Source organism: Glycine soja, chromosome 15, assembly GCF_004193775.1.
Source record: "Glycine soja cultivar W05 chromosome 15, ASM419377v2, whole genome shotgun sequence".
Taxonomy (NCBI): Eukaryota; Viridiplantae; Streptophyta; class Magnoliopsida; order Fabales; family Fabaceae; genus Glycine; species Glycine soja.
In genome coordinates this window covers 43,889,740-43,961,828 of record NC_041016.1, presented here as the reverse complement: position 1 = coordinate 43,961,828, position 72,089 = coordinate 43,889,740, and the positions used below count along the sequence as shown (strand labels likewise).

The 72,089-nt window shown below is 32.2% G+C and overlaps 2 protein-coding genes and 1 pseudogene across 4 annotated transcripts; all 3 read left to right on the top strand.

Moving 5' to 3' along the window:
• The window catches only part of LOC114386190, a 2,835-nt pseudogene extending 2,359 nt beyond the window's left edge, over window positions 1-476 (top strand).
• A 30,222-nt stretch (window positions 477-30,698) lies between these two features.
• On the top strand, window positions 30,699-38,614 carry LOC114386774 (7-deoxyloganetin glucosyltransferase-like). Its single transcript, XM_028346818.1, has 2 exons — window positions 30,699-31,269; window positions 37,559-38,614. Exons 1-2 carry the CDS (start codon window positions 30,774-30,776, stop codon window positions 38,497-38,499), a joined length of 1,437 nt encoding a protein of 478 aa, XP_028202619.1. The 5' UTR covers window positions 30,699-30,773; the 3' UTR covers window positions 38,500-38,614.
• A 12,806-nt stretch (window positions 38,615-51,420) lies between these two features.
• LOC114388426 (hydroxyproline O-arabinosyltransferase 3-like) lies at window positions 51,421-57,387 on the top strand. Of its 3 annotated transcripts, none has more exons than XM_028348916.1 (9): window positions 51,421-51,632; window positions 52,384-52,958; window positions 53,172-53,239; window positions 53,337-53,538; window positions 54,038-54,135; window positions 54,239-54,308; window positions 54,434-54,505; window positions 54,731-54,844; window positions 56,991-57,387. In XM_028348916.1, the coding sequence occupies exons 2-9, from the start codon at window positions 52,563-52,565 to the stop codon at window positions 57,063-57,065; spliced, it is 1,095 nt and encodes a 364-aa protein (XP_028204717.1). In that variant the 5' UTR covers window positions 51,421-51,632; window positions 52,384-52,562; the 3' UTR covers window positions 57,066-57,387. The 3 variants fall into 3 exon arrangements, with proteins under 3 accessions (XP_028204717.1, XP_028204719.1, XP_028204718.1); XM_028348918.1 differs by having other exon boundaries at window positions 52,479-52,958; window positions 56,991-57,319; XM_028348917.1 differs by lacking the exon at window positions 51,421-51,632 and adding an exon at window positions 52,160-52,262 and having other exon boundaries at window positions 56,991-57,319.
• The last annotated feature ends 14,702 nt before the right edge of the window (window positions 57,388-72,089 follow it).

Genomic DNA, 72,089 nt, shown 5'->3' with positions numbered 1-72,089 from the left:
AGACTTGGAGGACTCGTACCAACCTCCGTCAATAGTTGTGTGGTGGAGGGCCACGTTAGCAGTGTTATGTGTTCTTATAATAGGTGAATGTGATTCCTACATGTGCTGACCCAGGCCTTCTCAAATGGATAATTAGAGGCCAGTGGGGTCTAGAAAGGTTTGTCTTACATCCCTAACAAGTCATTTGATTTGGTTTATAGATAACAATTCTTACCTTTTGCTGGCCATCAAGAACTATATATTAATATGACACAATTTAAGGTTTTTAATTTTTTGCATTTGTAATTTGAGATAACCAAGTGAAGATGTCTGATGTTTCCTGCTTTCCTTACAGATATATTGTTTCAGATTGTGATTCAGTGGAAGTCTATTACGATGTAATTCATTACATTGCAACTCCTGAAGATGCAATGGCTCTTGCACTGAAAGTAGGTAGAACTAAGGTTACAGTTGCACAAAGTCCTACAATTTTCTGATAAGGAGGAATAAAACATTGAGTAGTTTTGGATAATTGAATGGTATCTTATCATGCAGCTTTCAACATGAATTGGGGCGATTTTCTAAAAAAATACACTGCAAATGTTGTTAACTTGAAAAAAAGTAGATGTAGCAACTGTAGACTAGGCCTTGCCTTGGTGTACAACTACATAGTCCTGATGAGATTGGGCTTCTTTGATGACCCCAAGTCACTTCCATTTGCAAACCTTGGACCATCCGATGTATGTACTAAAGACAATCAGTAGCTAGCTCTAGATACTACAAAGTAGGGAATAGTTTTGCTGGAAAATAATAATGGAGCTCTTCCCTTGTCCCAAACTAACATTAAAAAATTGGTTGAGATTGGACCAAATGCAAATGCCACCATAGTTATGATTATTAACTATGCCGATAACATTGATATTATAAGATTTATACACACACACACACGACTAGTTATCCGTATATCATTTTACAAAAAATAGCATGCAATTCAATCTTTGGTTAGAGGAAGTTTGCTTACACTTGGACGAGTGATTAATGCACTAGTTGAACACTCAGGTCATGTTCCTCTTATGAGTAAATGCAACTTTTCTAGTCAATTCATAATTTCAGTTTTCTTAATTATTTTCCAGAGTGATTTTATTATTAAGATATATCTTATTATTATATCAAGGATAGCAAACATCACAAAGGAAGTAAGTGCATACCTGGGAGTGTGCTTGATGGCTAGTTAGCTAACTTAATTTAAAAAAGTAAGGTTAAAATTATGTTGAAAGCCGAAGACCTTTCCAACAATAAACCTGAATTGAAAGCAAATATAGATAATATATATAATTTCAAGTTGAAGGCTAACCATCAAACAAAAAACATGCTTCTGTGCTTATTGATAATGAGGTTCAAGCATGGTACAACTACTAATACTCATGTCACACCTTAATTTATGAAAGATTCTTTGAGATAAGGTATGCTTTGGGTCAAATTATTAATTTTTTTAATTGACAGACAATGTGAAGAGGCACAGTTAAACTCTCTTTTACCTAGCAGAACTTTGTATTGATCAAATGCCTTCAAATTTGGTGTAGTTCTTTCAATCTAAGATATCAAGGCATCCATTTTTTTTGCTTAAACTCTACCTCAAGTTTATCCCTATTTGAGTGTCTCCTATCTTTCAGTGCCATATTTAGTTGATCAAAGTCAAAAGATGGACTTGGAACTAAAAAAATGTTCAGTTTGAAAAAAATGAGCCATGCAATGAAAGATAAGAGACTACTTGGTTTGAAAAAAAATTTGGTTTTTATTTTTCTCTCACTTTTTATTTTAAAAATGTCACAGGTAAATTATATGCTTTATGGAAAATGGATCGCATGAAGCTTTTTGAGATTCACAGAAAATGGATCAATCAAAACTTAAGCACAACCTTTAAGGGTTTGGTACAGGTTGCTTGATTATTTGTATTGAGATTGTTGAATAAATGCTAATATAATAATGCTAACTCTAATAGGGGAACCTTTAAGGGAAGATGGGCTTTCAGCTAGCTTCAATGCCTCAAAGGTGTGCAAGGCTTGAAATGGCTCATGATCTGATAGGTGTGAAAGTTTTATGAGGCTTGATATTCTTATTTCTTATAGTTACTCTGAGTTTGAAGATATATAGATCTTTATGTTACTGGGGACTTGTATGAGAATGATGTTGTCACACATGCTACGATCGTTGTTCCTCGCAGAAGGGTATGTTTCCATATTCTTTTTTATTTATTTCTTATGATTCTTTTTTCTTCACGGGGGTATGTTCTATATGCCACCAAACCCTTCTTCTTTTTCTCTATTTTTTATTCATTTTAAATAAGTATGATTGGCAATGAAAATATTATGGAAGTTCTTTCCTATATAATCTTTTAAAAAATTGAAGTGTTTAAATTGATTTTAAATTAATTATTAATTATTTTGCTTTCAACATATTAATGGGAGGATATTTCTTAGGGACACATTTTTAGTGTAATTTTTTGTTTTTAATATATTATTTTCTGATAGGAATTTGGGTTTTTTCTAAAAAAATTTGTAAAAAGTTTACATTAAAGGTTATTACACCTTGATAGGGTGATTTTTTTTTTTTTTTAATTTTGAACAAGGGAGAATACTAAAATATCAACCGAAACTACATCAAGTTTTGATTTTTGTCCATTATAAGCTGCCTTCGGTCTACATTAATTTGAAGTTGGACAAATTTTTGGACGTGAAATGTTAGTATAATACATTTTAACATCTTTAATTTTGGATGAAGCATGAGTCTTAATTTTAGTAAGTAGTAAAAAAATGTGTTGAAAATTAATTTATATTTATTTCTATGTTTTCATTCCCCATTAGCAAAATTTGTCTCGTTTCCTAATACTGAAACAATAAGGGGGTGTTTGGTTTAGTTATTTTCTATTTTCATTTTCACTGAAAACAGAAAATGGTGATGAAAATATGTTTGGTTGGATTTTTGAAAACATTTTCAATGAAAATATTTTCCCAGACGAACCAGAAAATGGAAACAATAAAATCTCATTTTCAGTGTTTTTAGTTGAAAACTGGAACCTCATTTTGGGTAAAATGAAAATGCAGTGGCAAGGAATGCAATTTTAAACAAATCTAAAAATACAAGAAGACAAGAAGTCAATATATCATAAATTTTCAGTGTTTTTATTTCCTGAAAACCGAAAATAAGAAGTTAAGCCAAACATGTTTTCAGAATTCTAATCTTTTAAAAATGAAAACAGTTTTCAGAAAATGCAAATCAAACACACCTTAATTTTTCAAGAATAAGTTAATCTTTACTTGTCATTAATCTTGTAATGATACATAATTATAGATAATTTTATACTGATATTATTATTATTATTGTTATTATTATTATTATTATTATTATTATTATTATTTCAGAATATATGAAATTGAAATAACATATGACTAGAAATAGAAATCAAAGATTGATTGCAAGAAATGTATATGAAATTTATAATTTTATTAAAAAACATAATCTAAGACGGCTTTTATAAAAATGCATACATTCTAAGACAGTTTTTTCTTTTCCAAAAAAATCGTCTTAGAATCCTCAAAATATATTTTATTTTTTTAAAAAAAATACTTTCTAAGACGATTCACTGGAAAACCGTCTTAGAATCCTTAAAATATATTTTATTTTATTTTTTTAAAAAAAATTCTAAGGTGGTTTTCAGAATCCTCAAATATATTTTATTTTTCTTTAAAAAATTACATTCTAAGACAGTTCTGTTAAAAACCGTCATAGAAAGTCTACCTTTCTAAGATGGTTTTTAACTAAGAACCATTTTAAAGTCTTAAAAATGTATAATTCTAAGACGATTTTTAGCTAAAAACCTTCTTAGAATGATATATTTTTCTAAGATAGTTTTTTATTGGGCCGTCGTAGAAAGTCTTTCTATGACGTTGCCTACGACGATGGTTAACAACTGTTATAGAAAGTACATTTTAATCGACATAGAATAGCCTTTTATAGTAGCGGAAAAAAGGTCAGTTCAACCAAGTTATCACATTTTGAGTTACAATAAATAGGTTAAATTGAACAATTGAAATGAATCAGTTTATATATATATATATATATATATATATATATATATATATATATATATATATATGAGCTTGAAATAATTAAGTTGGATATGAGTTATATCCAAACTTAATTAGCTATATTGAAATATTGGCAGGTGGTAATACATAACGAGTCACTCTTAAGACAAAAGCTAGATCAAGGAGGTTGAAGAAAGGGAATTGTAACTATAAATATTTTTATCATGTGGTAAATTGGAAGAGAAAGAAAAATATGATTAGGAGGCTAAATATTGAGTGGGATGTGGGTGGAGGAACCTTTAAGAGTAAAGGATGAAGTTTTAAAATTCGATAAAGAGAGAAAGAAAAATATGATCACACACACACACACACTCTCTCTCTCATTTAATTTGCCTTATAATTTTTTTCAAAAGGAGTTAAAGGGTGATACTATGACTCATAAATTGAAATTGACTGTAATTGATTGTCTCACATTCTTTCAGCATAAGGAAAAATAATTTCATTTAGAGTTGACTTTCAGGAAAAAATGTGTGTGACACACTAAAGATTTCACATAACCTTTTAGTACATTGTATTATTTAACTTTGTTTAATCCATTATTATATTTGATTTGTTGCAATATGATTGAGGTAAAGAATGACATTAAATCTATCTCTCTTCCACTTCCTGGATGAATTTTATTCTTTGATAATTATTGTGCATACTTATAATTTCATTCTAACTTCGAAGGAATTGTCACAACCAACCCTTCGGCGGGGACACGAAAAGACCAAAACCATGGTTCAAAGTATTTGTCTCAGAGGGAGAAAACAAGCAAAGTCGCCACCAGTCAGAAAAGTCAAAAAGACGATGGTCTGCGTATTTTGAAAAAATAAGGGTTCGGGAGTTGTTTACGCACGGGGAAGGTATTAACACCCCACGCATCCGTCACATGGGACGACAACCTTTAATCATGTGTGCAAAACATGACTTCAAAATTGTGTATTTTCTCTTTTAATAATTTTTTAAGTTTTTCCCTTTTTATGTTTTTTGCTTTTTTGGGGTCGACAAGGGTGTTGCCCTTGCTCCTACGTATCCTCAGGTGCGATGAAGAAATCAGACCTATCTAGTTCTTTAAGTCTGAAATTTTGTGTGTTAAATGGATTTTTATCCTTTTGAAATATTGATTATAGTTGCGAACAAAAAGGTCATTTAAGGCGTTGGACCTTGAAACAACGTTTGAAAATAGGAGATAATCGTTAAGGCATTGGACCTTGAAATGACCTTCTCAAGTTTGAAAAGCGGAGAAAATCATTAAGGTGATGGACCTTGAACGACCTCTTGATTTTTAATGAGAGGGGAGAATCATTAAGGCGTTGGACCTTGAAACGATCTCTTGATTTTTTGATGAAGTGAAGAAGTTTATGAGTTTGATTTATTTTGGTTTTTGTTCATTAACTTCAACCCCTTTTTTAAAGATAACTCGTACTAATGATCGGTTAAAACTTACTTTACAAAAGAAAAGCGATTACCGATGATAGAAGAAGGAGATGAAGATAAACAAAACAATATAGAGGACCCCTAAGGGTCCATAAATCAAGTTCAAATTCTTAAATGCAAACACTAACCAGATGAAGAATGAAGAACGAACAAAGAACGACCGAAGAACGATGTAGAAATCGATTGCAGTCGCGATTCGACGGTGTTTTAGCTTCTTTTTCTCTTCTCTCTTCTTCTTTTCTCTTTTTTCTTCTCAATTCTAGACCTCTGGACCTTGGGACCCCTTTCCTTCATCCCCTCACGCTTATTTATAGCAAAACAAGCCACTTGGGATCATGACAACTCGCCTAGGCGAGCAAATAACTTTATCCTAAAGCAACCCTGCTCACCCAGGTGAGCTGGTTACTTCATCAGGAAGTTATCTAGGTGGCCAAGGGGCTGAAAAATGCCCCAAAAGTGACCCTTTGGCCCTCCTTTTGAGTAATTTTCACATTTCCTTCTGAAACATCGAAAAACCTTACAGAATGCGCGATAGTTGGTGTAAAGCAGCTCAATTCGGTTGGCAAGAATCCAAATGTTTGCAAATGATCATCCCCGGGTGAAATTAGGGTATGACAGTTGCCCCTCTTTACTTATATTTATTGGAAATAAAAGGGAAGTAAAGATAAAGACACTAATTTTGTTCGAGCGATCTCACCATCCAACCGGCCCCTAGCAAAAGCCCAAGCAGTGAAATTGAGGAAGCATGAGGACATTGAAGTTCTTATCGCCCCTTTTTTTTTATAAAAACATGGAAACAGAGGATGTTGAGTCCCGTGAAGCACAAATAAGGACAAAAGACATTGAAGTCTTTGAGATGAAGACATTTTCGTCTTCGAAAGCGTAAATGAAGGCATTGTCGCCTTTTGGAAGCGTAAATGACTGAAGACATTGTCGTCTTCAAATTGTAAATGAAGGCATTGTTGCCTTTTGAAGGCATAAATGACTGAAGACGTTGTCGTCTTCGAAATGTAAATGAAGACATTGTCGCCTTTTGAACACATTTTCATCTTTGAAATGTAAATGAGTAGATGACCTTGATTGTCTCTGCATGCTAACAAAATTGATTGTCTCTGGAAGGCAAAGAAGACTGTAATAGTCTTGAAAACAATGAAAGCGGATGACTATGATTGTCTCCACATGCCAACGAACTTGATTGTCTCTAGAAGGCAAAGAAGACTGTAATAGTCTTGAAAACAACGAAAGCGGATGACCATGATTGTCTCCGCATGCCATCGGACTTGATTGTCTCTCGAAGGCAAAAGAGACTACAATAGTCTTGAAAACAATGAAAGCAGACGACTATGATTGTCTCTGCATGCTAACAGACTTGATTGTCTCTGGAAGGCAAATGAGACTGTAATAATATGGAAAACAATGAAAGAGGACGACCATGATTGTCTCTGCATGCCAACGGACTTGATTGTCTCTGGAAGACAAAGAAGACTGTAATAGTCTCGGTCGAAAGACATTGAAGTCTTCCAAAAGAAGCAGATGACCATAATTGTCTCTGCATGCCAATGGACTTGATTGTCTCTAGAAGGCAAAGGAGACTTTAATAGTCTCGGTCGAAAGACATTGAAGTCTTCGAAAAGAAACAGATGACCATAATTGTCTCTACATGCCAATGAACTTTATTGTCTCTAGAAGGCAAAGAAGACTTTAATAGTCTCGGTTGAAAGACATTGAAGTCTTCAAAAAGTGGCAGAAGACCAAGATTGTCTCTACATGCCAACGAACTTGATTGTCTCTGGAAGGAAAATAAGACTGTAATAGTCTTCAAAATGATAACTATGAGGACTTTGAGTCCCCTGAAAGATGAAAGACGAGGACTTTGAGTCTTATGAAAGATAAAGCGAGGACTTTGAGTCCTATGAAAGATAAAAGCAAAGGACGTTGAGTCCTATGAAACAAGCCAATGGACACTAGTACCAAAGGGCTCAACCTTATGAGAAAGCAAGAGATTGACTATTTGAGAGGGCTTTTCATCTTTAAGAGAAGTCTATGCATTTATGAACATGATTTTTGGGATGCAGATGCATGCAACCTTCATCTTGAAATGTTAGTAATGCAAAATTGTTTTGAACCAGGAAAATTGTGTAATGCTCATGACATTCTTTGTTTTTTTTTTACTTTGATTTTGATTTTGATTTTATTTTATTTTTTTATTTTGCTTTTCTTTTGTGAAAACATGGATTGACTGTCTTCCTTTTTTTTTGAAAGATGTGAGAACTCATGCAACCTTATCGTATCTTTTACAAATCTTTTCGGAAACTCCCTCAAAGTGTATGTTTTGTTTGATTTAGTCACTTGACAATTTTGGAGTAATGATAATGGAGCCGTTTGACATTTAATTATCAATTGAAATGTTGATCCTAGGGTTTTCCCCTTTTTGTTTTAAAAAACGTTGATTATCCTGCACAACAAGAAAACGTAAGGCTCCGGGATCGATCGTGTGCCCCATTGAAGGATGGCAATGAATTGTCACACTTTGGTATGTGACCAAGTGAAACTTTCTTGATTTAAGGCCTTAGAGTGATGCCATGGGTCTGTTGATCCTACGGATTTTGAAAGAAAAATTGATTTCAAAATTGGGTACCCTCGGATTTTGAAATCAAATAAGCAAAATTGATTTCAAAAGCAAAATTGATTTTTAAATAATCTTGTATTTCAGCAAAATTGATTTTGACATTTATGAAAGAATTTATATAACGAAGCTACCCTTGGATTTCGAAAGAAATCCCAAAGAGTTTGCATGAGAGACTAACATTAGATGTTGGGGCATCTTCCATGAGCTCCTAGTCAATGAGTTTTCTTCTCAAATGTGAAAGTGTGAACCTCAGGGGTTTTTCTTTCTTTTTAATATATTTTTTTCAACAATCACAAGCGTGTGCGGGTTTCATTCCAGAATCCCAACTTAAAAGCAAAATGAGTCATTCCTTGATCCACATGGGCTTTATTGGGATTGTAACGTGGTCAGGGGTAAGATGGCTATGAAAGAAAGAATTAGACAGACTCAAAGAGTGTTTGAGGGTTATATTGAGTAAGAACCTCAAGAGCGTTGCTCATACTTTTGTTCCTTTCAACTCTTGGGTCGGACTCTACTCCTTTTGTCTTATGCATTAATCTTTCGTTGTACTTTTGTGCCTTTCTTGTAGAATCTGGAGATCTTTGTCTTTCTTTTTTTCTTCACTCGCCTTTGGAAGATTTTATTTTCTTTTTTTTTTTTCATTGTTGCCCAACTTCATGCATGTGTTGTTTGCATTGCTCATCCTGCTGGTTTAGCGGTGGTTCCTACTTAGGGCTTCTATTTCCCTTTTGCTTCCTTTTTTGTTGTTTTTAGAAAACAAATATGCTTTGGCTCGGAGGGGGTAACAAAGGATAAACTGGTGTTTGGGATATTGAAACATGGCCATGTGTCATTTCAAATCTTGACCTAGATCCTTTTGTAGTTTGGATTTCGGAACAAAACCTTAATAACACACCCCTGATTGTTTCTTTTTCTTTTTATTTTTATATTTTATTACCCTAATTTTTGCCTAGGCCGCCCTTTTGAGTTTTCAACCTACCGGGTGAGAAATTTTGATTTTCCCCTAGGTTCGCTTGAGGCTCATGCACAGTGCCTCTCATTGCCCTAGTGTAAGGCTCTGAGGTATCTATTCATGTCTTTTATCATGACCTTGCAGCAAGGAAAAATGAAACAAACAGTGCAGATTCTCGAAAATGAATTTTCAAGGACGAGAAAGAATTAACGGGTTTTCAATTGACAGATTAAGTCGAACGGCTCTTTTTCTTGATAACTCATTTTTCTCTCAAAAACAACTTTATGGAAGATAAAATGAGGTCACATGAATGTCTGTACTTTTTATTTGAAACACAGTCAATCAAACATTTTTTTAACTTTTTACTTTTTTTGTTTTGAACTTTACTCGTCGTTTTACAGCACCTCAACCAAACGTGTAGAACGAGAAATTTTTGATTGAACAAACTTGGGGATCAACTCAGGAGCACAGGTCACTTGAGCAAACAAACCAACAGCTTACACTCACATTCCAATGGAAGTTAAATAAGTGAAGATGTAATTGTGAGAGAATGAGAGACAAGGACATCAAATTTATCCATATTATTAGCACTGTGACTGTTGTTTACAGTAATGGCATAAACTTGAAAATCCAAATGAGTCAATGAAGACATCTAACAACAACCTTCAAATTGCCCCATGCATAGTGTCGCTTTCCAACATCAGAATTCACAAGCGATTATCCTCCTCAAATTTTAGCCAGCCCGCATCAATTAGACCTTGCACCTTATGCTTCGGGGTCATACAATGCTCAATGGAATGCCTCGAAACTCCTCTATGATAAGCACATGTTAAGTTCGAGTCGTATCCTCGAAAAAATGGAGGTTGAGGAACCTTAGCTGGGGTTATGGCTACAATTGAATTATCGACTAGATATGGGAGTAGGTTAGCATATGACATCGGAATTGGGGTGAATTCTACAGGCATTTTTGCTGGAAAATTCCTTCCCTGGTTGGTGTTTTGGTTTGTGTTAAGGGTGGTGTTTGGCATTGCATACGCGGCAGGCAGACTTTTTGGCTGATTTAGGGATGACCTTTGTGGATGATTAGGTGGTGAGTAATGAGAAGGACTGATATTGGCTGAGTAATGACTTTGTTGAGCTGGTGGGAAATTTGGCCATGTAGGAATGACAGTCACAACATGAGTTCCTTCCTTCTTCTCATCCTCTCTATTTGCCCCAGGCTTTTCATTTATCAAAGTAGGACGATCAAATTTGCCTCTTTTCAGACCCACTTTGATCCTTTCATCGACGAAAACTAAATCTGCAAAGCTTGAAGGTGTGTAACCCACCATTTTCTCATAGTAGAACACCGGTAAGATGTCTACTATCATTGTTATCATCTCTCTTTCTGTCATTGGGGGCGCCACTTGGGCTGCCAAATCCCTCCACCTTTGAGCGTATTCTTTGAAATATTCATCCTATCTGGAGGCATATCAAAATTGTACTGATACTACCTAATGAAGGCAACCATTAAGTCCTTCCAAGAATGGACTCGGAAAGGTTCCAAGTTAGTATACCAGGTGACGTCTGCCCCAGTAAGGCTTTCTTGGAAGAAATGCATCGACAATTTTTCATCTTTCACGTATGCCCCCATCTTCTGACAGTATATTTTCAGGTGATTCTTGGGGCAAGTAGTCCCCTTGTACTTATCGAAATTTAGCACTTTAAACTTTGGAGGGATGACGACATCAGGCACTAGGTATAACTCTGCAATGTCAGCAAAAGCATGACCTCCGCCTCCTTCAATGGCCCTGAGCCTTTCCTCTATATGATCCAAATTTCTCTTTTCCGCCATAGCAGGAGGGATTATTCCCGCTGCAAAATGCAAGGTTTGTGGTTGTGGAGAAACTGAGGGCCCTCCAAAGTGTTTGGCAGGGGTACACCACCAACTGCTTTCCCCTCAGTGGCATATCTGAGGCAAGGCTCGAAGTCGGTTAGATTGTGATGGGGTACTTCATGTGTCTCCCCCATGGGTTGAGAGAAATGTGCATGATCAACTTGGGGTTGTTGGCTCTCAACGGGTATGGGTGCAGAGTTGTCAACATTCTCATCGGGAGCGTGTGCAACATTGGGTGGTGTGTAGTTGGGAGGCAAGCCATATGGCGGGAAGGCATGCCTGTTTTGAATTTGCACATAATAAGGGCCACCTGTACTTCCCAATTCCTTGCCTCCATGACCTATCATATCCGAGGTTGGATGATTCATTTGGTTGAGGCCAGATGGGGGAGTTGGGTCCACCTCAGCAGCGGTGCTGGTAGCAATAACTACAACTGCATTGACCTCCATTATTTTTCCATGCTCATCATGGCCTCCATCATTATGGCCATTTGTTCTTTCATGGCCTCCATGTCGGCCTTCATCCGCTCTTGCACCTCTTCTATTTTACCCATTACTCTAGCTCTAGCACGCATTCAGTAAGGGTGCCGTAAAGCGTGCTCTTTCCTTTTAATAACAATGATTACAGTTCTAATTTCAAGGAAAGAATGCAATGAGCAATGCAACCAATGAAAAGCATGGATGTATGTGAATGATGCATTGTTGAAGTATTACAAATTTTACACAGGACATAGGGTTGAATCAATTTAGATTTTCATCAAAACAACATGGTTCATCACCTCTTGTCTATGTGAAACTGGAAATAACACATGCACGTCAGCAGTCCTTAATTTTTTTTTGTAAATTGGCACAATTATGTGTTGGCAGTAGACAAAGAAACGATGTAACTCGATCCATCTTCTGCCCTAACTTTTGCAAGCTAGTTACTTCCATACTTGACCTTGACCTAATGAACCTTTTCTTAAAAGAGAAAGTATTGAACAAAAACTTTTAGAAAGATGAAGAGAAATGAATGAAAGAAATCTGTTATGCATGAAAGGAATCAGTCTTTTTAAATTCGTGCCATGGTCACATATTTATAATCATTTGATGACTCAAGTTAAAGTTTGTGACTCTTGACAATTTCTTTAAAACTAGTCACTTTTTAAAAGTTGTGACTCTTTTGAAAAACTCTTCAGAAACAAGTCACTTTAAGAATTGTGACTTTTGGTAATTTATTTTTCAAAATTAGTCACTGGTAATCGATTACCATCATAGTGTAATTGATTACACATCAACAGATGTAACTCTTCATGTTTAAATTTGAAAATCAAAATGTTTAGAAACTCTGGTAATCGATTACACAAGTTTGAAATGATTTGAAAATGTTTTATAACAAGTTGTGACTCTTGAAATTTGAAATCTAACATTTTAAAACATTGGTAATCGATTACATGATTATGATAATCGATTACAGCTTTGTAAATCAGTTTTGAAAACAATGCTGGCTACGGGTAATCGATTACTACCTTCTGATAATCGATTACCAGAGAGTATAACTCTTTGGTAAAAGATTTTTCTTTTTGAAAATTTTTTGTGCTATTCAATGTTTTGAAAAGCTCTTTTAATACTTATCTTGATTGAGTCTTCTCTTGATTCTTGATCTTGATCTTGAAACTTGCTTGACTCTTGATTCTTTGGCACTTGCTTGACTCTTGATTCTTTTGGCATCATCAAAATAATCTTGAAAGGCATTGCTTCCACAATCTCCCTCTTTTTGATGATGGCAATCCTGAAATCAAGAGGATACATACAAGTTTCATTCTACTGTTCACTCATCTCTTTCTCCCCCTTTCTTTTTGAATTTATGCTTAATTTTAAAGCTTAAAAATATAATTTGTGATTTCAAAAATACCCATTTGCTCTCCCCCTTTGGCAACATCAAAAAGGCCAAAGTGCGTAAAATAAAACATACATGAATAATTCTAAAAACATACATACAACACAATACCAAATGTAATTACATACCACTAGACATATATATCATAAAAAATAATTAAGTTTAACACACATAACCATAAACAACCAAAAGTAAGTAAATATAATCATCATGTTCAGTCATACTAAGCAAATATAAGAAATACTAAGTGTTCAAATGTCATAAACATATAGCCAAATACAAGGTTTTAGAAACAAAATATAATAATCTAAATTTATGAGGATGGTGGTGGAAGGTCAAAACATTGTCAAACATAACTAACATCTTCCTCAAGTTTGGTGATACATGTGTCCATCCCTGCAAATCGTGCATCCATGGCATCAATACGGCTATCCAATGAGTCAAAGCGCTCTCCGACGAAAGTGTGAAGTCCATCCAACCTGTCAAGTATGTTGTGCATAAGAGATGAAGAATCATTTCTCTGAGGAGGTGGTGATGGAGAGCGGTCTTCTATAGCCTGTACTGGAGTGTCTTTCTTCACCCAAGACCCATCCCTCTCTTTGTGGTATCTGAAAGAGGAGACTACATTCGCACCGATAGAGAAGGATCTCTTGACTTTGACAAAGGGCTCAGAGTCAAGAGGGATATTAAAATGTTGTAAAAACAAGGTGATCAGATGGGGATATGGGAGTAGAGCATTTGATCGCAATGCCTTATGCATGCGATATCTCACAAGATGGGCCCAGTCGATTTGACGACCGGTTAAGAAAACCCACATGATTATCAAATCTTCCTCAGAAACCTGTGCAAGGTTGGAAGATCTAGGGAGTAGGATGCACACAATTAAGTAGTGCATGATACGGCATTCAAATGCCAATGAACCGGCAAGAAGCCTTCTGGTTGTATCCGCTTGGTTGGTGCAAACCATCCGGCAGGCATCAGAAATAGAAAAATCAAACTTCTACTCATCATCAAGTGTACCCTCAAATGGTACACCGTCATTGGATAATTGAGTGAGTTCAAAGAAAAGGGACTGGTCTATGACCATCTTAATCCCATAGACTTCGAAAATCAAGGAATCTTCTTGAATTTCCAAGTTAGAATAAAAGGCTTTAACCAATTCAGGGTAAAAAGGAAGTTTCATGGAGATAAACTGAATTAAACCAGAATTTTGAAATGCTTGAAAGCAATCAAACACTTCATCATCAAAGAAAGACAAGTCTACAAACTTAGGGTCGATAATAGAACGAGAAGAGAAAAGGGAATTGTACTGGATACGTTGTTCTTCCGAGGAAAACAACGTAGGAGATGATATAGAGGGAGGAATTTGAGATGTCTGCGCTTTGGATGTTTCGTGGCTTTGAGTTCCGGTGACTGCGGATGAAGTCGCAACCCCCTTTCGCTTCTTTGATGGTTCTGCCATTTGGAGGAGTTTTTGGAAGTTTTAATCGGTGGAGATGAAAGAGAATGAAAAATGATGAATTTTGGGCTTTGTGGGACGTGTTTTTGTTGAGAATTGAGAGAGAAATCGAGTTCTGAAGTTTAGGGATTTTAGGGTTGCGTTGCTGCAGAAATCGCGTTCTCGCGGTTTCTGAAATTTTGAATTTATAGACACAGACACTCTGTAATCGATTATAGGAATGTTGTAATCGATTAAGTAATCGATTACATAAATGTTGTAATCGATTACACTTAGCCTAACTGCCTGTAATCGATTACATGTGAAGGTAATCGATTACCAGACACTTTTTCTAAAAACTAAGTAAAAAAAATATCAACACTTACCAAGATGAGCTTTTGTTTAACATAGAAAGTGATAATATATCAAAATAATTTTACTTGAAAATAGAATATAATAGTTTTGAAAAACATGAGCAATCAATCAAATACTTTTAAACATATCATACAAGTAATCATACAAAAATTGAAAGATATAGATCATGGCATCATCAACCTTTTAGATTTATTTTAATGATAAGCTTCATACTTCGAGAAAGGAAAATAACTCAATTAAACATATGAGCACAAACTCATTATAGCAATCAAACAAGACAAACAAATAAAATTTTGTTAGTCATCATATAAACAAGTTAATTGAAAGGAAAGTTTCAACTAACTTAATTTAAAAGAGAATGGTTTTGATGTTACCTTTTTCATGATTTAAGTGCCTAGATCTTCAAAGATGGAAGTCAGACTTTTGCTTTTTTCTTAATCTTCTTGAGAAATGTTCTCATCGCTCTCATAGTCCTTGGATAGAAGGTTGATCTCCTTATCTGAACCATCAGATGAGTCATTGTCATCCCAAGCAATATACGCCTTATTGGATCTTCTTTCTTCATGGCTTTTCTTCCCATGATTCATTTGTGGGGCAGTGTGCCTTTATGTGACCGGGTTGATTACACTTATAGCATTTAAGTGTTAGGGAACCTTCTTGAGATCTTTTCCCATTATCGAAGTTATGGCGTCTCTCCATTCTTCTATTTTTAACAAATTTATGAAACTTCTTCACAAAGAGTGAGAAGTCCTCTTCATCATCAGATTCTTCTTCTTCTTTTTCCTCTTGCATTGAGGAGGAGGCTTTGAGTGCTATGCTTCTTTTCCTTTTGTCGGTCTCTTCATTTTGGTTGAGACGTTGAAGTTCCATTTCATGTTCCTGCAGTTTGCCAAAAAGAGTGGTAAGAGACATAGAAGGAAGGTCTTTACTTTCAGAAATGGTAGTTACCTTGGGCTGCCATTCCCTACTTAAGCATCTCAAAACTTTATTAATTAAATCTTCATTAGGAAAGGTTTTTCCTAAGGAGGCAAGGTGATTGACTATGTGTGTGAATCTTTTCTGCATGCTTTGGATGTTCTCATTGGTGCTCATCCTAAATAATTCATATTCATGTGTAAGATTATTGACTCTAGATCTTTTCACATCAGTGGTACCTTCATGTGTAAGTTGGAGAGTATCCCACATCTCCTTTGCATTTGAACAGTTAGACACTCTAAAATATTCATCTATTCCTAGGGCAGAAGTAATAATGTTTTTGGCTTTAAGATTATATTGGATTCTTCTTCTATCATCTTCAGTCCATTTATCTCTAGGTTTTTCTGTTGTTGTGCTTTTGCTTGCATCTACTATGGTAGGTACATGAGGTCCTATTTCTATTGCTTCCCAAATGTTTAAATCTATGGCTTCAATAAATATTTGCATTCAGGTTTTCAATAATGGTAACCCTCACCATTAAAGATAGGTGGCCTATGGATGGAGTTTCCTTCGAGAAATAGAGAATTTGAGGAGGCCATGAATCTTGAAGTTGTGAAACTTTTCTCAAGAAACCTGCTCTGATACCACTTGTTGGATCGAGTGGTCTCAGAATAATTAAGAAGGGGGGTTGAATTAATTATGAACGTGTCTTGACTAATTAAAAATTTATCCTTCTTAATATTACTAGATTCAATTAGGCTTTACTACTAAGTTATGAGGAAGTAAAGAACAAAAACAATAACTTAGACAAAATTAAAGCGGAAATAAAAGAACACAGCGGAAAAGTAAAGAGTGTAGGGAAGAAGAAGACAAACACAAGATTTATACTGGTTCGGCCACAACCCGTGCCTACATCTAGTCCCCAAGCAATCACCGGTTCTTGAGATTTCCAATAACCTTGTAAAATCCTTTACAAGCAAAGATCCACAAGGGATGTACCCTCCCTTGATCTCTTTGAACAACCAAGTGGATGTACGCTCCACTTAAACTGATCCACAAGAGATGAACCCTCTCTTGTTCTCAGTATCACAACTCAAGCAGATGTACGCTCTTCTTGTACCACAAAGGATGTACGCTCCAATGTGTTAAGACAAAGAATTCTTAGGCGGTTAGTCCCTTGAATCTTTGTAAGGGGAAACAAAAGATATCCCAAGCGGTTAGTCCTTTGAAATATTTTGTTTAAAGGGAAAGAGAAAAAGATATCTCAGGCGGTTAGTTCTTTGAAATCTTTTGTTAAGAGGGAGAAGGGATGAAGAAAAAGAATAGCACAAGTTTTTGGTCAATGAACTTTTCTTGAAAGAGAAAGTATTGAACAAAAACTTTTAGAAAGATTAAGAGAAATGAATGAAAGAAATTTGTTATGCATGAAAGGAATCAGTCTTTTTAAATTCATGTCATGGTCACATATTTATAATTATTTGATGACTCAAGTTAAAGTTTGTGACTCTTGACAATTTCTTTAAAACTAATCACTTTTTAAAAGTTGTGACTCTTTTGAAAAACTAGTCACTTTAAAAGTTGTGACTTTTGAAAAACTCTTCAGAAACAAGTCACTTTAAGAATTGTGACTTTTGGTAATTTATTTTTCGAAATTAGTCACTGGTAATCGATTACCATCATAGTGTAATCGATTACACATCAATAGATGTGGCTCTTCATGTTTAAATTTGAAAATCAAAACGTTTAGAAACTCTGGTAATCGATTACAAGTATTGTGTAATCGATTACACAAGTTTAAAATGATTTGAAAATTTTTTATCACAAGTTGTGACTCTTGAAACTTGAAATCTAACGTTTTAAAATATTGGTAATCGATTACATGATTATGGTAATCGATTACAACTTTGTAAATCAGTTTTGAAAATAATGCTGGCTACTGGTAATCGATTACTACCTTCTGGTAATTGATTACCAGAGAGTAAAACTCTTTGGTAAAAGATTTTTCTTTTTGAAAAATTCTTGTGCTATTCAATGTTTTGAAAAACTCTTTTAATACTTATCTTGATTGAGTCTTCTCTTGATTCTTAAATCTTGATCTTGATTTTTGAAACTTGCTTGACTCTTGATTCTTTGGCACTTGGTTGACTCTTGATTCTTTTGACATCATCAAAATAATCTTGCTTGACTCTTGATTCTTTGGCACTTGCTTGACTCTTGATTCTTTTGGCATCATCAAAATAATATTGGAAGACATTGCTTCCATAAATAGTTGTGTGTATGAAGTATAAATGTCAAATGCGTTTTATGTTTCAAGGTTGTTGTATGAAGACATTAGATCATTGAGGTCCAGGTTGTTGTACAATAATTGTTGTGGAGGCGGTAGTTGTAGTTGTGGACATGACGATTGTGGAGACGATGGTTGTGGTTGAGGAATAAGGTTGGTAACAACATAGAACTCAGTAGAATTCAATTATGGATTCTGGAGAATTGTTTCCACCACCCCTCTGAGATCGTCATTGTCGAGCAGTTGTGCTGAAATATAACATGTTTGACCCTAATGAAATAAAATAGGGACACGAAATAACAATTGAGCAACTTTTTCAGTTGCTCGAGTAGGGAGACGATTGTTAATTTTCTGAATCAATTGTGTTAATGTAATAGAACTAGTGATGTAAATAAATATTGGGTTCGCACATGTGTACACCAATCCCTGAACTGGGTTGTCTGCAATGTGACCATTGTAGTAAATGACGGTCACAATTTCTTTAGCTGAAGCCATAATGGTGCTTGTGGGATATGAGTGGAAATACTATAAGAGTTACAAATAGAGTTTTGTTTTGTGAGAATGTTATTGTGTGTTATATGTTGTCAAATGGTGAGATTATATATAGGGTGAAAAAGTTTAGTATGAGAGTTAGGTGACAAAGTTAGGTAGGAGAGTTAGATTGGAAGGTTAAGTAGGAGGGTTAGGTGGCAAAGTTAGTTACGATGGTTAGGTGGGAGGTTAGGTAGGAGGGTTAAGTATGAATGTTAGGTGGGAGGGATAGGTGGTAAAGTTAGGTAGGAGAGTTAGGTGAGAGACATAGGTAGGATATTTAATGCATGTGAGTGAATACTATGAAGTTGTGAAACAATGTACGCATGCGAGTGAACAATGTGCAACACCACACCTTAATGTACATGACAGACTGTCTGTTGCATCATGAGTGTTGACCATGATGTTCTGCATCACGCACTATGCTAACGCGGATTGTTGAGAACCACGTTAATGGGGTAAGCGTACGTATGTGAGTGAATAATGTGCAACACAACACATTAATGGGATTATCGGTGCATGTGAGGGTTAGGTACGACATTGCTCCGCATCTCTGAAATCATGCATGTGTAGGCTATTGTTATTGAAGTAAATTGAAAATAACAGGTTCAAAGCATGCAACAACTACAAATACATAATAAAGACTATGAAATGGAAAACTCAGAATCTCTTTTTCACTCTGAAAATTATAATGGACGTCTGTTGTATTAATTACAAGGGAAAAATCACAGTCCAAATTGACAACACTCTACAATTTGCACACATATCTAAAAATTAAATGTCTCACCAGTAAAACTGACATGAAATGGACAACTCAGAATCTCTTTTTTCACTCTGAAAATTATAATAGACGTCTGCTGCATTAGTTACAAGGGAAAAATCACAGTCCAAATTGACAACAATCTGTAATTAACACACGTCTCTAAAAAAATTTAAATGTCTCACAAGCAAAACTAACATGAAATGGATAACTCAAAATCTCTTTTTTCACTCTGAAAATCATAATGGACGTATGTTGCATCAGTTACCAGGGAAAAAGAAACATTTGATTCCAGATAAGCCTTTAGCAGGAACACAATTCTAACCTTATAGATTCCAATACACATCAACAGGGCAAAATGTTTATACAACTATAAATAACACAAAATACCCTCAATATAAACGCACTATTTCACATAACATACCTTCACAAACCAAATTGAATCTTATTACTATGTCATTTTTGGGAAAAACAAGCAGCCAGACCATTGCTAACTAGATATTAGCTTTCATTTTCCAAATGGATCAATCACTCACAGTCAAACTGTTGTTTATTTTCAAAGTCTCACTCCAACACCAATGCGAGTTCCTAATGTCTGTTCTTTTGATACACTCAAGAATAGAATGCACAACACCTTTAGCTAACCAACGATCAATTAGTGGATGAAATCTACTACCGATAACCATTCATAGATGCAGGTTAGCAATTTTTTTTAATCTCTACAATTGAAAAAATGATGATGATGTTTACACAATGTTAATGTGCAATGAGCAAAACTCGTATGTTGGCCCTATAGAATTATTATGTACCATCAATACAACACCAGATGGTATACTCAACCTGCTTCAATCCACTATCACTCTTATTCATGATGCAATTATGTATTACAACGGGAAGTGGAACATACCACGCCAAGGTGGGTTTTTGGGTTATTCCTTCACTGGAACAAATCCAATAAGATTTGAGATTCCTTCAAGATGTAGCATGGACAAATTCAAGGATTTAATCAAGCAAGTTGCACCTATGGGGGTTCCCCTTATGGAATTCACAAATCACAATTGGTCAGACGATTGTTCTTTCGACAACCAGGTCATGCTAAGTATTCAGAAAATTTAATCGAATATGAAATAACAAAATTGAAAAATGACGAAGATATACTAAAGGTGTTAGTACAATCCAACTATTAGAAACGATTCTGCCCAACATAAATTTTAGTTATTTTTAACAAACCAGTAACCGAGATAGAAGAAGACATGTCTGCTACACAACATATTTTAGGTTATCATTAATTTTGTCATATTTACGTTGTAATTGTATTTTGTAATATGTTTCATTATACTCGACTATCATCTCAGTTATCACACTTTTAAATTTTATGTCTATTGTATAAGAAAGATGCATCAATTATTTTTTCACTATTTTTTTTAATTTGTTTTAATACTACTAACTAATTTTCTCATTTTTTAATTAACGAACATAACAAAACAAAAACATTAATGACACATAAATTTAACTAAAAAAATACATACATCGTAACTAAAAAATTATACTATATTTTTTTTCTAATTTTTACATTTTTCTTTATCTGTATATATCTTTTAAAAAATTTATAAAATTATATTTTTAAAATAAATTAAAAATATATTTATAGAATATGATATTTATATTATTTTAATAATTTAAATTATAATGAAAAACAAAAAAAAAAATAAACGAATGAAAGTTGGGATTGTCAAACCCAACTTCCCAAAGCTAAATCAAAGAGGTGTATATAGGAAATTTTAAAAAAAACTAGTGTACTTTTAAGAAAATATAGGAATGAGAATGTGTATATATGGAAAAAAAAAAAAAAAACCTAGCATTTTATTATCTCCTAACTTCCTCTCTCTCTCTGCTTTCTCTTTCATGATATAGTGGCACTATGATAGCGCTACATATTACATAGTACTATATATACCACGTGCCCCTATATACCAAAAATGTCAGAGTATTGTGATAACTAACTGTATGACTGAAAATCGAACTAGAGGACAGCACATGCAAGCATTAGTCCAAAGTCCAAATGTACCAAGAGAACTAACATATTTTCAAGCTTAATAAAATCATCCTTATATATAGTGCCATCATGCACGTTCAGAATAACATTGGTATATTTCTAAATCCACACCATATTTCAACAATATTTCGGGGAATTAAAGTAACTTCAAGCTTAGCTTTTGCCTTGAAGTCTTAGAGTAAATGCTTGCAAGGAGAGAAGAACTTGCTTCAACTTATCCTTGGCCTCTTCATCAATTAAGTCACCATCATCGTTAAATTTTGCTGGTGGTTGGAATGCACGAAGTGAAGATCAATATACAGTCCAATTTGGCGAAGATGATAGTGTGATCTTCCCCCACCAAAGTCCCCACCGGCCCTTACAATTGCAGCAGCTTTGCCAGCCCAAACATTTGGGGGCCTAGAGGCCCAATCAATTGCATTCTTTAGTAAAGCTAACAAAAGACAAATAATAATAATAATAATAATAATAATAAAGGTAACAAAAAGCCAAAAACCTTAAGAATATTTTCTTTTTAATGTTGATGGTATAAGTATAAAGTAGTTCGGATCAGGTGTTAAAGATCATGAGTTTATATAAAGTGAATATTTCATTTTAATATAATTTATTTTATATGCAAAGTCACGAATCATTTAATTAAAAAAAAAGTTATTATCATTTATATTAATTGTTATTACTTACCTTATACTAATATTACCATGTAGTAATATAAAACCTGTTGTCACTTCCTCATGCACTGTTGGCCCATTTCTCTTCTTTATGACCCCCCACCACTACTTCCCCTTTTTGTTTTTGTTTTTTTCGTTTACCATGCAAAACAGGGATACTAATCTAGTATAATTTATGATTGCTTGATTAGTAGTTAAAAATTTTGGAATGACCGAATTTGTAAAATGGAATCAACTGGTCAAAGGATTGAGCGCAAGAAATTTAAATTGTAAACATATATTAAATAAATTATATACCTTTTTATAAAAAGAAAACTTAAACACGATTTTGGATACATGAAAACAATGACAATCTAGAAATAATTTATGTTTAGTAAACCGTCCAAGCCTGATACAGCTATCAAAGAAATATTATTTCTAAGGGGAAAGTAGAACCAACCAGAACCAACCCCATCATATTATCACCAAAAAAGCATTCAATTCCATATCACTATAAAGCAAAATTGCCCACGTAACCAAAATGAAATGAACCAATCAAGCTACCTTTTTTTATTATTGGATGAGTACCCGAGACAGAAAACACAAAAACGAGATTTTTAAAAAAGCAACCCAAAGACATAGTCAAATTGTCTCTAAAAATACCTCCAGAACCTACGATGATAGGGTTCCCCTTAGCAGACTCATATGTGTTGCACTTCACCCATGTCATTGGTCCGACTAGAATTAAGTTTGAATTGATCAAGTAATGTCTCAAGTTGAAATCATATAAATGAAAGAAAAAAAATGTGATTGAGAAAAAAAATTTCACTAAAAATGGTCAATCAAATTTCTCCATGGATATATGGTTCAATTTGACAAAAAAAAAATGCAAAATTGAGAATTAAGTAAAATTGTAAATTTTATACAACAATAAGACCAAAATCACAAAATATATATATATATATATATATATATATATATATATATATATATATATATATATAAAAGAATCCAAATTGCGGATTAGAAATTATAAAAAGATTAAAACTGTAATTTAGTCTAAATAAAATTATCTTTGTATAGAGAATTAAAAAAACTAAACATAGTAATAAATATCAACTCTTGCATATCATTTTTTTGTCTTGAATCATAGATTATGAGTGTCTCTCAATTTATTAGATCAAAGATTAATCTCACTTGTGGTGTATGATTGTCGCTAATTCAATAAAATTTTGCACAAAGTGAAAACCGAACACAAATTCTTCTGATAAATAAATTGTTTTCACTCATGTGAATGCAGCAGAAACATACCCTACTCCACCAATCGTTTAAGATACATATCATGATATTTAAGTCTATGTTACTTTGTTTATATATATATATATATATATATATATATATATATATATATATATATATATATATATAACAAAACATAGTAGCATAACTTCTTTTTCTTGCTGAAATATTATCATAACTTATTCAATTGCTTATCACGATATCTTTCCGCTTTACCCTAAGTTACTTCTCACTTTGCATATTTGACTTGCTGGAACCATTAGATTTCAACAAACTTTAAGGTCTATCATAGCTTGAACGTAATGGTAATTGACATGTGTTCATGGTCTATCATAGAGACTCAAACAAAAGATTGAAAATGTTACCGTAAAAAGAATTAACCTCATTTAAACAATTTGCTTTGCTAATAAATGATGTCCATATAAAAATATACATATACTAATCTAAACATGCAAATCAATTTAAATGACATATTTAGATTAAACAGCGGAAATTAAAAATATTACGAGCGTACCTCCAGCCATTGCAAATTGAACGGGAAGCGGTGCACACACGAACCTGAAAGACAGTTTTGTTCTTCCAGACCCTTACTCACTCTGAATAGATGGTGTATTTTTTTTGGATAGAGAAGTGAGTTTGGTGATACAAAACTGAGAGCACCCCATCCTATTTATAGAGTTTGTCCATCACAGAGCTCAACTTGTTATCAGAACAAGAGATAGGAAGTTATCAGTACGTGAGATAAATGATGGGTACGTGATTTGTTACTGAAGGTGGTTGCAAATATATTTGTAAAGATATGGGTTGAATGTGGATGGAAAATGGACCAGATTCAGAAATAACTAAATTTTCCAAAATAATAAAATATAAAAGAACGTGGAACGTGAATGCAACATGGGCTTCCAACATTCTCCCACTTGGTCCATTTAACTCAACATCAACCATAACAAGAAACATAATATATGAGTCATGGCGATAGGTCCTCTGATAATGAGTAGTATCTTCCATGTACCACAATATATCAAGTCTCTCAACACTAGCTCTCAACTTAATGAATAAACCATATGTTTATTCTATATCTAAACCGAATGATTTTTCTCGAAATAAATAAATATGTGCACAAAACCATATGAGAAAATATCTAACTGAATAAGAGTTTCATTGAAAATAACAAATGTATGTACAATGAAATTACATCATGGAACCAAGTCCCATTCGTACTACATGATCCTTAAAATTCTTTGGTGGCATGTCTTTAGTTAAAGGATCAGCAATCATCAACTCAGTGTTGACGTGTTCAATGACCACTTTCTTTTCTTTAACACGTTCTCTTATGACTAAGTACTTAATGTCGATGTGCTTACTTCGACTTCCACTTTTGTTATTTTTAACCATAAACACCGCAGCAAAGTTGTCACAATACAACTTTAATGGCCTAGAAATAGAGTCCACAACTCTAAGGTCAGATATGAAACTCTTCAACCATACACCATGCGAGGTAGCCTCAAAACAAGAAACGAACTCAGCCTCCATAGTGGAAGTAGCAGTCAAGGTTTGTTTGGCACTTCTCCAAGATACAGCTCCACTGGCTAACATAAAAATATATCCAGATGTTGATCTTCGTGAATCAACGCAACCAGCAAAGTCTGAGTCGGAGTAGTCAATCACTTCTAGACAATCAGTTTGTCTGTACATGAGCATGTAATCCTTTGTTCCTTGAAGATATCTCATCACTTTCTTTGCAGCTTTCCAGTGGTCAATACCTGGATTACTTTGATATCTTCCCAAGACTCCAACAGCGAATGCAATATCAGGTCTAGTGCAAACCTGAGCATACATAAGGCTTCCAACTGCTAAAGCATATGGAATATTTTTTATGTGTTCCCGCTCAAAATCATTTTTGGGGCATTGACTCAAAGCAAGTTTGTCACCCTTCACAATGGGAGCTACACTTGGTGAACAATATTTCATATTAAATCTCTCTAAAACTTTGTTGATATAGGTTTCTTGAGACAAGCCTAAAATGCCTCGAGATCTTTCTCTATGGATCTTTATGCCTATGACATAAGATGCCTCTCCCATATCCTTCATATCAAAGTTCTTTGAGAGAAATTGTTTCACCTCATATAGCATACCCTTATCATTAGTCGCAAGCAGAATATCATCTCCATGCGAGGTAGCCTCAAAACAAGAAACGAACTCAGCCTCCATAGTGGAAGTAGCAGTCAAGGTTTGTTTGGCACTTCTCCAAGATACAGCTCCACTGGCTAACATAAAAATATATCCAGATGTTGATCTTCGTGAATCAACGCAACCAGCAAAGTCTGAGTCGGAGTAGTCAATCACTTCCAGACAATCAGTTTGTTTGTACATGAGCATGTAATCCTTTGTTCCTTGAAGATATCTCATCACTTTCTTTGCAGCTTTCCAGTGGTCAATACCTGGATTACTTTGATATCTTCCCAAGACTCCAACAGCGAATGCAATATCAGGTCTAGTGCAAACCTGAGCATACATAAGGCTTCCAACTGCTGAAGCATATGGAATATTTTTCATGTGTTCCCGCTCAAAATCATTTTTGGGGCATTGACTCAAAGCAAGTTTGTCACCCTTCACAATGGGAGCTACACTTGGTGAACAATATTTCATATTAAATCTCTCTAAAACTTTGTTGATATAGGTTTCTTGAGACAAGCCTAAAATGCCTCGAGATCTTTCTCTATGGATCTTTATGCCTATGACATAAGATGCCTCTCCCATATCCTTCATATCAAAGTTCTTTGAGAGAAATTGTTTCACCTCATATAGCATACCCTTATCATTAGTCGCAAGCAGAATATCATCTACGTATAATACAAGGAAACAAATCTTACTCTCACTGACCTTCTGGTATATACAGTGATCCATGACATTCTCTTCAAAGCTAAATGAAGAAATGACCTCATGAAATTTTAAATGCCATTGGCGGGAAGCTTGTTTCAATCCATAGATGGACTTATTAAGCTTGCAAACTAAGTGCTCACCAACACTAGATAGGAATCCCTCAGGTTGTTTCATGTAAACCTCTTTTTCTAGATCACCATTTAGGAACGCCGTTTTCACATCCATTTGATGCAACTCAAGATCAAAATGAGCTACTAATGCCAAAATTACTCGAAGAGAGTCTTTCTTAGATACAGGGGAAAAGGTCTCTCTGTAATCGATTCCTTCTCTTTGAGTGAATCCTTTAGCAACAAGTCTTGCCTTATGTCTCTCAATGTTGCCTTCTGAGTCTTTCTTTGCTTTGAAGACCCATCTACATCCGATGGCTTTTACACCAACAGGCAACTCAACGAGATCCCAAACTTGGTTAGATGCCATAGAATCCATCTCATCCCTCATAGCATTATACCACAAATTTGATTCCTTAGAACTCATGGCTTGTGAAAACGTCTCAGGATCATTTTTGGCTCCAATGTTGTAGTCTGATTCTTGTACGTACACTACATAATCACTAGGAATTGCTATCTTTTTTACTCTAGTAGATCTTCTTAATGTTGTTTGGTCATCTTGTTGAGGAACTTGTTCAACTGGTTCTTCACCAGTTTGTTCAATATCATCATGTTGTTCCTCACAAACAACTTGATCTACATGATCACTTTCAACACCTTGTGGAACTTCAATCACTGGTTGTCTAACACCCATTTTAACTTGAGGGGTGGGAATGACTACTAACCTATTACTTGTCCCAGAAGGTTCAGCTTCATAGTGATCTCTTTCAGAAGAAATGTTCTGAAATTGATCACTCCCACTGATCAAGTCATTTTCAAGAAACTTTGCATTCCTTGATTCCACAATCCTAGTGTTGTGGGATAGACAATAGAACCTATACCCTTTAGACCTTTCAGCATATCCAATGAAATACCTAGTAATAGTCTTAGGGTCTAGTTTCTTCTCTTGTGGATTATAAATTCTTACTTCAGACGGGCATCCCCAAACGCGTATATGTCGCAAACTTGGTTTCCAACCCTTGAATAACTCAAAAGGTGTCTTTGAGACAACCTTGGTTGGAACTCGGTTTAATATATACGCAGCCGTCTTAAGAGCATCAATCCACAAAAATTGAGGAAGCTTTACATTACTCCTCATGCTTCTCACCATGTCTAATAAGGTTCGATTTCTTCGTTCTGCCACGCCATTCTGATCCGGAGAACCAGGCATAGTGTATTGGGCAACAATCCCATGTTCTTGAAGAAATTTCGCAAATGAACCTGGTGCTTGTCCATCCTCTGTGTATCTACCATAGTACTCCCCACCTCTATCTGATCTCACGATCTTAATTTGTTTTCCACATTGTTTCTCAACTTCAGCCTTAAAAACTTTAAAGGCATCTAAAGCTTCGTTCTTAGAATGAAGTAAGTAGAGATACATATATCGTGAATAATCATCTATAAAGGTTATGAAGTATTTCAGACTATTTCCATCCATGTCTGGACAACATATGTCTGTATGTATGATTTCTAATAAATTAGAACTCCTCTTTGCACCCTTTTTAGACTTGTTAGTTTGCTTACCCTTAATGCAATCTACACAAGTCTCAAAATCAGCGAAATCCAAAGTACTAAGTACTCCTTCATTTACTAATCGCTTGATTCTCTCAATAGAGATATGTCCTAATCTCCGGTGCCACAACATAGAGGATTCTTCATTCACAATACATCGTTTTAACCCAACAGAAACGTGCATAGAAGTAGCGTCGTTTTTCAATTCAATCGAATAAAGACCATCAACCAATTGACCATAACCAATAATTTCAGATTTATTTAGTAAATTAAAACCAAAGTCTGTAAAATTAAAACAAAATCCCAAAGGTGCAAGTTTAGAAACAGAAATTAAGTTTTTACAAAAACTAGGAACATAAAAAACTTTCTCCAAATGTAATTTAAAGCCACTACTTAAAACTAAGACGCACGTTCCAATGGCCTCTACATGCGAGCTCATCCCACTCCCTGAGTAGATGCACTGCTCACTTCCCACTGGCTTCCTTAGGCTTTCCATACCCTGCAAGGTATTAGAAACATGGATTGTAGAACCAGAGTCAATCCACCATGTATTATGATTCACATTAATCATATTAGATTCATAACAAACGAAAGTCAATGGTGTACCTTTCTTCTCAAACCAACTTTTAAATTTGGGGCAGTCCTTCTTCATGTGTCCTTTCTTTTTACAGAAGAAACACTTTGACTCCTTTTTAATTGTTGGTTGAGTTGGAATCTTTCCTTTATTGGTGCCTACAGACTTCTTCTTATCCTTTCCAGAAGTAGAAGTAGTCAAATTTACCTTCTCACCCTCTTCCATTATCAATCTCTCCTCTTCTTGAACACACATGGTCATCAATTCATTAATAGACAATTTATCCTTATGTGTGTTGTAGGAGATTTTGAAGGGTGTATACTGTTGAGGTAGGGTGCACAAAATGAAATGTACCAGGAAGGATTCAGACATGGTAACTTCCAGGGTTTTCAACTAAGCCACTATGTCCCTTAAGTGCATGATATGTTCACGCACACCTCTCGTTCCAGTAAGCTTAATGGAAGAGAATTGCATAATGAGTGTGCTAGCAAGCGACTTCTCAGAGGCCGTAAACTGTTCATCAATGGCTTTCAACAGATCTCTGACCTTATCATGCTGGTCAACTGAACCCCGGATATTAGCGGATATGTTGGTTTTTATGAACATAACGGAGAGACGATTAGATCTCTCCCACTTTTCATAAAGATCAACAACATCAGGTTCACTAGTTTCAATAATAGCCGGTGGCTCATCCTTCCTTATAGCATAGTCAATATCCACCCAACCCAAATGAAGGAGAACTCTTTCCTTCCAAACCTTATAATTATCACCTTTCAAAATGGGAAGGTCAAAAGAAATATTCATAGATTGTGAAACTGCAAACAAACACACATGCTCATTAAGAAAATTTGAGACTAAACAAATGTCATGTTTTGCCAATGCAAATCATGTCTCAATATATGAATCTAGTGACACAAAACTTGCCTGTGGGCTAAAGTCCTACTCAATTAGATTCATCATGCAACTTTATGATAAAACTATTAAATCATGTTCTTTTCCTTAATTCCTGTGGGTAAATTAAGAAATATAATTTAATATTTTATCTTAATTAATCATATAAATATAACAAAATTCTTGTGAGTAGATTTCATCACATTACATATGATTAATCACAATTAATATTTCTAATGTGATTATAAATTTAGCATATAATTTTACTCAATTAAAGATGTTGTGGCTATTCTAAAATTTAATAAAATTATATTAATCACTTAACATTCAAAAATAATCCTTGCATAAACATACTTAATAATGCAAATGTGCTCAATATTGAATCATAAAAATTACATGTATACCAATTCAAAATAACATTGCACGTATATTCATTCAACATGTAATAAACTTTAAAGGATTAAATCCAACTAATACCAGTATTTAACATAATATTGCATGTTCAGCATAACTTAGAGACACACAAAGAGGTAATATAAACCACATCTACCACTGGATCAAGTCACACTTTGTTTAAAATTGTTAGTTTAAAATGTAGATTAACAATTCCAAGACAGTAACCTCCAGCAGTGGGTAAAAAAAATTATTACCTCAATTTCGAAAAACCCACATCATTATATGCATTTTAGACACCCAAAAATACGTTTTAAATCATAGAAAAATTAGAAAACTCATATCATTCCTAATTTTGATGTTATTTTGAATTAAGGAGGCTTAAAATATAACACCCATGTACTCAGAAAATAAACTCCGCATAATAGGAACGACCCAACAAGAAGACAGAGGTACAAATATGCTCTGATACCAAATGTAAAAATATACATATACTGATCTAAATATGCAAATCAATTTAAATGACATATTTAGATTAAACAGCGGAAATTAAAAATATTACGAGCGTACCTCCAGCCATTGCAAATTGAACGGGAAACGGCGCACACACGAACACTTCCAGACCCTTACTCATCTGAATAGATGCTGTATTTTTTCTGGATAGAGAAGTGGGTTTGGTGATACAAAACTGAGAGCACTCAATCCTATTTATAGAGTCTGTCCATCACAGAGCTCAACTTGTTATCAAAACAAGAGGTAGGAAGTTATCAGTACATGAGATAAATGATAAATGATGGGTACGTGATTTATTACCGAAGGTGGTTACAAATATATTTACAAAAATATAAATTGAATGTGGATGGAAAATGAACCAAATTCGAAAATAACTAAATTTTTCAAAATAATAAAATATAAAAGAACGTGGAACGCGTGGGCTTACTCTGTGACAGTGATATAGTTCGAAATTCTGGTGACAACACATTCCCAACCTAACTGAATTCACCGGCCACCTAATATCAAGTTTGGAATTTAGTCAAATCATATAATAACAGATCATTAATTTGAAAACAAATTAAACACCACCTCTCTCCCCTATAAAATGTTGTGTGAGGAAGACTAGTTTGCATAATTCACAAGCCACAAATTAGTACTCTCGTTAATTTTTTTGCTAATTGCTAATTGGGCACAATGGAAAAGCTTCATGCTGTGTGCATCCCATACCCAGCACAAGGCCACATAAACCCAATGCTCAAGCTAGCAAAACTCCTTCATGTTAGAGGCTTCCACATCACCTTTGTTAACACAGAATACAACCACAAACGCCTTCTCAAATCAAGAGGTTCTGATTCCCTCAATAGTGTCCCATCATTTCAATTTGAAACCATCCCTGATGGTCTCTCTGATAACCCTGATGTTGATGCCACACAAGACGTAGTTTCTTTAAGTGAGTCTACTAGAAGGACTTGTTTAACTCCCTTCAAAAATCTCCTTTCAAAACTCAATAGTGCCTCGGATACTCCTCCTGTGACTTGCATAGTTTCTGACAGTGGCATGTCCTTCACTTTGGATGCTGCCCAAGAATTAGGCATCCCTGACGTGATTTTGTCGACAGCTAGTGCATGTGGGTACATGTGTTACATGAAATATCCAAGACTTGTTGATATGGGCTTAACACATCTCAAAGGTTGGTTAATGTCTTTACTATATATGAAAATTCGTACATGATATTTTTCTATGGTATTGAGGAATAATATTTAAATCTAAACTTTATTCATAAGTAAATATTTCTTTTTAACTACTAGCTGATTTTAATTTTGCAAGTATATATAGATATTGGGTATTCTACATACTCACATAATATATGTAATATATTTTATAATTAAAAATTAATTATATGTGTATTAGTAATACTTTTCAATTAATTGAGCTGTATATATTATTTTGTCTTCTTTTATTGACTTTCCATCATTAACTTTAAAACTATATATAAGAACATTCAAGTTTTAGTAATTCGTTATATATATTCCGAGAAACCTAACTTAGTTGAATAAAATACATGAGTTGGTATAAATTCTTAGTATCTGTCTCCCATTCCTATAAATAGGAAATTACTAAAACTTGAATGTTTTTATAGTTTTAAAATTAATGTATTAATTTTAAAGTAATCAAAATTTGTATTATTTTTTTAAAAGTAAAATAGTTTTATTCCTCTAAATATTAAGGTGTTATTGTGTTAGTCATTCAAAGATTTTTATTATTAGAAATTCATTAAATACTAAATTGTTGTCGTGCTTCTTTTAACTTTTTATTAGATTAATTCTTCAAATATATAAAATAACATCAAATTTGTTCATATGTAAAATTAAAAAATTTATATAAAAGACGAATTGGTGATAATTTTATATTTTTGAGGAAGTAATTTGATGAAAAAATCTATAAAAGAAAATAATATGATGACAGTTTAATATATATTTAAGGAATTAATATGACCGTAGATTAAAGTGATCCATGCTTTTCAGCTTTTCCATAATAAGTACCGTTAAAAATTTACTTCCACTATAGTGGAAGGAACACTGGAATCATGTGTTCAAAGAAACAAACTGTTGCTAATGGACTTGCTAAGCATGCCAATAGCTTAGTATTGAGTTCTTTATGTAGTTTATTGGGTATAAGAAGAAGAGAAAAAAACTTCCTGACAAAAATTCATATAAGAGTAACGTTCTAGCACCCAAATTAATATTAGAAGTTTAAATTGAGGGATTTTTCAAAACATTATCACCATATTTTGAAAAGGAGAAGCATATTTATAATAATCACGTGAAATATATATATATATATATATATACACACACATTTTTCTAATTTTTCTATACATTGAATTAAAAAAATTCTGAGTCAGAGAACAAGACTAATATAATTTAATTGGTAGATATTATATTAGAGATTTAAAAATATATACTATTAATGCAAAAAAAAATCTACTGATAATAAAAAAAATTAATAAATTTGTATGAATTTTAAGATAATTATTATAAAATTTAATAAATTCATTATACATGTTGAATATTATAGAAAATATTACCCTAAGTGCATTTATTATTTACTCATAAATAAATATGACTAATATTTTTCTTATATATATACATGTTTGAGGGAAAGAGAGGGAATAAATGATACAGAGGAATAAATCGAGAACAAAGTCGCACTGTCAGTAAAAAATTTAAGGGTTTTCTAGATTAACAATTATAGGAAATCAACATGATCTTGAAATTTATGATTCTCGCAAATAATAGATAATAGATAAACAATGCATATTTTTCTCCATAATGAGGCTTCTCTCATGTGCATTTTGATTTTTTGGAAGAGGAGAGAAACAAGATTTCACTCTCTGGATTATTCTTTTTATCTCTCTATGTTTGTGATGACAAGAGATTAGAAATAACACTCTTTAGTCAGGATGGAGACCTTGTTTCATGTTAGTTGGTATTAATCCCCTTTTATAACTATTACTCCCATCAAGTAGCAGTTATCTTTAGAAACTTCTCATATTTAACCCAATTATTATTTAGTCTCTAATTATTAATTATTTATTTATTAATCCCTACATAAGTCACATGAGACATTAATTCTAACATTCTCTCACTTGACTCATGTGACATTAATAAACATTATGGACTAAATAAATAAATAGATTAAACTAACATAATGCGCATTAAAATGACTAAATTATTCTATACATTGGGTACATCATAAATTCATAATTAAGAATAAGAACCAATTCGAGTCATGACGGTTGTACATCACTTAATCGACATAGTCCCTTCCATGTACTACAAATTAGTCTTCTCCTTTCCTGAGACTGGTGAAAATGTCTCTTTATAATCAATGTCATCTTTCTGAGTAAATTCCTTAATAACAAGTCTAGCCTTGTAACTTTCAAGATTGTCATGAGAGTCACGTTTAGTCTTGAAAACCCACTTACAACCAACTCTCTTGCAATCCTTTAGCAATTCTAAGGTCCCAAATATTATTATGTTCTATGGAATTTATCTCTTCTTTCGTGGCATTTAACCATTTTTCAGAATTATCACAGCTTGCAACTTGTGAAAATGAAACTGGATCATTACCATTAATGCTTAAGTATATTTTTGTTTCATGTAGGTATACCACATAATCATTCAAAATAGTTAGTCTTCTTTCTCTTTGAGATATCTTTAATGCTACTTCTTGTGGTTCTTCCATAATAGGTTCATTATGTATCATGGGCTCATTATTGTGTTACTCCTCTTCATTATTTTTTGGAACAACTAAAGGAACAATCACATTACTGTTAGAAACATAAGTTAAAGGGACTTATACTCTAACTTCTTTAATTTTCACATCTCGTGGAACTGTACTCCCACTAATTTTATCATTTTCAATGAACCTTGCATTTCCAGTTTTAACAATTCTCATACTATGATTAGGACAATAAAACATATACCCCTTTGACTTTTCTGGATAACCAATGAAATATCCACTAATTGTTCTTGCATCCAATTTTCTTTCTTGCGGATTATAAATCTTTATTTATGTCTGACAACCTCAAACATGCAAGTGCCTTATACTAGGTGTCATATTTGTCCACAGTTCAAAAGTTGTCTTTGGAACTGTCTTACTAGGAACCCTATTCAACAAATAAATGACAGTTTTCAAGACATACATCCACAAAGATACGGGTAAAGTTGAATTGATTAAATACTCTCAACCATATCCATTAAAGTTCTATTACACCTTTCTGATACACCATTTTGTTGTGGTGTTCTGGGCGTTGTGTAATGCGCACAAATGCCACGTTTCTGAAGAAGCTTAGCAAATGGACTTGAGTGTTGCCTAGTTTCATCGTATCTTCTGTAATACTCACCACCTCTATCAAATCTAATAATTTTCACCTTTCTGTCTAATTGTCTTCTACTTCATTCAAGTAAATTTCTAAGACATCCATTGCCTAAGATTTCTCATGTTGTAGGTAGACATAACCGTAACGTGAATAGTCATCAATAAAGGTAATAAAATATATTTTCTTTCCAAAAGAATTAACATCAAAAGGTCCACAAATAGCAGTATGCACAATTTCAAGAAACTGAGTGCTTCTTGTAGCTCCTTTCTTTGTATGTTTTGTTTGTTTTCCCTTAATGCAATCCATACAAATATTTAGATCCGTAAAATCTAGATCAGGAAGAATTTCATTCTTTTTTTATCTTTCAATCCTTTCTTTAGAAATGTGACGTAAAAGTTTATGCCACAAGAAAGCAGTTCGTTCATTTACTAAACTACGCTTAGTGTTAACATTATGATACAGAGTTAAAATGGTTTCACCATACAAACCATCTAATTTTAATTTATATAAACCATCACAAAGAACACCTATACCAATGAGATGATTATGCTTAAATAAACTACAACATTCATTACCAAAATTAAAAGAGTGTCCAGTAACATCAAGTTTAGATAATGAAACTAAATTCCTAGATAAACTAGGTACATAAAAAGTTTACAGTAAATATAAATGATGTCTACTGTCGAATTTTAAACGATAAGTCCCGACTGCTTCCAATGGAGCTTTCACTCTATTCCCCATGAAGACGAACTTCTCATTTGGGTTTATGGTTTGGATTGTAAGGAATCTCTGCATAGTATTAGAAACATGAGTTGTACATCCAGAATCAATCCATCGTGTATTATAGGGAACTTCAGTTAAGTTTGATTCAAAACATACAAGAACATTAAGTTCACCTTTTTTTTCGAATCAAGACTTACGCTTTAGGAAATCCTTCTGGAAGTATCCAGATTTCTCACAAAATTGGCAATTATTGTCCTTTGATACCTTCTTTTGGATTTGCAAAGAGTCGTCATTGATCTTTAATGACACTTTGCCTTTATCATGCTTCTTCATAAATTTCTTTTTAGCTCCTTGATTCCCTTGGTGGCTTACATAATGGACTGAGTGACTTCCTAAATTCTTAAGCCTCGTTTCTTCCTAAACTAACATATTGGGCAATTCATGGACATTTCATTTATCTTTCATGGTATTATAACTCATTTAGAACAGGCCATACTCAGACAATAACGAGTTCAAAATAAACTGAACAAGGAAGTTCTTATTTACAGTCATTCCCAAGGTCTTAAGTCTTGCTGCAATGTTTGTCATCTCAATGACATATTCATGCATAGTACGTGAACCATCAAACTTTAAGTGATCAATGTACTCATTAATGTCTCAGCAAGAGACTTATCAGTTGTTTGAGAGAGCTCTCCCACTAATCCCATAAACTCTTTAGCATTATCGATCTTAGGGAGAGTTGTCTTAATACTGTCTGCAACAATCATTCTCATGAACATTAGGCTAAGTTTATGGACTTTATCTTCATAATAAAATTCATAAAGTGTTGTGAGACATAAAACACATGTCATACATATGATTCATTCAAATAACAGTCAATGTATATTGATGTTCTCCTTTGGCTGATACACCATCACATGACATACAAACATAATGATGCTAATAAAATTCTTAACATTATTTGACAATTAAATATGCGCCAATTAGTAGTACTTATTTCCTTCGAGTACATAAATAAAACTAATGATAAACACAGATCCCCTACAATTATATTCATTAATTATTAGAACAACTAATCAACCTTTGGACGATCCATAAATGTTTTATAACAATGAATTTCAATGTACCCTTAAACAAATAATCATATAATTTAACATCCATTATTCTATGAGTAATTGAAATAATCATTAATTTGAAATTAAATAACCTTATAGACTTGGTCACCTTGGTGACTAACAAATCTATCATACACTTAATTTCAACCAAATATATGGCTTGCACATACTTATTGTTATTAACAATTCATAGCCATTTTATTAATTTCATTTCAGGGCAAATAAATACCATACATTTACATTATAACCAATAAAATAATAAAAGTTCAATCACATTGAAGCAAATGTATAGGATATACATATTTAATGCTATCGATAATTTTAAAGCATTCACGTTAATTTAATTACAGGGCATAAATTTTCAATCCTTTAATTACACTCAACAATAATATTCAGGAAAAAAAATTGAGCAAGTGGGATTGAGAATAGCAAAAAGTGGATTGCAAATAACAATTTCAAAGAATTCCTTTTCAAATTGTTTCAGAAACGTACACATAGGCCTGCTTTTCATTCCAGGAAGGAAAAAGAACAACATAGAAGGACTTTCGCTATCCTTCTCCATGATTGGAAGATACCACTTTAATAGAGATTTTCAACTCAGAAATAGACGGCTTTCGTTCACGCAATGTAACACCACTTCGTACAGCTCGTTTCGAAAATTCAACAATAATAAAATATCTTACATAGCAGCCTAAAAATAAAATTCTTAAATTTTATAATTAAGATTCATTTATAATTGAAACAAAAATAAATTATTATTATAGAGTCATAAGTTTTATAACCTATGCGTGTCATAAATTAACAATTATAGAAAATCAACAGGATCTTGATCTTGAAACCTATGATTCTCACAAATAATAGATAATAAATAAATAATGTGTATCTTTTTCCCTAATGAGATTTTTTCCTGTACACTTTGATTTTTTGGAAGAAGAGAAAAACAAAATTTCACCCTCTATTTATGATGACCAAAGATAACATTTTTAAATGAGGAAGAAGACCTTGTTTTGCGATGGTGGGTATTAATCCCAACCACTATTTCCATCAATAACACTTACCTTTACAAATTTTTCTTATTTAATCTAATTACAATTTAATTTTTAATTATTAATTATTTATTTATTAATCCCTCCAGAAGTATCTGAGACATTAAATCTAAGACCGTGGAGTTCATTTATATATTAAGGAGTTATCTACATTGAAAACTTAGTTGATACACATGAGTTTAACAAAGTGATTTTGTGGTTGACATGCAGACTCAAGTTACTTAGAAAATTCCATCGATTGGGTACCAGGCATCAAAGAAATTCGATTAAAGGACTTGCCTAGCTTCATGAGAACCACAAACCCACAAGATCTCATGATGATGGATTTCATATATAGCCAGTGTGAGAGAGCTCAAAAAGCTTCAGCAATCATTGTGAACACGTTTGATGCATTAGAGCATGACGTTTTGGATGCATTCTCATCCATATTGTTGCCTCCTATCTATTCCATTGGCCCCTTAAACCTACTCTTGAACAATGATGTCACCAACAACGAGGAGTTGAAAACAATTGGGTCCAACCTTTGGAAGGAAGAGCCAAAGTGTCTAGAATGGCTTAACTCAAAAGAACCAAATTCAGTGGTTTATGTGAACTTTGGGAGCATTATGGTCATGACTAGTGACCAATTGACAGAGTTAGCATGGGGACTTGCAAATAGTAACAAAAACTTTTTGTGGGTCATTAGGCCCGATCTTGTGGTAGGGGAAATTAATTGTGCGTTACCCAATGAATTTGTGAAAGAGACCAAAGATAGAGGCATGTTGGCAAGTTGGTGTCCCCAAGAGGAGGTTTTGGCTCACCCAGCGGTTGGGGGATTCTTGACACATTGTGGTTGGAATTCAACGTTGGAGAGTGTGTGTGAAGGGGTTCCAATGTTGTGTTGGCCTTTCTTTGCGGAGCAACAAACCAATTGTCGATTTTGTTGCAAGGAGTGGGGGATTGGGTTGGAGATAGAGGATGTTAAGAGGGAGAAAGTTGAAGCACTTGTGAGGGAGTTGATGGAAGGGGAAAAGGGTAAGGAGATGAAGGAAAGAGCTTTGGAGTGGAAGAAATTGGCACACGAGGCTGCTTCGAGTCCACATGGGTCTTCGTTTGTGAACATGGACAACGTGGTTCGTCAAGTTCTTATGAACAAAATTGCTACAAAGTAGTGTTTAGATTATTACAATGGTCAATGGCATGAATTCGTTCATGTAGTAGTGTAATGATTTTAAAACTATTCTAAATCTATTGAAATAAAGGTATAATATCTTTTTAGTTCTTATATTTTTTTTAAATCTTATTTTTAGTATTTGAACTTTTAAATTATACAATTCTGAACTTTATTTTAAAAAAAGCATTTTTTTAGTCTCTCTTCATGTTGAGCACAAATTAATGTTGTCTATAAGGATTGTGTGAGAAGAGATTAAAACTTTTTTTTTATAAAATTCAATGACTAAATTACATGATACGAGAGTTCGAGGAAAAAACAAGATTTAACGAAAGTATATAAACTAAAAAATATATTTTACACATTGAATATGTCATGTGGGCCACCAATAAAAAAGAGTTAGCCATGTTGGCCTTTCAGGTGGTGTGTATAGTTTATTCTTTGATTTGCAAAGTTATTGAAACTTATGTTAAATTTTTATAACCTCATTTTGTGAGTTGATTCGTTGTAATCTTTCAAACATTTGTTATTTGTGAAACTTAGAAGTGTGACTTTTGATAATATTAGGTTAACATTTATTAAGAATACTTGGGTTTGATAATATCAGGTTAAGCGGATTAAGAGCTTAAGATTATTGTTGTTATAACTAGGAATAACATAAAAAGTACTTGTTGTAATTTTATTGATTGGTAAAATCCTTTTAAGGTTGAAAACTGAATGTAGTTTTGGTTAAGTGAATTGGTATACAAAAATCTTGTGCTTTCACTTCATCATTTAAGTTCATCTCTTCGCATTTCCTTATACAAAACTATTTATGAATTCATGTTTTGCACAAGTTTTTACGAAAAAACTTCAAAGTTCACGACATACTATTAACTCCTTTATAGTATTTTTTATAATTTCATATATATAGAGAGGAGATGTTTCATATGAGAATGACCCTCATATATGAGAATGATAGCTAATATGTGATTAAATTGCTAATTGGTAGCAAAATAAAGATTTTCTTGTTGTGGTACAAGGTTGCCGGTGTAGTCAAGCATTATTGTCATCTTCACATTTTGTAGGTTACCTGCATGCATACCCAGAATTCCCTTTCTAGAATTTCTCAAAGATTAGTTGTTGGTGATTTATTTTAAGGGGTGTACAAAATAATACGTAACTTGTTTGTTTGTACAAAAGATGGACAAGTTTGGAATTATCTTTACAAAACTTTTGGTATGTTTTTTGTTTTCATAAAATAGAAATGTGTTATTTTTTGGGTCAGAGTTAGGCTTGGATGAATCTGAGTCTACGTGACATTTTTTAAAACTTAAATTATAGGTTAAAATATATTTTTCGTCCTTATAAATATTGAAATATTCGGAATCTATCCTTACAAAATTTGAGTCTTTTTTTTCGTCCTTGAAAAATTAAAATTTATTATTTTTTTGTCTGGACATAGGTTCGAGTAAATCTGAACCTATGTGACACTCTTTTATTGCTTCCATTGATGGCAGTGAAAGTGAGTGATTTCTGGGGGATAAAAATCATCACAAAATGCAAAAACAAAAAAAACCCACAAATTTATAAATTCCTCTTCCTTAACTTCCTTCATCTTCTTCATCCATCATGCTAATCTGAGAGAGAGATGAATTCAGAAGCCAAATTGTTAAGTTTGTCGACAATGTTTGATTCTAATAAAACACTGAAATTGGTATTCATAACGTTGAGTTTGAGAGTGAAGATATTAGGATTTCACAAGGAAGAAAAATCCAAAGAAGAAGAAGATAATAGGGTTAATAAGGTAGTGTTGGTTATTGCAATTGAATAGAACATTTAAAAAAGAGAAAAAATGTTTATTTAAATTCGAAGAAGATGAAGAAAGTTAGGGAAGAAGAAGGTTACGAAAGAGGATTTTACAAATTTGTGAGGTTTTTTTTCTATATTTTGTGGTAGTTTTTAATCTCTAGAAATCACTCACACCCATAACCATCAATGAAATCAATGAAAGAGTGACACATGTTCAGATATTTGAACTTATGTTCAAGCCAAAAAGTAATAAATTTCAATTTTTCAAGGACGAAAAAAAAACTCAATTTTACAAGGACATATTTCGAACATTTTGATATTTATAGGGACAAAAAACATATTTTAGATTATAATTTAAGTTTTAAAAACTATCATGTAGGCTCAGATTCGTTCAAGCCTGGCTTCGGATAAAAAAATAATGCATTTTAATTTTATGAGGACGAAAAATATATAAAAAAATTTACAAGGACAAATTTCAAATTTTTTGATATTTATAAAAGCGAAAAAATATATTTTAACCTTCTGATTATATGTTCTTTTTTTTTTTTTAATTTCCTTAAAGATACAGGTAACAAATCCTCGCATCCTCCATGTTTTTGGTTCAGACCCTCTTTCTGCTTTGTTCCTAATTGGTGTGGTTTATTTATTTGTCTATGTGTTTTAGACATTTGTGATAAAGTAACAAGTTTGCACGTTTCAGTTTCTTTTTTGTTGAATACGAAACCTGTGTTTATTCTATTTCGGATTGTGGGAGTGCGGAGAGTGAACGAGAGAAGGGAGGGTGTAGGGGATGAGTGAGTGAGGGTAAGAGTGGAATTTCACACTTTTTTTAAAAAAAAAAATAATGGAATGTAAAAAGAGGAGCTTATAATGGGAATAGTGAGTTAGGAGTTGCTATTGATCCCTATTAACGGATTGTCTCCTTGTTTTATTCCAAAAAAGTTTTTCTTACCGAATTATCATTCGGTTGATTAAAATATATTATCATTTTATTACGTAATTATTTTCACACTTCCTTTATGAAATTGTGATTTCGTTATATAATATATAATAAAATTATGATTTTATTATATTTTGTTATTAACTTAGATATAATAATGCATTCTGTTATTATATCATGAGACAATGTTATTATATTATGAGACAATGAAATCGCAATTCTATGACTTATTTCTTTTTTTGGGTTAGAGAACAATGCAACAAAATCTAGTTTAATTTTGTTCACCTCAATGGAATCCAGCCCCTTTTTTAAGTTGGACTTTTGGTCTAGTTTTATACTTTAATACAAGGCTTTTACATATTCAGTTTCCGTTTTTGTTAAGTACACTCTCATTTGTTTTTTCTTCTTCTAATTTTTATTATTAAAGATATAGCCACATGTTGTGTGCATATATAAAATGTGAGACGTAAAGGGTATTGTATGAGTGGACAAAAATAAAATAAGAAAGAAAAGTAATTCAAGGCGTAAACACATATTATATTGGAGTTTGGAGAATGAAAAAACCCTAATGCTAAAGCATGAGACCAAGCAAGAGAGGAATTAAGGAAGATCAGAGCAAGAGATCGAAGGGGGATCAATGAAGAGAGTGAAAGAGAGGAAGGAGCAATAAATGAACTATCTTGTGTTTTCAGCCAAGGTGAGTTCCAAACGTTAATCTTGCTTTCATCTCCCAATAGTCATCTTATGCCTTCTTTAACCAACACCTGAAGTGTAGATGCTATGCAATAGCTCGAATTATGACCCAACCAAGTGTCAAGGAATTCTTCCTTTAGAAAATATTTGGCTTTCAAAACTCAAGTAACAATAGCATGAGATATTTGAGAATGCAATTTTAAATTTGAAGAATAAAGAAAAGAATACATATATACATACATATATATATATATATATATGATATGTGACATAAATTACCACAAATATAATTATTTATTGATGAGTTCAATATTTAAAAAATTGGAAAAATAAAAAAACTAATATTGATATTTCTACTTGATTTTTATTTTTTTTATATTTTATAAAAATATATATTAGATATTTACTAATTTAACACAAATTATTTCTATTAATATATCACTTAAGTTTAAAATAATAATTTAATTGACATTATTATTTTCTTGAAAACAAAAAATATTTTTAACTTAAAAATATTGTTATATATATATATATATATATATATATATATATATATATATATATATATATATATATATATATATATATATAAACGGATAAACAATATAGTGTCAATGGTAGAGAAAGACACTTACAAGGAAAAATGATACCCCTAACCTATGTTGAGGAAAAAGGTTAACAATAAAGATTGATAAGTAAAAAAAAAAAAAAAAAACAATAGACTCAAATATAACTATTTTTATCCTTTTTTTTCTTAGTTGCTTGGGCAAAAATCCTAGGAAAAACTGAATTATATTATCATTATAATTGAAAATAGCAACATCCTCCATAAAGGAGGTTACAGCAAAACTTGGTACATTGTTATAAAAGCAAACATCTTATTGTAAGGATAGATCAGCCTTGGCAAAGGAATCACTCATACTGTTAGCTTCCCTCAGTATATGAATTACCACAGTGCTGAAAGGTTTTCTTTAAATCTCTAATTTCAGCACTCAGCTCCCTGAATTGATTTTCATTTGGATAGTCTTCCTCTAAGAGTCTAACTACCTCAATACAATTAGTTTCCACCAGAATTTTCAAAAAACCTTTATCACCAGCCATGGGCATAGCATACCAATTGACTAGAACAATGTCCAATAAGTCTCCTAGCAAAAGCTTGAATAAAAACACCCTCACTGCTACAAATCACAGCTCCACAAGATTTTATTTGCAATGATATCATAAAAAAATATCTTTCAATTAATTAAAATTTTATTTGCTTAGTATGTATAAGGTTTAAGAGATGTTTTTTTTTAAAAGATAATTTTTCAACCAATAAGTTATTAATCCTAGTGGTCCTAACCTCGTTTCCTTTAAGTAAGATATTGAGTTTGAAGTTTGTAAATGAAAAGAATCTGAGTGAGATGAGAAATCTCACTAAAGATAATCGATCAAATTTTTCGACAAAAATTAATTATAAAAAAATTAGTGTATACTCCACACTAATGTCATAATAATAAATAAAAAGATATACTTTTTTTAATAAATGAGTGTCTCTGATTTTATTAACGGTTCAATTAATATACTCACTTTCATGAAAAAATTAATAAATATCATTAATATATAAATCTTATAATTAATTAAAAATAAAAAATAATTTTAGCAATAAAATAATTCACATTTCTTATAAAATAATTCACATTTCTTATAAGAAAATGTATTCTTTTATTTTGTATATATAAGATGGGAGGCAGAAATATGTAATTTGATAGCATCATGTTACTTGTTTATGTGTAATCAATATGGTTAGTTTTTGTGTTAGAAATATGTCTGCATTAAAATATGTGATCTTGAAATGAGTGTATCAAAATTTTCATATGTTTGAAATTTCACTTTTCATATAGTTAATTTTATGAGATTAAAATTATGTGCAAACTTAAATTCCCAAAGCTACCTCCCTCCAATTTATTGAAAGATAGATACATTGAAATTAAAAGTTAATGAGAAACGGTGACCTCATTAACATTTTACATTTGTAAATATAATACATATTAACTTTTAAATATAGTAAAATAACAATTCATAATATAAATTGTCTCTATATATTTACAACTAATTTTATTATTTTTCCTCTCTTAATTATATATGTTATTTTTTTACGTGTATTTCACACATTATTTCTACAAACAACCAATTAAAAAAATATTTGTCAATCATTTCAATTTTCTTTTAAGAAATTATTAAAAGTTATAAAATAATATTATATCAAAATATAATTTATTCATTATAAATCTACAATATAATTCATATATTTAAATACATTATTTATTATAATTTTTAATTATAATCTAACTTAAACTGAAAAATTATTTAAAGTTTAATTATATATAAGTAGAAGGTCATCACATATAATGTACAAATTAAAATACTAATTTATATATTTAGGTACTATCTCCTAACTTAAAATTTCTAGGTATATAGCCTAGTTTGTCAAATACTACTATTAGACTACTACATTATTTCCGGTGAAATAAAAGGAAAAGAGAAAAATCAAAACCTATATGGGAAGATATAACACAATGAGACCAAACCGAAACCAGTTAAACTCAAAGTGACCACGCGTACACACCATTCACGACCTAATCACGGGTGATATTTACTTATATTTGTCGTGAACGTATAAAATAAATATTACAATTGAACTTTCAAAATTTAAATTGATAGAAATTCTAAAATTGGATTTGACTCTGAGGGGAAAAAAATCATTTTTTATTAGGTTAAAAAATATAATGATGTAATAAAAATATTCTTAAAATGTGAAAACAACTTTGAATACTTAAACTGAAAAGCTTTTGCCTTTTGGTCCAAATACGTAAAATATTACAAAATTCTACAATAAATAATAATGAAGCCAGGATTTTCATAAATTTTCCTAACCATCCTCGTGAAGTTCTATTTTATATGACATGTAATTTCTATATTAAAGTATTTATATATAGATACTAGATAGCAAGTGGGAGTTCCAGAAATTCTTTTCAGTAGAGAGAAGAAATAATTTATGTTTTCACTAAAGGAAAAACAATAAGATTTTACAAATTACATGTGTCATGAACAAAGAAATTTAAAATATTTATATTTTACAAATTATATTTGTCTTTTATGTATTTTCATATTTTGAAAATATTATATGATTTTTTTATTATTAATACTACAAAAAATATCTCTGTTATGTATGCAACCAAAGAATTATTCAATCATTCATCTCCTTTTGTGATTACACATTTTATTCTTACAAAATTCATTGTAAAAAAATAGATCTTTCAATTGGTACAGTTCTCATAGGTAAAATTAAAGTTAATTTTACAAATATATCATTTAATACAAAATATGTTTTTTTAGTTTTCATTAACATTTGAAAAGGATTAATCATTTCATTTAACTTTAAAAATTGATCATTAGATTGGACATCTCTTGATAAAAATTTCAATTTGACTTTTAAAAACTGAGTTCCATAAAAGTAAATTTTGATGGATAAAACTTAGTCAAACAAATTAAAATTTTCTTATCACATGCAAAAAATGAATCTCTTAAATTTAAGCTTACTATAAAAAAAAGCAACTTAGTGTTCACTTCCATAAATCTATTATTTAACTCAACTTAAAAGTGATGGACATTTGAAACTTTTTCAACTTTAAGTTTTGATGTTCTTATGCATCATCCATATTTGGCATGTCAATATCACAACAATGAGCATGTAGTTTATTTTTTATTTTTAATTGGATGTCATGTTTTTTTTAGGCTTTGGCAATTGGCCGAAGCTGTTATCAAATTTTGAATGGGCAAAATATTCTTTTTTCACGTATTAACAAGTAAAAAAAGATCTTCGGAGATAATTGTCCCACTAGACATAACGTGCATCCGCCTCTGTAGATAATAACATATAAGGGAAAATTAAAATTTGCTCTGATAAAAGAAAATTCTCACTAAAGTGAGAAGATAATAAATAAAAATATTATTAATGATGTCTGAAAAAAAAGGATTTTAAGAATTATTTTAATTCATTTACAAACTAATATAAAAAACACATTTTAACACATTTTAATAATGTCTAATGTCTATTTCCATAAATTTTATATAATTTCAATATTAAAAAATTACATATAGATAACAATATATAAAAGAAATTTTAAATTTATACAGGTAAGATAAAAGATTTAATAATTTATATAAGTAAGAACATAATAAAAAACAAAATAACGATTTGTCTAAAAAATAATTTGAGTCAATGATTTTACTTATATCCTTTATGTTAAATGAAATAAAATATTTAATTCATAATCTAGTAAGAAAAAATATAATTTATAAATTATAGTGAAAATAAGTTAAAGAAATTCATTCATATGTTAATGAGGTTTTAGATAAATTGTTTATCCTCATGGGTTAATTAAAATTTTCTCTATTTTTTTTTCCAAAAAATTATTACCAACAATTGTGTGGATCAGGTAGGATGGAGTTGTACCCACTTAAAAAGTCTCAATTTTGAGTCCTAACTCTATGATTATGTTAAATATTTGAAAAAATAATTTTTTCCTCTATAATAATTCAAACATGATGCGGGAAGGATACCTATGGTCTAAAACAATCATATTAAAATTATTTTTATTATTTTTCTAAACCTTAAACTCTAAATTTCTATATAAAAAAATATTTATATTAAAAATTAAGTTCACCTTAATAAATTAAATGTTGATGTAATTTCAAGCTGAATTGTTAATCTCTTAGTTGATTTAGTAAAAATTGTTAATTCCTGTAAGTTAAGTGCAAATATATATATATATATATATATATATATATATATATATATATATATATATATATATATATATATATATAACCTCATTCAAAGAATGAATAAATCAATATCAATATATCAAATTCAATTTAATTTATTTAAATTTAAATTAAAGGATTAAAGAAAATAATTAACCACATCAAGAAATAATTACAATAAGAAACTGAAAGAAGATTGAAATAAGTAAAAGAAACTAACCAATCAATATTAATTAAAACTAAAAGCAGTCAGTTTAAATTTAAATTAAAGGATCAGGTATTTCTCAGTCAAACTTTGAAAATTAATCTCCTAGACACAAAAATATAAATGTTATCTTTGATCTAATGAATTTTTTCCATGCATCAATTTATCAATTCTAATTAAAATTAAAAATAAAGGATTAAAAGTTGTCAATTCTCAATTAATTTAAATTTTATTTAAAGGATAAATAATTAAAGAATTAAAAAAAACTAAAAACACGGGAAGAATTATCATTCAACTTAAATTTAAAATAAATAATCGATAATCTGAACCAATTTAAAATTAGAAGCATAATTCACTTATTGTAAAATGATAATAACAACTTTCTTAAAGTGTAAAATGGTAACAACTTTCTTAAAGTGTAAAATGGAAACAACTTTCTTAAACATCAAACAAAAAAAATGGCTTTTACAGCTTAATCTTACTCAACTTTATTGATAATTTTTACCGCTTTTTTTATTTTAGTTTAATTGTCTCCATTCACTACCTCGCGTCAAATCATGTAAACTCGTTGAATCTTTAAGCAAATCAATTGCTTGCACTCCTTCCCAATTTGATTCATTGTCAGGTGTATCTCCAATAATTATCATAATTAAAAAGGATAACTTCTACTTATATTAACAATGACAACTTAAATTGAGAAAAAAAATTCTTAAAAAAATGACAAATATTATCCATCTCTTTAAAATATTAATTAAAAAACAAAAGATAAAAGTTTTTATTAAGAAGTATAAAATTATAAAATCTTGCAATATTACATGCATTGCTACTTGTTGAAAGGTTCCAATGACAGGACGAAACAAAATAATTTATGTGAGTGTTATCATTTGTTCTCACTTTAATAAAGATTTCAGCTTCGAGTGTTACAACTGTGTTAAATATTTGTTAATGATTGATTATTCATAATAATTAATTAGTTATATGTTATTAGATTCTCACCCCTTATCGCCTTTCAAATCAAACTTAACCATATAGAATCCATCATCATCCATGTCCATGATGTTAAAACCGACGTGGAGCTGTCACTTCTCTTTCATCAAATGAAACCCTAATTTCTTCCCCAGCAATTTTATGATCATTGCATCCTCCAACCATGGCATACACAGTTCTTTAAACACTTTATCATCAAGGAAAACCCAATTTGCATCTTCTTAGCAATCAGATCCTTCTTTTGTCTGGCAGAAGACACTTGCTTGGTGGTTTATCCAATGCAGTGGCAGATCTACATGGAGGAAAAATATTTTTTTTAATTGAATATATTGAATAAATGATTTTTTTATTCCCATAAAATTTAGATATTTTTTCTGTAAAATAATTTTTTTTAATAAGATTAATGTAAATAGTTATAAAAGATAAAAAGAATAAATTGATATTAATATTTTTCACCTTATCCTTTTAAATTTTATTGTTTTTAATTTTTATTACCATTTTTAATAAAGTTTATATAATTTTTTATTTGAAAAAAATCTTAAACTATTTTTTTATTCCTACTTAAAAAAATTTCTGAATCCGCTACTCATCCTATGCGATACAATTCTCGTTGTTCATCGCGGAGAACTCAATGCCCTCCATATTCATCATCTTCTTTTATCCAATCTACCAATTTTTAGATACTCTTTTTAGTGATCTAGTGAATTGAGATATCACGGAAAGTCATAATTTCTCAAACTAAATTTCCTAATATTGATTTCTTGACTCATAATTTTTACATCATCAAAACATCAATAAAAGAATGTGCATGTGCAGCTTGAAAGCATTTGATCATTCCCGTATTCAATTGTAACAATGGCCGGTAGCAACATGTTCATTTTTTTTTACATAACTTGGAAAATGTAAGAATCAAAGTTACAAGGGTATTTCATAATATTGTTATGCTGAATGCCAAATTATTTAAATTATTCTGTTTCCTACATTATATTTTATAAATAATTTCTTATTTTATAACTATGATATGAAAAAAAAAATTGGTTAACTAATGTTTAAGAAAAAAACTCAATATAAATATCTAAATACTCATATTTAATATGAAGATGTATATTAAAATTATTACTTTGTATGATATACGTTTTTAGGAAAAATATTCTGTTTTACAAAAAAATATAAATTAAAAATATGTAAATAATATCTTACCTAATAATATCCTTATGCAAAACCAAATAGGTCAACCAAATAAGAAAGAACTATCTTAAATTTTCTTACATCTTATTTTATAAATTTTCTTATTAAATGTAAAACTTATTAAATATTTTCTTTTTGTTTTGAAGAAATGAAATACATATATTTTTAAGCGATCTAACTTTTTTTAATAAAATATTTAAAAAAATATAAGATTAGCATATGCAAAATACGACTAGAATAAGTGTAGGTCCTTACTAGTATTATAATTCATGTTTCACTTCTACTACATCTAACTTATTTGATATTAGAAATTTTGGTGAAAAATCATCAAATTTAGAAATTGACAAGCAAAAACAATAGACATAGTTGAATTAAATAAATAAAATATGTTTAATTTTAATAATATACATTAATAATTAATAATTAATGTAAAACTATGATTACTTAATCATGTGTACCATGTTATTTGATTCTCTATATCTAAATCTTAGGGGTAGTTAGTTTGCATTTTCATTTTCTGTTTTCATTTTCTATTTTTATTTTCTGAAAATTGTTTTCATTTTTAAAAGATTAGAATTCTAAAAACATTTATGATATATTGACTTTTAGTCTTTTTGTACTTTTATATTTGCTTAAAATTACATTCGACATTTTCATTTTACCCAAAATGAGGCTCGTGTTTTCAACTGAACTGAAACGAGATTTTATTATTTTTATTTTCTGATTGTTTCCTGTTTTCATTTTCACTAAAAATATTTTTAAAAATTCAACCAAACACATTTTCATTACCATTTCCTATTTTCAGTTAAAATAAAAACAGAAAACAGTCAAACCAAACACCTCTTAAATATTATTTCTTTCTGCACTAATAAAAAATTCATAAATATTCCATGACATTGATTTTTTTTCCATGCATTTATAATTTATAAATTAACAACATTATTTTAATTTTAGAATTAAAATGGATACAATTTTAACTAATTTAATTCCTTTTTAATTCTCTATGATAATTGATTTTTATTTTAATTTATTAATAAGTTTGTGAGCAAATTTAATCTTTTTAATTGTGACAGTTACGTTAAATCATTTTATTAATTTTATTTTACTCAAAATTCTGTTTTTTTATAAATTAAATCAATTAAATAATTTGGAATCAAACTTCATTGATTTGGTTTAATTTGGAATCAAATGTGAGAGGAAAAACAAACCAATTTTATTGTTTTGATTTGATTTCTTGAGTTAATCAAGTAAAATCGAACCAAAGCTTCTCTTTACATGTATAATATAAAAATCATATTTTCATTAACTTTTAATTGATAGAAAATAAAAAATATATAATTATGTATATAAACATTAAACTATGTTGCTATTGTAAAATAAAAAAGTACTAATGAATAATTAATTTGTAATATATGTTTGATTTCAGTTTTAAAAAAAGTTTCACGTGTATTGTTTGTGTATCTATTAAGAAAATTTGTTCTACTATTACTATTGCATTCATAGTTATAAAATGCGATTTCATCATTGACCCAGTCCATGGGGTAAGTTAGTGGTCTAACTAATATATATTAAAAATTTAAAATTATATATATATATATATATATATATATTAATTATATGTAAGTATATGACTAACATTATTTCAATAAAAAAAAATTTATCTATATTTCAAAATCCAAAATAACAATGAATAATAATAAGACATCATAGTGACGCTATAAAGGTCGTCATTTTCTTTTTTTGGAAAATCGACTGGTCGGATTCAATCGAGATCTGATACTTAATCAGCCAAGTTTAAACAAATCATCTCAAGTCAATTGTGTGACCGATCCTATTAGGTTGTTGAATTTCGATTAAACCAGTCCGATCGATCGAGTCAAACCAAGTTTCAAAATTATGATTATATCACAGCCAAACCACTCAGAGGTATGAGAATGAGTGAAAGGGGGAGAAAACAAATTCATAATAATGTCTTTTCTTTTATTTAGTTGAGAAGATAAAATAAAAGAAAATTTTGAATAAAATTTAACTTTAAAAAATTTCTTTCTTTCTATTTTTTCTTGAATTTAAATTTCATAATTTTCTTTACTTTATAATTTTCTTTCATCTTTATTAAACATAGGGAGCAATTATCTTTTTTTTATTAAACATACTATATCGCTATTATACTGAGAAAAAAACAATTTTAAAGTTGACTTATTTGGTATCAAGTGTCAATTTTCAATACATTTAAAATGAGAAATAAAAAATAATGAAAAGAAATAACATAATTTTTTTTGGTGAATGAAGAAATAAGATAAATAGTAACTAATAGTTAATTAAAGGATCTCGCCGCCGTGTTGCCTCCGTCGGAGGGGAAGAACCACTACCAAACTTCAACTCACTTTCTCTCTCTCTCTCCCCGATCTATAAATCATTCTCTCACTCTAAAATCTCTCTCTCCCTCCCTCCCCGATCTATAAATCGTTCTCTGACTCTGAAATCTCTCTCTCTCTCTCTCTCTCACTCTTACAAAGCAAAGGTGCATTTTTTTCTCTTTTTTTTTTTTTGTCTTTACTATTGTATTTCATTCAGTTTTGCAATTATTCTGAATACCCTTTTGAGTTTTTCTGGTAGTATTGCCGTTACTTCTTCAAATTTAGCGTTGACCCATTTTTCATTATCTTGGTTTTGATTCACCACTTTGCTGGGATTGGTGTTTCTATGTGTAATTTGATCCAATTCCTTGAAAATCACCATGCACCCTTTATTATTGTTGTTGTTATTTTCCCAAAAAAAAAAGAATTTTTTTACCTACCAATATTGATTCTGGGAATCCTCAATGGGAAATAAAAGGAATGAAAATGAAAATGGAATCTTGGTTGCTTCTGTTTCTGTTTGTTACTTTAGGTAATGTTAGTTAAATGTGGCTCTTTACCCTTTTTTTTGTAGTGTTTCCCAAGTTTTGAATTTTTATCCTGAACAGTGTCTTTTCTTCATTTTCAAGATTTTTATGCTTTATTACATGCAGTGCTAAAATTCTATCCTTTCTGCTTATCTAGCGTGTTTTCTTCTTTATATTGGCTGCTAAGAGCAGTGAAATCTTAAGAGGTAGTAATTGAAGTGGTTGATTAGGACCACATAATGTAATATGTTGCAATCGCCTGTTGGTGTAAGTAAATTGATGGATTTGTTTCAAAATCTCTGGTTGAATTATAATCTGATCTGACCATTTAAACATTGATCCTACTTTTATGAAGTTGCAATCTGATTTGTTCTTTAACTTGTCTTAGTTTGGTAATTGGATGCGTTGAATGAAACTTCGTTAGTTCTTCTGCTGAAGAAGTGAGAAACATGTATTCTGATGAAGAGGTGTTTGTTTATTCAGAGTAGAGTTTGTTCATTGAAGAACTGAGGGAGGTTCAGGTCCATGATACTTTGAAATCTGTCTGTAGTAGGAACTAAGAAGACCATGGGACGAGCTTCATTATTACTTATAGTTTTTTTGGTTCTTGGTTCTTCCTTTGCCACCTATAATGTGGTAACGATGATAAGGCACTACGGATCTTCAGAAGGTGTGGCTGTGGATGATGGTGCATTGTTTTTTGACCCTATTACTGAGATGCCTGATCATGTAAAGAATCGGAAGACATCTAAAGCGCCCTTTCATGTCGCGTTAACAGCAACGGATGCTCCATATAACAAATGGCAATGCCGCGTCATGTATTATTGGTATAAACAACAAAAGAAGTTACCTGGGTCTGAGATGGGAGGATTCACCAGGATTCTGCATTCTGGAAATCCTGACAACTTGATGAATGAAATTCCTACTGTTGTGGTTGATCCCCTTCCAGCAGGTTTGGACCGGGTGAGTTTACTGCAACTTTACATTGTATTTTTTATATGTTGTTTGCTAATTCCCTATTTTATTCAACTGATTGGCTTTGTAGTTTATAATATTTTTGTTGCTGTTAGAATTGAATTGATAGTGAGATGCCATGATCACTGAATTACAGTACAAGCTTTTCTTCAGTCAATACAGTTTAGATGTTGTCTGATGCATTGCATAATCTGTTTGCAGGGATACATTGTTTTGAATAGGCCATGGGCCTTTGTTCAGTGGCTGGAAAAGACTAAAATAGAGGAAGAGTGAGATCTCTTATACTATGTGAATTGTGATCTATCCTTTTTATTTTATTTTTTTGCAATAATAAAATATGACTTAGTTGCTCGTCTTTTGGTGCAGATATGTGTTAATGGCAGAGCCTGATCACATATTTTTACGTCCTCTGCCCAATCTGGCCTTTGGAGGACATCCGGCTGCTTTTCCATTTTTTTACATTAGACCTGATCAGAACGAAAAGACCATAAGGAAGTTTTATCCTGAGGAGCTGGGGCCAGTTACAAATGTTGATCCAATTGGAAATTCTCCTGTAATTATAAGAAAGGTAGAATTTCTTCCTCACCAGTTCTTGATGGCTGAATTGAATAATTTTCCATGTCCTTATTCTTGTCATGATTATTGTAGATTTCATCATCATTGTGTTGAAAGATCTTATTGTCTATCCATTTCATATAGATGATAGACCTGCTTCAGAATCTAAAGCAAATAATGAATTTGTATTGATGAATCCTAAGTCACAATGTTGTGCCAATGTAGTAGCAACCTTAGGTTAGGCTTAGAAGATACAAAACAAATGGTTTCACTGGATATTCAGGAGACTAGGACTCTACACACTCTTTAAGTGTCTAATCCTTTCTCAAATGATAAAATGATTTTTCTCTAAACCTCCTCTTTGTTTATAGGCAATATGGCTTATTTCTTCTACTGCTATCTCAGCCTGCCCAACTATCCTAACTAACTAGCTCCCTTACTAACGGACAACTTACTAACTACTAATGGGTATCTACTAATGGACTTCTCTCTCATTTTTTTCTTTCTTTCAGGATTTGATCGCAAAGATTGCCCCCACATGGATGAATATTTCTTTGAAGATGAAAGAGGACCCAGAGACTGATAAAGCTTTTGGATGGGTGCTAGAAATGTATGTCTTACCAAACAACTGATAGATATTTTTGTTCTAGAAGAGGTATTGGAACTGATAATTTGATACATTATGCTAATGGTTTTTTTCTTGTGGAACCAAGGTATGCTTATGCTGTTGCATCTGCTGTGCATGGTGTGAGGCACATTCTGCGGAAAGACTTCATGTTACAGGTTTGGCATAACATCATGTCTCTTGATGTTGTATTTAATATATGATGTTATCAGATCAAGTTGTTATCAAATGTGACAAAAACATACCCAACCTCAATTTATCTTTCTTGTATGTGAAATTTCAGCCCCCATGGGATCTTGAAACTAACAAGAAGTACATTCTCCATTACACTTATGGATGTGACTACAATATGAAGGTGAAGTATTTCTTTGCCTTGAATTGCATAGTTATTGTCTTCAAATATTCCTTATAAATTTGCATTCTTGGTGAACACATCTCTGAACTTGTGAAATCTGCTTTATTTTCTTACCATGCTATGGAACTTTGCTTTAGCAGATATACATTTATTGAAACACTGTAGCTTCCTGTCATCTATTGTGTATTTCTCCTAGTTGTCTCAATAGTGTTTCATGATGCTCAGGGTGAATTGACTTATGGCAAAATTGGTGAGTGGAGATTTGATAAAAGGTCACATCTACGAGGACCTCCACCAAAAAACTTGCCCTTGCCCCCACCAGGGGTTCCTGAAAGTGTGGTATGTCTAGAACTTGCCTATTGATTGAAGTGCACTTCATCCTATCTTATTGGAATAATATCTAGAAAGAACTGCTTTCTGTGATACATGGAACTTGATACAGAACTTACATAAGATCCTATAATGAATTCTGTCTGTACTTTCATACTTATTTTCATTTTACTTACAAAGGTGAGAAGAAAATGGCATTTTTTTCCCATTAGCATACATGTATAAACTATCTGAATGTGAATCAGTAACAAAAGCATCTATATCTTAGAAGTTTGAACACTGATCCAGCCATTAGACTGTTGTTTTATGTTTCATTCCCAATGGTTAATTCTTTGATTGCATATCTGTATTAGAATTGAGAAACACCTTATTTTATGTAGTAGGGGTCCATATGCTGAGATTCTGCATGAAATGAAGTTTGGTAGTTTGTAGGGAATAACAAAAGCATCTATATCTTAAAAGTTTGAACACTGATCCAGCCATTGGACTGTTGTTTTATGTTTCATTTCCAATGGTTAATTCTTTGATTGCATATCTGTATTAGAATTGAGAAACACCTTATTTTATGTAGTAGGGGTCCATATGCTGAGATTCTGCATGAAATGAAGTTTGGTAGTTTGTAGGGAATGATTTGACAAGTACTAGTAATGGAACTAAGCAAATAGTGACATGATAATTATGAGACTCGATTACAGTTATATACCACTAGCTTTGGTTCTGTCCAATTCTTCATTTTAGTGCTGTCTGACATCAGGACACAATAAAGATCATTTGTTATCATATGTATTGCTTTGATAGATATTTCCGAATGATCTTCTCGAAGCTAGAACTTTTAAGATGCCTGTAAACTTTCTTGTTTCCCTCATCTACCTCATTTATTTTTTACACTTTCATTGGAGGAAGTGATCAAGAGGATTTTCATGATAAATAAAATTGCTGAAACTTTAGTCTTAACCGAGCTGAATGACTTTATTTGATCCATGTATCCGACTTCAGTACCTCAACTAGTGGGGTAAGACTTTGTTGTTGATGTTCTGCTTCACTCACCCTATGACCTACGTAGAAGGAAAAGAGAGAGAGAAATTAAATCTACTATGGGTATACTTTGCCTCAGGATAATGGAAAGTGGCTCTAGTTGGAGAATGTTATTGCACAAGACTGAACATTTATGATTGGATTAAATTTTTGAAAATACTGGTATTGTGGTATTGAAAATACAGTCTCTTTGCATATGCAAGGGGAAGACTGCGTACAATAACCTTCTCATATACCTTCGCAAAGCAAGGAGCCTCTGGCGTCAGGGTATGTTAGTTTACTGGTATTGGGATTAATAAGTTTGATTTTATTCTACGTGAAATAAAGCCCACATAGTACAATAGATAACTATATCTCTCATATGGAGGGGGAATCTTTGGTTTAGAAGTCCATTTAATGTGTTAGTGAGCATTGTTGAATAAGCCTGAAGATATTTTTAGTCCATCTCCTTTCAGTGTAGCAGTGCCTTTTTGTGTCATCTTAATAGCAATATTAGATGAAAGGCTAGCCTTTTGAAAACGTGGTTGTTTCAATAGTCAGCTAGTTTAACGAAATTTTTGCTTGAACTATTTCTTCGATATTTTGGTACGGTCAAATTTTAGCGGTTTGATGTATATCCACTGAGACTTTTTCCTAGTTTTGAGTTGAAATAATGAAAACTTTGCGAATTTGTCCTTACATTGATACTTTTGTTGCTTTCTTGGTTGTGGTTACTTGCCTACTTTTAAGTTTTATCACCTCATTCTTAACTTTAAGGGATTGTTTAGTGCTTAGGATAAGATGAAGATGGATAAAATAACAAAGTAGGAGAATAATAGGAAGGGATAAGCACCTACTAAGAAAGCAAGATAAGACTTGAGAGTAGGATAAGATACTAACATGATAAGTGTTGCACTGCTTCATCTTTTCTCCTTTTCTTATTGAGCTTGATAGCTTATGTAACCTAGTTTAACATAGTATTTCTATATTAACATTCATCTCCAAACTCCATAACTGACACAAGCTGTTGATTCAGTTCATTGAAGTGAATGCTATATATTTTTATCTAGTAGCAAAAACATGATACAATGCATTATTAATGTGTTTTTTTTTTTTTTTTTACTTATGATAACGTATGCAGGTAACCCTTGTAAAGATGGTGAACGAGGCTAGTGCTAACATTCCAAATTGGGACTCATCTTCCACCTCATCATGATGATATCCCAAGTGCACATTTCGAAAAGGAAAAAAAAATAGACATTTGAGTCTTTTTTTTTGTCACGAGTTTAGTCTTAGAATCATAGATGAATGTAGTAAACTATACCATTTTATATGGCAATTTAAACGCAGGATAAATATTTTATATATATTTTTTTCTTGTTGGTGATCTTCTTGAATGGTATTTGGGCTCGTACCACAATGCCAGATACTTTATTCAATAAGTATTGGCTTCGATATTGCATATGCATATGTTGACAATTCTTGTATTTTATGCCATGCATAGCCCTAGACAACATTATAATTGTTTCTGTATTCTCTTAATTTCTACAGCTTATGTGTATTGTATGGTTCTTCGTTCGTATAGACAAGGAACGTTGAACTTGATATAGGACCACGGGTTGAAGTGAAAATTGAAGCTTAAAAGTGCAACTTATTCTTCCTTAGATTAGTACGTCAACATAATCAAAGTGTATAAACAATACATGATTTAACATTTCATTTTACACATAACTTGTTATGCCTAAAAGATATAGATGTGTTCATGATTATCAAACTCTTCAGTTAACTTGTTAACTCTTATGAGTTTATGAGTTCACTTATCCTCTTTGAGTTGACTTGTGTGTAAACTCTTTTTTTAATAGTCTTCGGGTAGACTTTATAAACTCTAGGTAAACTCAGTAAACTCTCGAGTTTATCACTGAGTTAATGAGTAAGCAAGTTAAAAAAAATTAGACCAAAATGTAAGTCATCTTAAGTTATTTTCTGTCTGTTTAGTATTCAACATATCTTCATTCAGTATGTTTTCAAATAAAGAAATTCTTACTTTTAATAACATCAAACTCTTGTTCTCATATCAAACTCGTGATCGGAATGATCTACTACTATTACTATAACATCTTCAAGTTATTATCTAGTAGTGATGAATTACTAGATTTGGTTATTCAATTATTATGAAATTTATGATTTACTATTTTGCTTTATTATATTGTTGAAATGTTTAATTAATATATTTATTATAAATATTTTGTTATTATTTTTATATGAAGTGGACTCTTACAAATCTACGAGTCGAGTCTATGAAACTCTCACAAGTTTATGTAAACTCTCGAGTTTGATAACCTTGGATGCGACATATACAAATACAATATGAACAAAAATATGACATTTTTAAACATTATAAGAGAAGTTATAGTTATAACACATTGGATAAAATTAAAATCTTTAGTTATAACACATTAAATAGAAAGCATGATAAAATATTTTTTAAATAGAAAATTTGCATTCTTCATTGGATAACACATTATTATTATTATTATTATAAAATTTTACTATAATGTTCTAAGATTATATATTTTTTAATCTATTTAAAGCTTTACAATCTGCTAGCTTACATATAATTAGTTTAAATATATTTATATTTGGAAGGAGTGTTTATTATTCATAATAATCATATTTGGGTTAAGCATGATTGTTTTTGTGGAAGATACGTGTAATTTCGTAAAAAAAAAGCTTATTAGATTATTTAGAGATATATTTGTAAACTTATTCAAAAGGTTTTATTAATAAAATAAACTTTTAAATATGTTTTTATTGTTTCATTTGCAAACTTGATTTAAAAAAAATCAAGTAAAAGCTTTAATAAAAAATATCAGATGAATAATTTATATCTTTTTACAAATCTTTTTATAAATATTTTTAATACTTTATAAAGAAAGTATTAGATAAAAAATATTTTTTATTAACATAAAAAAATTCAAAACCGTACAAAACAAATAGGAAGATTTTATAGACTAAAATCCCATTTTCTTTTATCAATCCACTTTCGAGAAAATGACATGTGACATGTCTTCAAGTCATGTGTAATATGTTTTATTGAGGATGCATATGAATAAATATTTTAATTGAGCAGCTATTTAATAAATTTTTTACTATATAAAATGTTAAAAATTTGATAATGGAATTTATTAAAAAATATTATGAAGAACTTCGAGAAGTTATAAATCACTTTACTTTCATAAATTCAAATAATCTCATTGTAAATTCTTTCATTTAAATTTGATCTTCTTTTTTTCTTAGAATTACTATCTTATATCATGATTCATTTAAATATCCGATGCAATATTATCAAATGTCCAAAAATAGTAAAATTGATTCATTTAATATCATCAACAAAATATTCTAAAATAAACTAATACAAACTAAAATAAAATATTCTTCAACCAGATTTACTATAATATTCTAAATCACAACTATTTCCTACAAACTAATTTCTTGCAAGCTTTGCTATAATTAGATTTGTTGAAACAAATGAACAATAAAATATGATCCACTAATATTATAAACATGACAGAAAAAATAAATATGAAAAAAAGGTAAAGCAAATAACAATGTACCTAAAAGTGATACTTTAAAAAGTTCCAACACTAGCAGTCTTAGCACTTGCAATTTCAACACTTGGAGTTCCAATATTAGCATTATTTAAAGTCAAACCAAACAACTCTAACAATTTTGAACAGTTCGGTTTGATTTTGATCGGATCTATAAATCTAAACCCGTGATCCAACCCATACATGAACAATTTTGATCGATTCGATTCAGTTTTGACTCAAATACACAAATGACCCAACCCAAGCTATTCGGATCAGTTTGGGTCAATTCAAGTTCGCGGGTAACCCGTACCCGTTAACACCCCTAAAGTAAATCCTTAATTTGAAGGACTCAAAATATAATGAAGCCTATTATTATTACCTTTGGTTTAGGAATTTATAAGTTGTTGATGAGATTTTATTAGAAATTTTTTTACTATATTAGAAGAATTATTAATAAAGATATGTTTAAATGATAGCAAAAATTATACTTCTATATAAAAGCAAGGATTTTATATTAAATTTTATTATAATTTTTTTTAAAAATATAAAAACTCATTTGATTGGGTACATGTACTCTACGGGCTTATGCATAGTTGGCATTAACCAGTCGACTATTACTCCCCCATGATGTCTTGGTGGACATCATGAGTAGTTACCAACTCGACCATCCTGACATTCCTTATAAGACAATAAGTTACGTATGAACAGGTAAGTTACATTCCATTCATCATGTACTTCCTAAAGAGACTCTAACTTTAGCATTGAAGTCCCTTTTCAGGTAAGCTACATTCCATTGGAGAAGGAGCTCAGGAACATGGAAAGGAGGTTACTCACAGATCGGACTACAAAGAGTTTGATAAAAACATTTGGTATCCACTGTGGGGCCGAAGTGAAATTTTCTTTGGTCATAAGAGTATATGGTAGCGACTAGGAGTTCAACAATAAGGTCAACTCCCATGGGAGAAAGTTCAGCAATGGAAGGATTTAGAGAGCAATTGGAGGCTCTTCAAAAGAAAAATATAGAGAAGATGGTTGCGTTTCAACAAAAACAAGAAGAAGATTTGCAAGATTTACACCAAGAAAATGAGGCTATCTGAGCACAATTATAATAGTCACAAGCAAACACACAACAGACGATTCCAACCCACAATGTATCAACTAAAGGAGAGCACTCTTCACATGACACCAACCGTCATACAAACACAATCGAACGATCCCACCAAAGATCTTAGAGTCAACCAGCCAAGTTACATCGACGAAATCCCTTTGTCAATGGAATTCTTGATGCTCCCCTTCCTCTAGGATGGAAGCCTTTGAACATTGATTGATATGATGGAACCAAAGACCCTGATGAACACTTGGAGGCGTACATTACACAGGTAAATTTATACACTAATGACAATGTCACTTTATGTAGGGTTTTTCCAAGTTCCTTGAAGGGACCCACACTAACATGATGACATTAACTTCCCCCTCGGACGATCAACCCGTTTGACACACTTTTTGAACATTTTTGGTGTTCAATATGCCACATGTTGACCTCACCACATGACATCAGTAGCACTGATCAACCTACAACAAGCTGATAACAAGCTGTTACATGATTTTTTGGGCCGATTTTCACAAATTGCAGTCAAAATTTGAGATCTCAAACCCGGAGTAGCTCTTTATGCCATGATAGCAGCACTAAAGCTAGGGGATATCACAAATAATTCATGTAAGAAAAGGCCAACCAACATGGATGCATTGAGACATCGTGCAACTGGCTTTATCCAAATAGAAAAGTTGTCCGAGTTCCATGATAAAGTTAGAGGAAACCAAAAGAAGTCTGATTCTCACAAAGAAAAACTAAAGTTTGTCAAAGAGAAAGATTTCAAAAGGCAGCCACAACAACCAAAGTATGAAACATATACTCTTCTCACTGAAAGTCGAGCACGTATCCTGGAGAAGGCATTCCATAAAGAAATACTAGGGTGCATTCCTATAGCCAGGCCAACCGCACCAAACAATGCATATATCATCGAAACTTTGGTCATACTACAAAAGAAATGTATAGTTTTGAAGGATAAAATTGAAGAGTTGGTTCATAAAGGATGTTTAAATGATTTTGTCAAAGGAAACAACTATAATCGTGGTGACTATAGGGGAGGAGGAAGAGGTGGCCGCAAAGGTAGTTTTAGAGGTGGATATGTCAAAGGTTGGGGCAACAATAACAAACAACCTACAGGAGAAAGTGAACAAAGGCAATAAGAGAATCCCCCAGGTGCTGTTTGAGGTGTATTTAATATCATTGTTGGTGGTTTTGCTAATGAAGGTTGTATAAACTGTTAGGAAATGACATCTTCGAGCTCTAAAAAGTGTTAATAAAGTAAAAACATAAGAGACTCCACTCTGATCTCTCCCAACAATCACATTCATGGACCTAAACTTCGTTGGAAATGATCCAGCACAAGATGACCTAATGGTGGTGACAAATGTAATAGTCGAGTGAGTAGTTCGAAAAACTCTAATTGATCAAAGATGTTCCTCTAGCATTTTAAACTGGTCTATCTTTGAAAAATTAGACATTTCTCATGATCTTATACAACCTCACAAGAAACCTGTAACAGGTTTTGCAGGCGAGCGTGTTTATGCTAGAAAAAAAATAGACCCGCTGACTACTTTTGGCTTATGAAAACTTTCTCAATCATTAACAATTTCTTATGTTTTGGTGAATGCAGACACCTCGTATAGTGTCTTACTTGGCATACCTACTTTGAACAAGCTTGGAACCATTCTTTCTACACTTTATTTAGCAACGAAATTTCCCTCATCCACAAGGGAAATTGTCATTGTCAAAGTTGATCAGACGGATGCTTGTGAATGCTATGTAAAGAGTTGCAAGATTGAACCATACAATATAGTGAGAGACAATAAAAACAACAAGGCACCAATCTCCAATATCAATGTTGTTGTCACCTCATTAAAGGATCTTAACCCCCGATTAGATTCTGAAGATCGATGACCAACCCCAATTGAAGACATTGTTGAGAATTTCCAAATCAGAACGGAGTCACATGAATGCACCAAAATCGGTAAGCAAATGAAGGATGCAATACGAAAAAAAGTAGAACAAGTGCTCTTGAGCAATGTCAATTGTTCGCTTGGAGCATGTCCGACATGCCTGGCACTGACCCTAACTTCATTCTCCACAAGCTTGCAGTTTTCCCTAATGTGAAACTTGTAGCTTAGAGAAAACACAAACTTGGAGAAGAGCTATAGAAGTAGAAACCGAAAAATTATTGAAGGTCGACTTCATTCGCTAAGTAAACTACACCACTTTGTTAGCCAATGTGGTCATGGTGAAGAAATCAATTGGAAAATGGAGGATGTGTGTGGATTACACCAATCTCAACAAAGCTTTTCCTGAGGATGCTTACCCTTTGCCTAACACCGACAGATTAGTTGATAGAGCATATCGGTTCAGATTACACAAATTTCTAGATGCCTACTTGAGCTACAATGAAATCAAGATGTACCTACCTGACCAAGAAAAAACAACATTCATCACTGACGGAGCCAACTTTTGTTACAAGGTAATGCCTTTTTGCCTAAAAAATGCAGCTGCCATATATCAAAGTCTCATGGATAGAGTTTTCAAGGAGAAGAATAGAAAGAACGTAGAATTCTACGTAGATGATACGATAATGAAGTCACTCTCTCCTAACTAGCACATTCGTGACTTGGTTGAGATCTTTGTAGAGCTCAAAAAACACAACATGAGGTTGAACCCTGAAAAATACACTTTTGGGATTGGGGGAGGTAAGTTCTTAGGTTTTATATTACCCTATATGGGGATAAAAGCAAATCCAGACAAGTGTGAAGCTATTTAAACCTTGTTTTCATTGGGATGGAGGTAGCATCGACCAAGGGTTGTGTGTGGCAGCTGAGGAGCTCCCATCTCCCATTTTCCTCCATTTCCCTTCATCTTCTCCCTTCAATTTTGTAATTTTGAGGTCTCTCATGACAATGAGAGGCTAGTCATCCATTTTGGGGTGATTAGTGTGCTAAGTTACTCTCATGTAATTAATCTTTATATTTATTCAATGTTATTGCTTCTTTCCATTTCGATTACTTGTTTTATGGTTTTTTTAACTTAGCTTTAATTGTTTGTTTTTATTGTCAATGGGAAATTCTTGAAAACTGAGTTTTGAATAGAACATCTAATGAATGTCTCATCTAGGGATGAAGGGATGTTTGTTAGCATCATTAGTGATCAATCATATGGACATGTTTCATAGTTAAAATGTCAATGGGAAATGCTTTTTGACAAAAATTTGAAAGTAGTATCTAGTAGGTGTTATGTCTAGGGATGAAATAACACTTATTAGCCTTAATAAACTCTTGTTCTTGAATCCAAGCGATTTAGCTTGATGTGCTAAGGGATTAGGAGTTTAGTTAAGATACTTAGGCTCTTTCGCATGAGGGATCATGGTTAGAGCACTATAGTGGGTTAAGGTAGCATTAAAGTGAATATTGTATAAAGAAAACCTTTATAACTACTTAGATTGTTAGCTTAGTGTAGCCAAATCCCCAACATTTTGTTCATTTTTGCATTTAGATCTTCTCGCCCAACAACTGTTTATATTTTTGCTCACATTTAATTTGTTTTGTTTTTTGTTTAGAACCAACTTTACTTTTATGTTCTTTTACATTTAAAACTAAATCTCTTTTGCCTGGAACTTGAATTTGCACAAATAGCTTGATACAAGAAAGTTCCAATGGATATGATACTTAACTTTTTGTTTTATACTATTTGTATGATACTTTGGTATACTTGCCAAGGACCTATCAAGTAGAAGGGTGGTTGCATGGTACATAGATATATCTGAGTTCGGACTAAAATTTAAGCCACGAGGACCCATTAAAGCTCAATGCGTGGTTGACTTCATGGCAGAGCTTCCCCCCAAACCAAGCAGTGGTGATATAGGTGATTGGTGGATGCTCTATGTTGATGGAGCTTATAACCCCAAGGGTAGTAGAGCAGGAATCACTCTTGAAAGATCTAGAGATATCTCCCTCAAGCAATCATTGTTTGATTTCAAAACCTCCTACAATCAAGTTGAGTATGAGGCTCTGATTGTAGGGATAAAATTAGAAAAAGAAGTTGAAGTGAAGAAAATTAGGTGCAGAAATGACTCCAAGCTTATCACTAGCCAAGTCAATGGAGATTTCCAAGCTAAAGACACATAAATACAGAGGTACTATCATCTAACAATGTGTTTGCTCAGTTGCTTTGACAAGTATGAGCTCAAGCACATTCTCAGAGAAAACAATGACAAAGCAAATGTATTACCAAAATTGGTGAGTTCCAAAAAGTGGGGGCAACATAGAACATTCATACAAGAAACACTCGTTACACCAAGCATAGATAAGTCTAACATCTTTGTAAGTCAAATTGGTAGTAACTCTTGGATGAACCCGATATGGAATTATCTTGTGAACAATCAATTACTAGAAGACAATATTGAGGAAAAAAAAAGATAAAATTGAAGTTAATCCATTATGTTATCTTTGATGGAGAGATTTTCCGATGAGGAATTTCTATCCTATTGTTGAAATGCTTGAGTGATGATGAAGCCCAATATGTCATGAAAAAAATTCATAGAGACATCTGTGGCATGCACTCAAGAGGAAGGAATATGGCAACTTGAGTTCTCTGAGTTGGTTATTATTGGCCAACAATGCATATTAATCGTGAGGAATATTCAAAGAGGTGTAAAGAATGCCAAAAGTTTGACAACCTTCACAATGCACCACTAGAGAAATCACTCAACATTCATTCACCATGGCCATTTGCATTTTAGAGTATGGACGTTCTTGGTCTCTTTCCTGCTGCAAAATGGCAAGCAAAGTTCTTACTGGTGACCATTAATTACTTCACCAAGTAGATTGAGGTAGAACAACTTGCCAAAATCACTGCTCAGAAGGTTAAAAAATTCACATGGAGATTGTTGATATGTAGACATGGTTTCCTTTTTGCTATAGTTATAGATAATGGCACCCAATTCACAAAGAAAGGGTATGAACAATTCCCACGATAGCTTGGCATCAAGCCCTTGGTATTTTTCTGTTGAACATCCCCAAACAAATGGGCAACCAGAAGCAGCGAACAAGGTCATCTTGACAAAGATGAAGAAATAGTAGGCAAAGCAAAAGGTCTTTGGGTTGAGGAGTTGCCTAGCATACTATGGGCATACCATTTCACTCAGCTATCCACAACAAAGGAAACTTCTTTCAGATTGACTTATGGTACTGGTGCCATGATTCCAGTTAAGGTTGGCAAACCTTAAGCAAAAAGTGCCTACTTAGAGGAAGCATTTAACGATGAAAGTGTAGTGTTTGAGCAATATATGATTGACGAGGTGAGAGATCACGCTCAAATTCAAGATGAAGCTTTTAAAAGGAGAGTAACTCGGAAGCATAAGTCAAAATTGAAGAAAAGAGAATTTCTAGTTGGCGATCTTGTATGGAAAATGAGAGGAGAAGCAAGGAAGGATCATGTTGAAGGAAAACTTGATCCAAATTGGGAAGGACTCTTCAGAATCATTGCAACACTGCAAAATTGTGCATATTGACTTGAAGAGTTTGTTGGAAAGATCATTCTAAGGACCAAGAATGCAACACATTTGAATTCATACTTCAACAAGATAACCAGGAATCATAATCTTTTTCCTACTTTGGGTTCCCCCCCCCCCCCAAGTAAAACAATAATAGGTTTTGGCTGGAAAGTTTTTAATGAGGCACACTTAGGTCATATTGTAAAAGGAAAGTACTATCGTTACAATCATATAATGAAATCCTTTTACACAGGTCATCCTATTTCTTTCATCTTTATTGTTTATTTTTTCTTGTGCTTATTTATTCTTTACTTGAATTAGTGGAAGAAGTCTTACACAAAATTGTGTACTACTTATTCATATCTTACATAAAACTGTGTATCGATCTATTTACGTCTTACACAAAACTATATATTGACCTATTTGTCTTGTACAAACAATACATTGACCTTATATCTTTGTGCAAATGCATAATGACCTTTAAAACCAAGTACAACTAGTACATTGACACAAAAGTAAAATGTTGAGAATTGAAGAAATAAAACAATTGAAGGACTTATACTTTCTTTACAACTCAGTTTGTTTATATAATTTATTTGTAATATGATTTAGAAATCCATAAGACCGGGTTTACTTTTACCACTCTACTGTTAATAGATATCTTAAAGAACAATTAAACATAACTTAAACTCTTAGAAATTTTGGAATTTTTGCAAACACTAATTTCATTAAGTAACAAACTTAGTACATTACACTTCATCTTTAAGTATCTTAATACATAATAACTTTAAGAGCAAAACAAAAGGCCATAAGTAACTTGGATAAACTATGTTGTTGGATGATTTGAAGTCAAAGCAAAGTTTGAAGTTGCCTCAACATCACCTGCATTGGAAGTCATTTCACTATTAGAAGCCTCTTCATAACTACCTATATCAAATTCTCTTACTGCCTCCCCATCCTTTACATCTTTCAGCACATCAAAATTCTTCATATCCATTTCAGGGGTGAACAAAGCAATTTGGCGAAGAGCTTTCTTAAAACCATCTTCATGACCCATTATGAAGGCTTGTTGAAATTGCAGTATAGGCTAAACACATGTGTTTTCTGTTGCTTTCTTCTGATCTGGAAATTGCACTTGTAATTTGGAAGCTTCCTGATCGACCAAGTCTTTATCTTTTAGGTATTATCATTTTCTAACTCAAGAGCTTTCTTTTTCTTTTCTTTAGAAGTCAATTCATCGTTCAACGCCTTAACAATATTCTTAGTCTCTGTTAGTTCCTTCATTGCAGTGTTTATGTGAATGTATGTATACATGATTTTGATGATGTCAAAGAAGAATCAAACAAGGATGCTTCAAATGATAAGCATTTGCTTCAAGAATAATTCAAGATTGCTTCAACAAACAAAGCCTTATTTCAAGATTCACTAAAGACCAAGTCTTGCCTTAAAGCAAAGTGCTTTCAAGACATGCAAGGCTCTGGTAATCGATTATCAGGAAGTGTAACGATTACCAAAAGACAGGGTTGAGAAATAGCTGTTGAAAAAGGTTTTGAATTTGAATTTTCAACATGTAATCGATTACCATATGTCTGTAATCGATTACCCGCAACGGAACTTTGGAAATTCAAATTCAAAAGTCATAACCCTTCAAATTATAACTGTGTAATCGATTACTAGTGGAAAGTTTTCAGAAAATCTGCCAACAATCACATCTTTTCGTTAGATTTGTGAATGGCCATCAAAGGCCTATAAGTAGGTGACTTGGGCACGAATTTTACATAGAGAGTTTTGATTGATTAAAAATGTTTTATCCTCTCAAAAGATTAAGAGAGTTTTGCTTGGCAAAAATATCTTATCCTCTCAAAAGACAATGAGAGAGATTCTAAAAGAACTTCATTGTCAAATGCTCTCTCAAAAAGAAATCCTTGGCCAAACACTTGCCAAATCTATAAGGATTCTTACATGATCTTTATTGTAATATTCTTCTCTTGAAGAGAGATTTCTTCTTCCATTCTTCTTATTCAATGAGATTGGCTAAGAGACTGTGAGTCTCTTGTTGTAAAACATCTGAACACAAGGGATGGGTTGTCCCTGTGTGGTTCAGACTTTGTAAAGGATTTTACAAAGATAGTGGACATCTCAAGTGGGTTGCTTGAGTACTGGACGTAGGCAGGGTTGTGGCTGAACCAGTATAAAACTGTGTTTGCATTCTCTCTTCCCTTATCTTATTTATTTTGTTGCAATCAATTGTGTCTTGCATGTTTAAAGAACATTGTTAAATTGATTGTTGTTGCTTCTTCTGCATTCTAAGCCTATCCCTCTTAAGATTATTGAGGCCACAAGGTCCAACAGTTTAAATTCTTGTTAAGACTTTCAATGGCCTTAACAAGCTTTTCATTTTCAACAACTTTCATGGAAACCATCTTCTAATGATCAACAATTTTCTGATGTAGACCATCAATGATCTCAATTTTCTTGATTAACGAGTTTTTCTCATTGAGAGCCTTGACCAATTTCCTCCTTTCCTCTAAACTAGCCTTGAACTTTATCTTCAACTCGACATAGATAGTTCTCCAATGGCGAACAATAGTAGAAGACCTATAGAGGAAAACCTCAATGAAATCCAAATTATTGTCAACCCCAACAAAATCCATCGTCTCCGAGGCAACCTTTGTAAACAACTTATTATTGGTAATGAACTCAGAACCCTAGATGTCAACATTCCATAGCGGGGGAAGATTACGAGTAATAATCACATGATTAGCCCTGCGTAGGGGACCTGAATGATGTTGGATCGCCATACCTCCACTTCACTTTTCACATGAAGTGTTATGAGGAATACTTTTTTCACCTAAAACTTAAGTACCTTGGTTAGAAATTAGAGGAGTTGGAGAGATTAAGGAAGTGGTCAATTTCTCCACATTGTTATTAGCAACATCAGAGTTTGTAGTCAGCTTATCAATATAATGTGATTGTAACACCTCAACATCCCTATTCTCAGTAGTAAGATTCTCCACATTAATACTTCCTGGAGTCTCCTTCTTAGGAAATTCTTTTTCTTTTTCAAGAGGAATCTACTCATTCACTACAACCTTCATAATTTTGGATTGAGGTTGATCGATTTTTTCGCCAAATTGAATGATCTCTTGGAAACTCTCTTTCTCTTCTTAGGCTTCACTAGGTCAGCAAGTGCTGGTAGTATGCTTGGATTCTAAGATTCTACCATTGAAGCCTTTGTCTTCCGGAATTAAAACCTTTCATAATGCCTACACAAACAATAAGAAAAATATCATAAACAAAATCACTTTATCAAAAATATTTTCAAGTACAATACAATACCCATTCTCTAAAAAGCCCTCAATGTTTCCAAAATAAGGCAATTGGACAACTTCCTTAATATTCATCCTTATTGTAAACTCCACAATTATATTAATATGTCGCCTATCCCTAGAAAATAACAATGAGCTTGCCTGAGATTTAAACCTTTGACAAAACTATTTCCAATGAGGAAATATCCTTCTTTTTCCATCAAATTTGTAAAAAAAAAATTGTGGTTGGGATAAATACAGTTTGGTCTAATCTTAAAAAAATGATTCTTAAATTTCTTCCATGAAGAGTTGAAAAGTGCGAATAAAGACCTTTGTGCACTAGCCATAGATACCCAACCAACCTTACCATCCTCACTTGCCTTAACCCAATAAAAGTATAGAAATTTAATAACCGTGAAAGTGATATTCAAATAATGACAAAAGGTTGAGAGCACCTTCATAAAGGCTTAACTATTAGGATGAAGTTATATAGGAGCAAAATTCATCTCACTCTAGACATCATATTTGAAGTCTGTAAATGGAAAAGTTATGTCCAAATCCTTGAACATATATTCACACACATACATGAAGTCAAGCTAGTTTTTACTAGTGTTGAGAAAAACCCGTTCATTGGGAAGATAATGATCAACAATAACCCAATCGGGATTATTGAGATAAGTAAGGTTCACTTTGTCCTTTAGATCGATAATGGATTATGTTTTGAAAAATGGAGGAATAAATTATGACCTCTCCAATGACCCAAGTATACCCAAGAAAAGTAATATGAGGATATTCTTTTTTCTTTTTTGACTTTTTAGGAATATAATTACCACTTTCTTTGATCTTTTGTCTTTCTTATTCTTCTATTTTTTATGGGAAAACCCTACAATATCCACTCCCCTCCCCATTACCACCACCAATAGCCTCATCCATTTTCCTAAATGGTTCAAAAACATCAACTTTAGAACCCTCTCTATTGGAATCAACAAGGCCGGTGTTAATATCACCACTGACAATGTCAACGACGATGACATTAACACCATAGAAGATTTCAGGACCTTTCATCAAATTTTGGAATTCTTCCTCATCAGAAAGAGGAAGAGAAGCAATAGAGTCAGAGAATGATTTTGACTCTTCCCCCATGTCTAAGATTTCTTTCTCTAACATGGATTTCCAGCGGACAACCAGAGATTTATCCTCATCAAAACCAGAAGAAGACATCTTAAGAATGAATGAGAAAATACTTGAAACAAAGGCAAAAACACATGAGTGTACCTAATTGAAGATGATGGTTGAAAACATGACAGGAAAATGGAAAAAATGATGCAGAGAACAAAAAGGCACAAGCTCTAGCGCACACCCTTAACCCGTCACCGTAAAGCTCTCTAACCCAGAAATGCTCTCAAACCTTCAAAAATCTCTAGTGAATTTTGAAACAATAGCAAAATGGAGAAGTGTTGGTAGAAGTAGAAAGGTCAAATATTTATAAAATTTTGAAACTTGTTCAAAACCGTTCTGACTTCTCACTATCTGTGAAAACCTTGAGAGTTATAAACTAATGATGGAGGCACGAAAACTGAAGCACCACCTTCATAAAAGGTTTTAACTCTCCAACATCGTTGTTTGGGGTTTTTTCTCCAATCGGAGCGACATGTTCATTTCAGACCACAAACGTGACAACATGTGGCATAATCAAGAGAGGCCTAGACTATCTTGTCTTAATTCGAAAGGTCATGATTCTTCGTGTCTGAAAATTCATTAATATGTTTGAACACATACATCATAAAGGTTGACTGAGGTAAAGTCAACTATCCAATTCATTCTTTAATGTTCAATAGAAGAAATTACTTATCTAAACATAAATCAACGACTTAAAACAGATCGGTCTTGTTTTGCTCCCGCGACATATCAAACTGGTCTTCATTTATTTCTTTGAAAAATGAAGGGGCTAAATTAAGTTATCCAAGTTGGTTATTTTTTTATTAAGTTATCCTAGTCGACTATTTTTTATTTCATCTTCATGGTTATCACATCAAACAATGCCCCCCCTAATAACCCCATGTCATCTTAACAACATAGCTTGCTTTGTCATCAAGCTCTTTTGTCTTCATCAGACTCAAAGCTTGGGGGGACTTGTGTACTATGAGTTTATGGGTAGTCAGCATTAACCAACCGACTACCACTCCCCACATGATGTCTTGGTGGACATCATGAGCAGTTACCAACTCAACCATCCTCACATTCCTTATAAGCCAGTAAGCGATGTATGAATAGGTAAGTTACATTTCGTTCATCATACACTTCCTAAATAGACATTGACTTTAGCATTAGAATCCCTTTTCGGGTATCTCACCCTATCATTGGAGAAAGAGTTAGGGAACACGAGAAATAGATTACTCATAGATCGAACTACAAAGAGTCTAGTAAGAAAAATATAAAAAAAATCAGAAAGTGTAAGATTTCAAATTGAGAAAAAAAGAAAGACAAAATTTGAATTTTTATTTTTGAAAGAAACCTTTTTTTCCCTCATTACTTTTTTAACCAAATAAAAATAAGAATATCATCATTTATATTTTTGCTCATTTTTTTCCATTCAAATAAATATTTCATACATTATTTTAAGAGGAAAAATATTATAGATTGACATTGTAAAAAGTTTTACAAAGTCATCCAATAAAAATTTACCATTAAATTTTGTTGACTTTTGTGATAATTAGTTTAAAAGTCATATTAACAATGAATT

What these genes read in the sequence shown, in the direction of transcription:
- LOC114386774 (XM_028346818.1), top strand. Translation starts at nt 30,774, where the DNA reads ATGGAAAAGCTTCATGCTGTGTGCATCCCATACCCAGCACAAGGCCAC. An exon ending in GGGCTTAACACATCTCAAAG is followed by an intron (nt 31,270 to 37,558) that starts GTTGGTTAATGT and finishes GTTGACATGCAG; the next exon opens with ACTCAAGTTACTTAGAAAAT.
- LOC114388426 (XM_028348916.1), top strand. Translation starts at nt 52,563, where the DNA reads ATGGGACGAGCTTCATTATTACTTATAGTTTTTTTGGTTCTTGGTTCT. An exon ending in AAGACTAAAATAGAGGAAGA is followed by an intron (nt 53,240 to 53,336) that starts GTGAGATCTCTT and finishes CTTTTGGTGCAG; the next exon opens with ATATGTGTTAATGGCAGAGC. An exon ending in TTTGGATGGGTGCTAGAAAT is followed by an intron (nt 54,136 to 54,238) that starts GTATGTCTTACC and finishes TGTGGAACCAAG; the next exon opens with GTATGCTTATGCTGTTGCAT.